Here is a 72089-nt window from a genome sequence, read left to right on the forward strand (position 1 = left end):
ACAGATTTTTTTTTATTTTTACAAAGATATAGGCTATGTATAAGAGACAGTCAGTTCATTATTCAATCTGTGTGAATCGGTTACATGTGTGGCCAAAATTAATTGTGTCTAATGATGGCAAATAAAAACAATGCCTGTAAATGCATGATACAGTAGATCTTTTGTACACCAGCGAGTCATTTTAACTTCTTCTTCCTCATGATTATGGTTATCTGTGTTGTTTACTTGGTTCCAGTCGGGTCAGCATAAGCAAGGGGATTGAGAAACTACTAGTTGGTCTCACATGGCTATTTTGGTGCATGTTAGTTCACTTGGTTTCATTTAAAAACACATATGACTTAGATCCAATAACAGTAATTAGACGCAAAATGCACATTCCTGGCTGTGTGCCGAGCTGCATTGCAGTTTTCTGGATCTGTTGAGTCCCCTTCAGCCGAGACTGAAGGACAATCGGCTCTAAGCAGTGAAACTGTGATGGACAAACAGGATCGAGGGAGGGAACCTCACAGGTTCTTGGAAAGCAGCACAGCTAGTGTATGACTAACAATGGATTTGGAGGGAACAATAAACCACGAGTTTGTTGAATTGACTGAATCATCCTGTCACAGCAAGAGGGGTTGCCAGATCTGCGTGAAGTAATCAAACCGGTACCAAAACTCAACACAAACCACCCAGAAATCAAAGACAGTGATTTCAGATTATACATATTTATTTATTTATTTATTATTATTTAGCATTTAGGAGTTAGCATTTATTGAAAAATATATATAAGAAAAAAAAAAAGATTTAACCTGATCAATATTGTTGCCAGGTGCAGCCTAAATGCTACACATTTCAACTGTGGTAGGACATGCGGGTTTCTCGAATTATATATATTTACGTACCTGGCAATAAAGCTCCTTCTAACTTTTGACTGACTTCTGATTTCTGGGCACTCTCTGCCATATAATGGAACTCAATGGGGACTCAAGCTTTCAAGCTCAAAATGTCAAAAAGGGCTCCTTAAAATAGCATAAAAGTACCTTTCTGAAAGCTTTTTGTGATTAGCAAAATCTTTTTTTCTGAAAAACCATTCAAATACATGCAACATGTTTCACAACTATCTAGAACGTCTAACAACATTGCCATATGTAATTTAAAAGCAATGGTGTAAGAAAAGATTTCCTGTGAAAAATGATTTAAATGATAATATGCAAAAGAAATACTGAAGAGGACATACAGTGCTCTCTATTGACTACTATGATTTTTTTTTTAGTTGATAAAGCCAGTCGCTATTTACTTTTGTTAAATGTAAGAGTGGAAGAGTGTAACCTCATTTGTGTGCGTGTGTGTGTGTGTGTCTATATATATATATAGAGAGAGAGAGAGAGAGAGAGAGATTCCTTCTTTTTTTTTGCCATTTTAGCGCTTCACAGTCCCCATTCACTATCATTATATGGAAATGAGTGATTCCACTAAAGAAAGACCGTCCTATGTGTATAAAACGAGAGTATTGACAACTGTGGAGTTTGCATTTATGACGTTCCTTTTTTTTATTTTATTTTTTATTGATGACCATTTTCCCTTGTGTTCCATCGAAGAAAGAAAGTCGTATGATTCAGATTTATTTAAATTATTTATTATTAATTATGATGTTTTTTTCATTTAAATCCGGCGGGAAAACACGTGATCTGGCAACCCCAACGGTCAAAACCCCAGCGCCCCTCCTCCTCTCCGCTGGATGCCGCTGCTGTCCAATAAAGAGACCACTCCCATAGAATTGTAAAAACCTGCCCAAAGGGTGTGTTTTAAGAGCGCTACGTATATTTGCTCTGCATCACGCACTGCAGACATGGAAAAAGCAGCCGGTGTGTGTAAAACATTTAGTGTTCGCGCTAAATGACATCGTATAAGTTCTTTAAGGAGCGCTGAGGAGCTCGCGTGACGCTGCCGCGAATACAGCAAAGTCATCCGTAGTTCGAGCGACTTTTCCTCGTCGTCTGGATCGGGACAGTACAGCAGGTTCCGATGTTACCAGAACATAAAAACGACCAATATGAGGAAAACATGATTTGAGGACTGACTGTTATCGACGAGGAGTGTCTTGAGGTTGTCATTGAGTGTCCTTTCCACGCGGTTTTTCTGAGGTGATGATGATAATGGACCTTACAGTGTATGAACGCCTTCAGTGAATCTCCTCAGACCAAATATTTGAGTTGAGAGTGGATACCCGCTTATATTTCTATCTTTAAATGCAGGTATATATATATACACACTTACCTCTCTATATATCCTGGTTTGCGGTGTCTATACCTGGAGAGTGCTTTACTCAAGCCAGGAACCCAAAAGCCTTTCAGATTTCAGAGGTCAGAAAATGATCCAGGGGTTACCCAGTAGATTAAAACCAGAGCTAGTTAAAGAACTGACAGACTTGTTCAGATAATATCGTGTATCTGGAGAGACTTGATTACTCTTGATCTTCTATCATGGAGCTGAAGATGTTCATCCTGGTCTTGGGGCTCCTGGTGGGCTCCGGCTCTCCAGACATTGGCCCCAATCAGGGGAAGTGCTCTGACAGTCTGGACCCCGGGCCCCAGAATCAAGGGAACCACACTCTCACTCCGCATTCCAAGAAGAACTTCCCGGTTCTGTCTTTTGGTTATGATCATGTAAGGCTCCCCTTTGAGATCTCATTATGGGTTCTGCTGGCTTCACTCATGAAACTGGGTGAGTATGTTTATATTATGCATGTATGCATTATTGTATTCAGTGACGGTTATCTATCTATTTATCTAACACACATATTTAGTCTACACATAATGCACATATGTACATAAGTTGTACATACAAAACTGTCTATTGTAGTATACCTGCACATACAATTGTCAATTCATATATTGTTATTCCTTGCTTGTTTGTATTTTTTATTTTATTATGTGTTTTTGTTCTGTCGCTGTCATTCTGTTGCACCGTGGAGCTTCTGAAGTGAAGTGAAGTGAAGTGACATTCAGCCAAGTATGGTGACCCATACTCGGAATTTGTGCTCTGCGTTTAACCCATCCGAAGTGCACACACACAGAGCAGTGAACACACACACACACACACACACTGTGAACACACACCCGGAGCAGTGGGCAGCCATTTATGCTGCGGCGCCCGGGGAGCAGTTGGGGGTTCGATGCCTTGCTCAAGGGCACCTAAGTCATGGTATTGAAGGTGGAGAGAGAACTGTACATGCACTCCCCCCACCCACAATTCCTGCCGGCCCGGGACTCGAACTCACAACCTTTCGATTGGGAGTCCGACTCTCTAACCATTAGGCCACAACTTCCCCCACAAATTCTGTCACGAAAACAAATTCCTTGTATGTGTAAAAATATCTATCTATCTATCTATCTATCTATCTATCTATCTATCTATCTATCTATCTATCTATCTATCTATCTATCTATCCATCTATCCATCTATCTATCTATCTATCTATCTATCTATTGCCATCTGTCTATTCATCTATCTATCTATCTATCTATCTATCTATCTATCTATCTATCTATCCATCCGTCTTTCCATCTATCTGTCTATCCATCTATCCGTCCGTCCATCCATCTATCTATCTATCTATCTATCTATCTATCTATCTATCTATCTATCTATCTATCTATCTATCTATCTATCTATCTATCTATCTGACTGATAGAACACATACATTATAATATAAAAAATAATATGGTATAATAGCATTTATTTCCATCTTCAGTGGCTTTTTCATATTTTATGTGATCAACTATGTGATGGTATATAAAACCTAAATCGATAAAATATTTTGACGTGTAATATACTGTATTAAAATATAATGTTATGTATTTGGTGTACGTTATCTTATGTGTGAGTTATATCACTACATGCATTTATTGTGATGAAGTCTTTGACCCAGAGAGAGACCTTTAAATTAAGCTCTTCCCAAAATATTCCTTTTCACGCAGTGATGAAGTTGCACAGTCATCAGAACAGTTTTTGGTGTTGATGTCAGCATAAAGTCTGGTCCAGTTTGCAGTTTATCTGGACAAAGAACTGTCTGTTTATTCCGGAAGACCGACATGTAAAGTGACCAATGGAATGCCTGGCAGCTGTGCAGCGTCAGCCAATCAGCTCTTGTATTCTTGGTGTGCATCATGGCATTGAGAATAGAACAGTGGTAACCTGAGAATCCTACATGCTTGCTGTTGAATGATACCCAACAGTGTCAATTAGACACCTGACGTACTGCTAATTACAGTACATACTGACCCGAGAGTACTGGCTGCACCGGGCCGGTGTAATTAAACGCTTCGTGGGACAATGAAGCATTGTTTTGATAAGATGTGGGTGTTATATGGTTTATTAAATCATGTTATACATATTGAGTGGGTTATGAGGCGGTTAGTGCATAATGTGACGATTGTTGTCAGTGGAAGCAGAGAATGGTGAAGTTTTGGGGAAATACAGCAGACGTGTGATGCACAATGAGAGGAGAATGTTGGAGAAGAGGGTAGATGAGTTGCACACTTTCTTCCCATTTCCAGTTTATTACCCGTATTTTTCGGACTATAAGTCGGACCTGAGTATAAGTCACATCAGTCCAAAAATACGTCATGACGAGGAAAAAAACTTATATAAGCACTGGACTATAGACGGTTTCATTGGGCGCACGCGCCTGGACCTAAGTTAACTTCTGGTCTGTGTTGTGTATATTGGTCTGGCTGCGGTGCCTTCTACAAACGCAGTTAAAGTCAAGGTGATGAGTAGACTGAAGTTGGGGTCAGGTGGTTGTGCTGCGGGATGTGTTTCCCATACATTTATTTATTTTTGGAGACTCGCCACAATTTTAAAACTGATCGATTTTCAAAAAGGCTTCATTGAATAAACATGAGTAACGTTATGTACTGCACGTTTAATAATAATAATTCCTTACATTTATATGTTTAAACATCAAAACGAGGCACAGGTGTTTTTATATCGCTGTATTTCTGAAGGAAGACTTGCATGTTATATGTCTGATAAAACAGCGTGTGAGCGTAGCTCTGCTTTGTTTACAGCTGTTACTGGGGAAACCTCTGTTTCTCGCGCTTTGTCTATGCTTTAAAACATCTCCTGCTGGCAAAGAATGAATTTGCATTTTCATTAAGTCCACCTGATCCACGCAGCAAACATATTTTGTTTGTTATCAAAAAATATCTACTCTAGAGGGACTTGGCTGTTGTTATTGATTCTATTTTGAAGTCTACCGGAAGTTAAGTTAGGTCCACAAAAGCGCGCATGCGCAGTAACGTTTGTTTATGTTGTTGCCGTTGAAACCGTCTATAAGTTGCATTTATTTAGAACCAAGAACCAAAAGTAAACATTACCGTCTACAGTCGCGAGAGGGCGCTATATGCTGCTCAGTGTAGACTACAGGAGCACTGAGCAGCATCTCTGGCCGCATAGAGCGCCCTCTGGTGGCTGTAGATGATAATGTTTTCTCTTGGTTTATTTCTCCTGGTTCATGTCAAATTAATTTTGATAAATAAGTCGCACCTGACTATAAGTCGCAGGACAAGCCAAACTATGAAAAAAAGTGTGAATTATAGTCCGGAAATACGGTAGCTGTGACTGTTCTAGTTTTCTGACTGCTGAAGTCTGAAACCGTCTGCTTGTTGTTTTGTTGACATATCAATTCTCATTCCCAGCAGGAGTGTAAATTCATTGTCAGTTCAAAATTGTTCGATTTTCTTTCTGCTCAACGTTAAAATGTTGTTTCTGTCATTTACTTCCCTCTTGTGTTGTACTCTTGGATTTATTTATTAATTCTGAAAAATCTTCACCCGGATCTTTTCTGTGCGACAGTTAGTCCATCTGTCATTCATAAATTAGTCCAGAAGACTTATGCACTATATAAATGTTCTGAAGTCAAATGTAAGTTATTATTTGCTAAGTTTTTTACATGCCCTGGCAGCATTTTCAGTGGCTGTTAAAGCTAATATTTTTATTTTAAAGCTTTAGTTCAGCCACAAATTCAGTTAATTTATCTGTCAGTTGTCATCCCAAACCTTTATGGTATTTATTTGTGCATGTATGCAATGCATGGTTTTAAAAAAAAAAAATCTTCATCCAGATCTTTTATGGACTGCTCATAGCATGTCAATCATAAACTAGTCGCAAAGATATTACATATAATGAAATCTCTAAAGTCTTAGGTTTATGTGAGGGTGAGACACAAATGTAAGTAATTACTCACTGGCAAGATTTTTACCTAGCAGCATTACACTAGCAAATGTGACTATTTATTTTTAAAATATCCTCACAGATTTTTTTCTGAGCAACTGTGCATAGCAAGCACAGCTGTCAATAATAAATTAGTCCAGAAAACTCATCCACTACAATATTATATTATAAACCTTATAAAGTCATACTATAGGTTTATTTGAGGAAGATACATTTTTAGTTCTTATTCCCTGTTGAGTTTTTGGCTTGTCCTTGTGATTATTCACTTGCTTTCAGAGCTTTTCTTATTTGACATTATTTATTTATTAATCAGTACATCAGTCAGACTCTATTGTCCTAATCCCTTTGACTCTGCACCTGAATGCTGTTTTTGGTTTGGCTTTGTCAGATGGTTTTTATCAAATCCTCTGCATGTACTGTTTGTCTTGTCTCGCACGCTGTGTTCAGTCTGGCTCCTCTGCTGGTCGACAATATCATTGTCATTCACAGTGTTTACATCTCATCTGTCCAAATGAATTGGCGCCTCTGCCAGGGTTAAGCGTTAATGTTTCAGACTCTGTTCATTATTAATAAATGCTCATCATGGGGAGTGAGTGCCAAGTCTCACAGCCTGAGGACAGCGAGAAGTAGTTCGGGCTCATTTATAGCTCGTGTCAGATATTGGCATGGTGGAAATTGAAAGCAAACAGATACAGATACATGGAGTTAATACAAATACATCAGAAAAGTTTGAATGAAGTATTGTCAGATGGGTTTAGATTACATTAATTGCTCTGGTGATGTTTGTGGTGTTGTTTGGGAGAGCAGTAATTCAAGTTGCAGCTCCACAAGAGATCATGTGGAAATCTTCAACTTTAATAACTGGGAAAGCAGCCACTTATACCATTATGCTGAAAATGTGCCCGTAAAATGCATTCGTTGACCAAACACAATTTCATTGATGAATGCATTTAATGAAAGCTTCAAAGTAATATAGCTTTTAATTAAGCCAGGGTTTTCCAAACTAATGGATTTAGGGGGATAATGATTTGATGAAAAGCTAATATTTCATTAAATCCTAAAAACAGAATACATATGTAATTTAATTAATTGATAAATGATAATAATAATGAACTAATAGAAATAAAAAAAGTCATTTTAAAATCAAAATTTAACTCCAATAAAAATTTAATTTGTTTATCTGCATGTCACTATGTGAAATAATGGTGAACATGTGAATGTATTACTGAAATGTTATCTTAAAATATTTATTTGAAGTCCCCCTAGGATTTAATGTCAAAGGGGTTTGGCTAAATTAAATTAAAAATTAATTAAAAAATAAAAAAATCCCTTCCATAGTTTAACACGACACTGTTGTATCTAAAGTATTTAAATATTGTCTGTAAATATAAGATGAAGAAATAAGTCAACATATTTACAAAGAAAGCATCTTAGAATTCAGCTGTCACTTTGTTATCTGACTTATTTGTTCACTGTTTATTCTATTCTCTCCTTTCATTGATTCGTTACATGCTACCTCTAAACTGATCCGTGTGAACTAATCTCCCATGACCTCAGAGTGTGAAACCGGTTTAGGCTGTTGTGTAATGTCTGCTTGAATCAGTGTTTTGATCAGACCACTCGTTAGTTTGATCCGCTGATTAGCGCTCGGAGGCATTACAGCACAGCCGCTTCCCTTTCAGAGCAAACAGAGGGTGAAGAGGACAGCAAACATCCAAATCATTTTGATTATCCTTAAGAAGATCTTTTAGATTCTGTTGGGCCAGTTGCACTTGTAGCTCATGCATATGCATGCAAAGGTGCTGAATTTTTTTTAATACAAATGTTAGCCATCTGTTGATGGGATGTTCCCTATGATCAGCTGATGGTGGTCAGGACTTGTTGATTAGTATTTTGTTTAATCTTATCAGTATTAATGGAAACCAATTATTTGAAACTTGCTGGTAGACACCCAAGATTTGACCTTTGCCCTTTGCTCAACTCAATCATTGTATTATAGTTTTTAAGTAATTATTTTTAATCTATAACTTAACTAATATTAAAGAAAAATTGTATATGCACTACCATTTTTCTTTAAAGAAATGTCTACTTTTATTTCTTAAGGATGCATTAAAATGAATAAAATAACAGTAAAGACATTTATAATGTTACAAAGGACTTCTATTTCAAAGAAATGCTTTTCTTTTGAACTTTGTTTTCATCAAAGAATCCTGAAAATAAAAATGTTTCATGGTTTCGACAAAAACAACTTTTTCCAGCATTGATAATAATCAGAAATGTTTCTTGAGCAAGTTGAGCTGTAAATCAGCATATTAGAATGATTTCTGAAATCATGTGACACTGAAGACTAAGTAATGATGCTGAAAATTCAGAGTTAATTCACAGGAATAAATTACATGTGACAGTATATTCAAATACAAATCAGTTGTTTTATGTTTTTTTAATCAAATAAATACAGCCCTGGTGAGCATAAGTATAAAAAAAATTTTCTCTGCTAAGGCTGTGGAGTTAATCGAATGCAATTCTTCTGCGATTATGAACGCGATATTGCGTAGCTTGTGAGCACGTGATGGAGATTAGAACCTGCTTTACTGATGAGATGCACATGACAATCGCATGCGATTTAATTGCAAAGCCCTATGCTCTGCAAACTCACATTTTTCATTTTTATTTAGATAATGATTACAGATTAGGCTTGTTGCGATAGTCGGTGTTACCGGTGATACACGGTGTTTAACCCACCTACGGGTCATAGCACTTGACCACCGGCACCGTCCCCATTGTATTGAAGTTTTAGCCTATAGCAATAAAGCACTTAATTCAGTTAGTGACTACGTGCCTTCGTAATTTAGCGTAAGCGGAACGAGCGCCGCAGTAAAGCAGCAGGTGTCCGATTTCATTTATCATTTGAGGAGAGTGAGGCGAGCTAACTGGCAAAGGATGGCGGAAGATCTGGTTTCAAAGCGAACTGTTGCAATTTTAAATGAAGGTTTTTCGTTTATTGTTTCTCATTTAGCCTATTTATAATTTTTTTGTACGGTGTATGCAGTTAATAGGCCTACCTCTTTTTTTAACAGCTTAACGTGAGTTTAATTTTTATATTAGTTTTTTTTTGCACTTAAGTGTCCAGTGATTATTCGGGTAGGCTACCTTATTTAACGAAGTTTTTGATGTTCGTTCGTTTCATATTCGATGGTTGTGCGGTGTTTTTTTTTTTTTTTTTTTTTTTCTGAAAAAGGCAGGCACTTTATTTAACGAATAGTGAATTTTTGTATATAATTTCTTGTTTGATACTTGTGCAGTGGTTCGTTTGGTTAATAAATGCACTTTAAAGGTGTTTCATAAGTGCTTTTGTTTAGTTTTTGCATGGTGTGTTAAGTTATTATTCATTTTGCAATAAAGATGTGTGTAATACAAGCGAGTGTCTATTGTTTTGTGTATTTTTATTAAGAATAAAATAAATTAACCCATGATTAATTCAAACAAAAGCTACTGAATTGCCGCTAATTAAAGTGAAAGTAAATGGAGACTTGTGCACGTCTGCACGACCGCATTTTCGGCCACCCGAAATCCCCGACACGCAACCCCGGTGACACCGGGATTACCGTTTTTTTTACACGTCGATTAACCGGTGGAAAAAATCCGTCACCGCAACATCCCTATTACAGATTTTTCTCTGCTAGTTTCTATCCTAGTAACAGTTGTTGTCAGTGATAAAAACATGAAGATTAGTCACCTGGCAGCCAGTCCCAGTCTCTCACTGAGATGATGCTGTTTTTTTCCCTCGACAGGCTGTTCACTTGTGGCCAGGATCAATGTGACTCATTGGCACAGCCGTTACAAACACCTTTAGTGACCCTGTAATCAGAGGAGCGTAGCATGTGAATGAGACCTGAGTGCTGCTGCTTCTCTTTTGCATTTCTTGCCTGTTTACCCCTCAGATTTACATGCCAGATGTTTGCTTAGCCTGTTCCATCTGCCAAGCCAGAAATTTAACTCACTGATCCAACATCTATAGACTCAACTCAATGAAAAATAAAATAGAAAAGCCTTATTGCTTTGAAGTTGTAAATGCAGATGCATGCAGCTCTAATACATGAGTTAATGATAAAGCAAAATGGCATATTTCTACCCATGCACACTATATATCAACCCAGCCTTAGACCTTTAGAGGAGTCCTGGTGCAGACAGAGAGATCCGACATGCCCCCGAGCTCTCTGGAGGTTTCTCGTCCCTCGTCTTCTGCCAGGCTGCTCTCATTATCACACTCCCCATGGGCAGCCATGTGTTTCACTGCAGCTGAATGCCTGGCGACGAGAACAGTCTGCAGATTTCACCGTGCCCTTGAGAGCGTTCTCCGTGAATTTCCAGCAGCGATACCCACTAACGAGGGTTTTCTGTCCGGAACGAAGAGGTCGGCTGAGGACGGTTGTATAGATAGAATCTGTTCAATTGGAAAAGTAATTGGAAATTCTTGGTAGGTGAAACTGGCACTTCAAAAGTTTCACTTGAAACAAGAAAATAAAAAAATAAAATGTCTTTTTGATGTGCCACATTAGAAGATAATGTTAATTTTATATATTTTAATTATATTCTTTTATTTTATTTATTTGAATGTTTAAAATATGCATCATTATTCACTTGGCATTCAACCACAAAAGTAATTATTAAAATAGCTGCTATTAACATTTCCACAGTTTAAGTAGCTTGAACTTGCAAGATTTTTTATTTGGTGAATGCATACTGTTTACAAAATTAATATATGATCACACTGTAAAAAATTTTTTCACAGTTGTATGTAAAACAAAGATTATTGGAGTAGCACTAGGGCTGTCGCGGTTAAGAAATTTCCCCTGCGGTTATTATGGGTGGCTCAATAGCGCGATATGCGGTATTACCGCCGGGATTTTTATTTTATTTTATTTATTTATTTTTTTACGTACCTAATTTATCCTGATTTTGCTGCATACAAAGCTCTATCGTTGAGTTATGTAGCATACCGGTATATCATTGCTTTTTTAACTGACAGAGAGACACGTTTTAAAACATTTTTGTTTATTGTTAAATGCCAAACAGCAACAAGAACATGTGTTTCCAAAAAAAAAAAAAAAATCAAAGTGTATGTATTACACATGTATTTGCGCGCAACTTTGGAGGCCAGCGGAAATCTAGACTGATTATCGCGCCACCACTGGCCCACCAGGACACTGGAGTCACTCCTCATGCAGAAAGCTATGAGCTCGTTATCTGCTCATGCTCCCTTGGGTATGGGCACTGACGCGGAGGTTGTCCGTGACTTCAGCAGGTATGCCGGTTACTTTCACAGCTGTATTTTACAGATTTCGCAAAAGGCTTCAGCTTTTCCTAACTGTCGGCCGGTACAGGGGACACTCTAAAACGCTTACCGTGAAAAACGCTTAACATGGCTTAATGTACTAAGACAGTGAACCAAACTCACTAAAAATCATGCTAATAAAGTATACCATCTATAATAAATCAGATGAGCCCTGAATATGAATGCAACTCGTTTAATAACACATTAAGCCTTTTCCTCCCATAGAAAACCGTTATAAGAAAACGCTTAATGTGGCTTAATGTAATAAGATTTTTAATAAAGTATACTGTGTACAAAAAACAGATGAGCCCTGAATATGAATTCAACTCGTTTAATAACACCTTATGATGGTTTTCTATGGGAGGAAAAGGCTTAACCTGTTATTAAATGCGTTGAATTCATATTCAGGGATCATCTGATTTTTTTGTAGATAATATACTTTATTAATATGATGTTTAGTGAGTTTGGTCCGTTAATATCACTGTATTAGTACATTAAATCACGTTAAGCGTTTTAGAATGTCCCGATGACCTCAAATTAGATGTATTGCCGCATCACAGGTAGGGATGGGTACCGAAACCCAGTATTAAAATGGCCCCGGGGCTAAATTATGAAAGACCGTAGTATCAATAAGATCTGATGGTATTGGTTCTGCTTTCGGTACTATGTATTTTTGCTTAATAATGTTATCTTGCACATTTTATCTTACCAAACATTTCTAACTTGCGATATTATTAAGACGTTTGTCTGTGAAATCTGCGAGATCTCTCATGCGCGCCACGGAGGCTGTCTGTCAGTCACACACTCACACACACACACACACACACACACACAACAAGAACGAGCGTGGCGCACACACACGCATAAGGGGCCGATCACATATCGCGTCTTTTGCGCCCTCAAGTTCGTTATTTCAAATGTAGGTGCGCGGCATGCGCGCTCATAATGGAAGCGACGCGGTCCAGATGCTTATACTTCACTATAGTTGATGCAGACAACGCTGGTTGTCATAAGTGCAACAAAATTTTTGCATGTAAGGACGGAAACACAAGCAATCTGTTAAAGCATCTTTCAAAAGTGCATTATGTACAGACAGAGAAATGCAAAGTTTTCGACTGCCTAACACAACACAAAGTAACACAACACAAAGTACCGATAAGAATACCGTTAAAGTAAGCAGTATCGGTAAGAGTAGTAATACCGTTAAAACCTTAACGATACCCATCCCTAGTCACAGGAACCTTTTTGCCGCAAATTTTGCATATCGGCTCATCTACATTCGCTGGCTCGCCCTTTTCATTGGGTTGAAAGCCAAAATGTTCCCAAACTGGCGACGTGACATTAGGTTTTGGGACTAGATCGAGCACCTCCCATCGTTTCAGCCGGCCTATTCAAAACAAACGAAGCACCATAAAGCTAAAGTTACAACGGCTCGCGAGAAAATTACAGTCGTAACCATATTGTATCATTAATTTATTTAACATTGAATGCAGAGTGACAAATTGAAAAAAAAAAACAAGAAGGCCACAGCCTCATATATATATATATATAAAAACTGAACACTGCGGTTGCCGGTTTCTGCGGTTGCTATCTTTCCTCTGCGGTTTGCTTGTCAATAGCGCGGTATAATAATATTGCGGTTATCGCGACAGCCCTAAGTAGCACGTTCTACAAGAAATGTCTTTCGACTACTACTACTATTATTATTATATTACTATTCTCACAAAGCTGGTCAGAAATATGTCCAGGTCATATTTCATGGTACTGTCTACTTGCTTTAAGAAAATAATGTTAGTTTTTATTAACATTAGGATTTTTTGAGCACCCCCCCCCCCCCCAAATTCTCATTATTGTAATGCAAGAAATCTCACTATTCCTCACTGTAATATAGAAAAAATGCATGTTTTTGATTTATGCATATTTAAATAAAAAATATGGACTTACAGTAAGAAGAATCACCATCATTAAGAATAATAGGAATCAGAAAATATATAAAATAAAAAGTAAAAAATATTAGAAACTACAAAAACTATACAAAATGTAATGCATACTGTATAAACAAACAAACTTTTCTGAAGCTATCCAGTAATGAAAATTTGCTTAGGAAATGTGTTTAATTCACATGAAAATGTCACAATGCAAAAAAATGATAAGGGCCTTGAAAATAAGCTTTATACCTTCTCTATGTAGTTTTACTTTTGATTTTGAGGTTTGAGCATGTTTTCATGAGATTCATTAATTGACACATTTATATAATGCGCACTCTTGTTTTAATTGCCGAAACACACAACCTCGATTGTACTTTTACCTTGGTTACGGGGTTTTGTGTCATGCAAATCATTAACCGAACTAAGCAAATCTTTGGGATTTCAGCAGAAACCAAACACAAAAACCTCGAATGCTTTGCTGTCAGGCTAAAGTGACTGACCTGCCCATCTGACACACTTTAACAGCAGCTCTGCAGTGAAGAATAGCTTGTTGATGCTGTTGTACAAGCAAACAACACCCTTTAGATAGCATGCTTCTGAAAGCCTGTCTATAGAAACATCTGTTTCTTTATCACTCTTACAAGTTAAAATGTAAAGAAGTCCTGTCCACTGATACTGCGGTCTATATGTGCTACATGATACAGCAAAATCTTCCCGCCATGAGCTGTATTTATCATTCTGTACGTGTCCATCGCTGCTGGTTTGCAGAGGCAGTCATGATGACTTTGCTGCTTGTAATTATGGGCTGTCAGGAGCGTTCACTCTATCACCGGCAGGTTATTGCAGTCTAATGTTTCCTAAAGAGCTTTTGTAAGTGTCATGGAAATGCTTATGAAATCACACATTTAAATGCACAGAGACACTGTAGTGCTTAGTACAGTAGATTAGCATGCAAAAGATGCATTTTGAGACTAGAGAGTTCTACAGAAGTACGTGAATGCAAATACTGCTACACCAGTCTGGTTTTGTGCTTAGTTGTGTTTTGAAATGTTTTAACAGCATTTCTAAATGTTTGTATTGTTATATTTGTATTTGTGTGTATGCATGCATTGCTTTCTTTAGATCAGATATTTTCTAGACATTTAGGAACTTCCCTGGATTTTATTTGAGGGAGAGCAACATAATAAACAACAGCTCTCTTTGCTTTTGGTTGGATTGGTTGTATAATTAATTATTTGTGAAGCCAAAATGAGAAATGCTGTTTAAAGCTATCTTTTTTTTGTTAACGCTTTCATGCTAGATTCAAAAAACCTGCTTTTTAATGTAAAAATTCATCAAGACAAGTATGAAGAGTATAAATGTCGCTTGTGGGCTTGATTAATTTTCAGTTTGCAGATCTGTTATGAACTAGTTACACTAGACAAATGATCTGGTCTCTTACGATGTTCAGTTTTATTGGGATTCAGTTACAGAATGTTTTACAGGTATAATGTGTTGTAGTTTTAGTGTGCTGTCAGTATGAACCTGACCTTACGCTGGTTCAGTCTGTATTGTTTTGTCCTGGATTATTATTATTATGTAACAAGGGTGGTAGAGTATGCATTTATGTAAACAATTCAAGATGCACAGACTCTGTCATCTGGAGTTCCTGATTATCAAGTGCAGGCCATTCTATCTACCACGGAGCCTTTATTGTTGCTGGGGACTTTAATCACTGCACTTTAAGATCTGTTCTCCCTTAATTTCACCAAAATGTCTCCTGCACTACAAGGGGACTTAAAACTTTTGACCACGTATATACTAATGTGACTGATGCCTACAAAGTCACCCACCTCCTCTATTTGTTCCTGTTCCCCAAGTATACCCCGGTCATCAAATGTGTGAAACCTTCAATGAGAACTGTTAAAATCTGTCTAGAAGGTGCTGACTCCACTCTTCAACATCAATTCCGGCACACAGACTGGAGTGAGTTTGCTGCCCAGGCCACCACCAACTCTCAGACTAACATTGACACTTACACCAACTCTGTCCTGGAGAACATCAACAGATGTTTGGGCAGAGTGACCACACACTCAAAAATAAAAAATTTCCCCAATCAGAAGCCCTGGATGAACAGAGAGGTTCGCCTCCTGCTTAAAGGCAGAGACCGGGAGGCTTACAGCTCAGCCAGAGCCAACCTGAAGAACGGTATCTGCCTGGCCAAACTGGCCAGAGGAACACTTCAATTCGCCAGACCCCCGGCATATGTGGCAAACAACAATCTGGAACTAAACACCCAGAAGACAAAGGAGATCATTATGGACTTCAGACAGACCTGCACACACACCCATCTACATCAACAGAGCGTGTGTCGAGTATCAAGTTCCTTGGAAATCCAGATCTCTTATGACCTCACCTGGTCCCTTAACACCTCCACCCTGGTCAAAAAGGCACAGCAGCGCCTTTACTTCTTACAGAGCCTTAAGAAAGTTCACCTGAGTCCCAGGATCCTTGTGGAATTCTACCGCTGTACCATTGAGAGCAAACTCACAAACTGCATCTCAGTGTGGTACAGCAATTGCTCCGCATCTGACCGCAAAGCACTCCAGCGGGTGGTGAAAACTGCTCAACGGATCACCAGCATCAAGTTAACTTCCATTGAGAACATTTATCACAAGCGCTGTCTGGGCAGGGCAAGAAACCTCATCAAGGATCCCTCTCACCCTAACCATGGACTTTTAACCCTCCTTCCATCCGGCAGGTGTTACAGGTACGCTTTCGCACTAGAGAGCTTCTTCCCTGAGGCTGTGACACTTCTGAACTTCACACCACCAATCTAACCTGCTCCTGCTCTCTTACCACACTGGTTACAGTACTGTAATACTAGTCATGTATTGCACAGACTGCACATTGTTCAAGCTATTACACTGTAAACTGTCTAAAGTTGTTACTGTACAAAGCACCGTAAACTATTTCTATAAAAATATCATTGCACTACTGTTATTTTGCATAGAATACATTGTTTAACAATACTATTGTACACGCGTCCAACTGTATTTACTACCACTGTTCTTACGTTGCTGCTGTTTATAATGTACACATAATCCCTACATTGCTTCCCTATTTATATTCTGTACATACTCTGCTTAATACTGTATATAGCAACTCCACTGTACATTGTGTAAATTATAGCTTCACTTACTCTGCACTTATATGTATATAAAATACTATATTCTTGCACTTCTGGTTAGATGCTAACTGCATTTCATTAGCTCTGGACTTGTACTCTGCATAATGACAATAAAGTTGAATCTAATCTAATCTAATGTTTCTCAGTTCTTTGTCTCAAGAAATTTGCCTAAAGAAAGTCAAACTGATATTAAAATGATATTAATTGAATTTGCATTATATTTTATTTATTTTTTATAGCCGTATATTTTTAACAATTAAAACAAAGCAGAAATATTTTTTAAAATTTTGTTTTAAAGTTATGTTCTTTTTAAGTGCAACTTTTTATTTTATTTTACTATTTTTTTATTTAATTTTTTTGTAAATATTTTTTTATTTATATTATAATAATAAAATGTTCAATTAGAAATATCATATTTCCCAGAATGTCATGTTTTTAATCATCTGATACATGCATGATACATTTTCGTCAAAAAATCTTAATTTGTGTTCTGAAGGTGTTACATGTTTGGTACGACATGAGGAAGAGTAATTACTGACAGCATTTGCATTTTTGGGTGAACTAACCCTTTAATGTCACATTTCCCATGTGCATGTAGTTTCAATTTCACTGAACTTTGAGTTGAGGTTATTATAAACACCAAGTTAAAATGTTGTTTGTTTTGTACTCATGTTTTTGTATTTTCATCAACACAGGCTTGTTTTAGTTAACAAAGGCGTATCATTATTAAAACTCTGTAAACCATCATTGTTTTTGAGTATTGATAGCTTTCAGTCAACATTACTGGCTCGAAGACCTGCAGGGCAATACATCCATAGAACTACAGCATAAGCCTATCAATATCCCATTTGTTTCACAGACGCAAATATTTAGATCGACTCTCAAAATAATAAAACAAAGGTTTGCAAGTTATCTATATTAAGCACCTGCAACTATATTTCAATCATTAAACAGTGCAACAAACATTGTAAAAACACTTAAAGTGCCTTAATATAGTTAAAACAGTAATATTAAAAGATCAAATTCAGTAATAACTATGTTAATGATGCATAGATTACATACTGTAAGCAAGCTGATGAGTCAGAATATATACGCAATCCACTGAATGGTTCAGTGTTTTCCTTATAAAGGTAAATAAACCATTTAATGTGTAAATAAAATGTTATTCTCTTAAAAATGTTGAATATTACCAAAAACGAACACTGGATCAGAGAACTTTTACACGTTTTTTTTAAGTGAACAGACGTTTTTGATGCACTGCATAGTTCATCAATTTGCATACAGTTGTCTTTACAACTGTTGTACAGTTGTACAGTTGCATACAGAACATTATTTTAATTAATTCCAAGGTTATAAGGGCAAATAATGGCTGTATTAAAAGTGGACTGCTGGGAAAAAGATATTGCTAGAAAATATACTTTCTGGGCCCTCTCATCCATCTTTTCTTATTTTGCTCTTCTCTCCAGCTTTTAACTCTGTTCTCTTGCCACTTCAAGGCACAAAGATGTGTAAAAAAGCAAGAACATGAGAAGTCAATGAGTTATTTAGATCACAGCTTGCATGAAGGCTTCATTTCTGTAGCAGTGAGCTGTTGACATTTGTTATGTCCTAACGAGAGTTTTTAATTGGATGTGTTCAGTGTGTTTTGGCGCACTGAACGCAGGTAGCATGTTCATGCTGTTTTCTCGTCTCTCCACATGTCACCCTGGGCTCTGAATAATTCACAGCCTCTGCTGGTGGATCATTGTTGTCTGTTTGAGGGGCCGGTGCCAACGTCAAGGTCAAAACACCTCACAATAGCTGAAGGATTCTGACTCTGTTGCTGTCAGTCCTTTGTGTATTTTTATACAACCCTGCTCTAGGGACGGCTCTTATCAGGGTAGCCCTATCTTGATATACTGTAGCTCTTCTACTAAACCTTGTTTGTAGTAGATAGCCATGTGGCAATTTTGATAATGCATGCAGTCAATTAAAATTGAAGTGCTTTGTTTTTTTTTAAATTTAGAATTATTATTATTATTTTTTTTGTAATTTTGATAATGCAGTGAAACAAAGCAGAAATTGTTTTTATTTATTTGTTTGGTTTATATATTATTATTTAAGTTATCCTAGTTTATTGTAGTTATGTGTTGTTGTTGTTTTTTTAAATAAGTGAAACCAAGCCAAATAATTTATTTAATTTTATTATTTATTTAATTTTATGTCATTTTAATGGTCCAGCGAAACTAAACTAAATTCATTTATTTATTCATTTAGGTTATGCCGTGAAACTAAGAAACTGTTTTAGTTTTTTTTGTTTGTTTATGATTTTATTTGGCCATTACAGTATATACTTTTTATAAAGCATTAGAGTGAAACTAAAGTTGTTTATATTATTCTATTTATTATTTTTTATATTTTTTGGTGATTTGTTTATTATATCATGTTCATAAACTAAGGAGAAGCTATTTATTTATTATATTTTGTTTTCAAAAAGTGAAACTAAGCCAGAGAAGTCTGGAAGTTATTTTATCATTTATTTTCTGTGATTCTATTTTATTTATTTTTTATTTTTGATGATCTAGTGAAACCTAACAAGTGAATAATTCAATTAATAATTATGTTTTATTGTAATATTGATAATGCTGTAAAACTAAGAAGCTATTTTTATTTATTTGATTTGTTTTATGATTTTCTATTTTTAATATTAATGTATGAATTTAACAAAACCGTTTTTTTACTTATTACTACCTTTAACGCCATGCTGAAAAAATATGTCCTGTCCTTCTGTTGCATGTGTATATTGACAAATTAATACAAAACCGTTATTTGTATTAATTGATTGCTTGCATAATAAATATGCTAGTGAAAACATTGTGCTGCTTCTGAATGGCTGTCAGTGAGAAACAGGCTTATTTCCTCCATTAATGTTGTAGCTACTGTACAGTGTTAACCAGCTAAATGTAGACCTCTGGGTTGAGCTGGAAAAACAGAAGACCGGAGCAATTATAGGAAGATCCATAACTCCCTGCGGTTTTAATTGAGCTCGTCTCCAGGGCCTGCTCTCTGCTGACTGTTGTCATGTCACAGATCTGTGTATGTGGTTATGTAGATAATTGTAATGACTTTCTTCAGTTGAAATAAAGACAACATCAGTCTTTAAATATATTTCAGATGCATCACTGTTCCATAGACAGATTTCCTATCACCGGTCAATGGATTGAACTCCTTACATATCTTGTTCTTACTCTGTTGTGTGACTTTCCTTGAGTTAAGCTTGTGTTTATATCCTGAAAACATTCAGCTCTAACAAATGTGCTCAGACAGACCGCTTTATTTAGGAAAAGCCTTAGTGATAATTGCCTTAAAAAAGCTTATGACAAACAAGAGACGATAGAATGGAAGTCAGACATGTTGAAATGTTTTTGGCTCTCAGGTAAGCAGTTCAACTTGCATTAGGGCTAAAATGTGACCTTTCTTTCCTACAACTTCACACTCTTGAGTGTGACCCTGTCGAGAGGCTCTGACACTTTTGACATCATTCTGCAGCTTTGAGGTTCACACCGGTTTCTCATGTGAGCAGAGTTTTCACACTGATCTCGTTTCTGCTGCTGCTCTACACAACATTTGCATTTTTTTTGGTTATTGCCATAAATGAGTTATTGAAAATCTAATATACATGGAAGGGGCCAAGTTTTAATTCCATGTATATTTTAATCCAAATATTAATTATTAATGTACAGAAAATGGAAGTCAAACACCAAAGTGAGACCATAAACTGCATTAATCATCAGATTTACTGATTATAAAGTGCTTATCTTTTGCTTCCAGCAGTTCACTTCTAAATTTTATGTTATTATTTTATTTTATTCTTTATTTTATCAGTTACATCCTCATGTTGGAAAATTATGATCAATATGCCTTGATGCACGCTTGCAAACGGTGTCAACACGCATCTGGCTCCACATTTAAAACAAGTGTAAATTCAGTCTAACTGCTTTGATAATTTCACTTGGATGAAAATTTCACTTGGATGAAAATCCCAAATACTTAAAAATTAATAAATCAGCTTATGTAACCAATGTAATACTTTAATAACTGACTAAAGTAATGCCGTATTTACACAAAATAAACCAATCTTTCCTGTGAAATTCAGAAATTAAGTCAATTCTGTAAAACTTGTAATCCCTGCTGAAAAAACAATAGAACCCCTCACAAAACCGAGTAGATAATTGAATGGATTTAAGGGTTATAATGGGAATTATATTGGCTTTAATGTAAACAATAATGGTGTCTACTGGTTTTTAATGGATTCTGTTGGTGGGATGTTTTCTGGCAGATGGAAAACGATAGAACAATAGTAATTCCTATTGGAATAACGCCCAAAACACACTACAAAAAGGAATTTTGTAATAGTTTTAATAGAATCCATAAGAACTCCTGTGATGGTTTCTATCAGTTTTTTGTTTAGTTTTTTTCAGCAGGGTACTACTGATGCCCATTCTGTGCTGCTCACTATTGACAATATTAAGCTGAAGCTTGATTTAGAAAATTCAAATCGCTAATCAAATCGTAATATCTGTCAAAAACAAAAATCATGGTAGCACTTTAGAATAATGCTCCTTTAGTTAATGTTAGTTAATGTATTAATTAACATGAACAATACATTTATCACTGTATTTATTAATCTTTGTTAACATTAGTTATTGAAAATACAGTTATTCATTTGTTAGTTCATGCTAATTCAGAGTGGATTAACTAATGTTAACAAGCACAACTTTTGATTTGAATATTGCATTAGTAAATGTTGAAATTAACATCAACTAAGATTAATAAATGCTGTAGACGGATTGTTCTTGCTTAGATCATGTTAACTAAAGATTAACTAATGGACCATTATTCTAAAGTGTTACTAAAATCACAATTAGATTTTCCCCAAACTGCACAGCCACAATCTATACAAAAGAAAAAAAAACTGTGGCAACTAGAGTTTTTCCGATTCCGATACTAGTATCGGAAATATCTCCGATACCACAACAAATTCTGCCTAACTTTGCCTAACCGCTGCACGGTTCTTCTTCGCTGCTCAGAATGCATTGCAAACACAGGACGTTGTGCTGTAATGCCACAAGCAACCCCTGTGTAGAGCAGCGAAGAAGAAATGAAAACGCGTTAGCAGCACTGATCTATATATGACTAGATCGCTCATCGCGTTCTAAACTGCCAACAGACAGTGAAGCCGCTTCTATATTACAGATCAGTGGTTAGCAGTATGTCCGCTGTTTAGCAGTATTTCAGACTGGACCAACCAGACAGTAAAACGGCGACTAGGGACCAAGACGGTGCTGAAAAATTTAAAATGTGATGATACCAGCATCTCTGTAGAACCGGTAGTAAGTTTGAGTATATTCGTTACCCGCAGCTGCGTTCAGTCGCTTCCGTGTTAGTCTAAGCGCAGGGCTCCAGACTGTAGCCGAATATATATACTAGTGTCTGTGAATATTAAACTGCAAAATACTATTTAAATATTACTCCTGCAAAGTCTACATCTCTGTGGGAGACGGGCGCAGATGCATGGGAGCTCGCTGTTTTGTAGTCTCTGCCGTGTGTCACTATATGAGGACATGAACGCATAAACCGTCACTTCATGAGAATTTAACGTTTCATTTGAGAAAACTGTCATATCATAAACACAGACACTCAAAGATCTTCATGGCGAGTAAATTGACAATATATTAAGCTACTGTTGTAGCCTACAGTAGATTTAGCTACGTCTCTATGTAGTAATAATACGTCTCTATTAATAATAATAATTATGCCTAGACGGTTGCTTGTTTTTTACTTGTTTTGTTGTAAAGAGATTATCTGATTAATATAGAATTTTTTATATTCCTAGACTTATTTGTTGCAGTTTTTTATACACCAATATTGTAAAACTAAAATACTAAAATACCTTTTTTAGTTTGCGGTGTTAGATTTTTGGCTGCATTTGAAGTTCTTTTTCGCTTAAGAAATTAAATAATATTACTGTCAAATTCATGTCAGATAATAAAAATACTGTAATAAATACAGTAGTTAACCATGTATTTGTTCATGTTTTATCAAGGGATAAGTCTGGAGCACACCATAAAATAATTCTAGAAATTTACACAGGGCTAGTAGTATATACAGCTGTATATACAGATACACACCCAGGTATCGGATCAGTACTCGGTATCGGCCGATACCCTGAGCCCAGGTATCGGAATCGGTATCGGGAAGAGAAAAAGGGTATCGGAACATCTCTAGTGGCAACCAAAAACATATGGCCGTAACAGCCGAAAATGATACATTTTGCAGTTTTGGCTAAAGTATATCTTTGGTTAAATTTGGAAAATTCTAGTAAAAAAAAAAAAAAGGATTTTAGAGCATCACTAAATATATGATTGCAGTTGGTTGGTTAATTGCAGTAACCAATGATTGCAGTTGTCCTTTCTTGATGCATCTATGTCCCTCACTGTCTTTCAGGGTTCCACATGATGCCTCGCTTATCCTCCATCGTGCCCGAGAGCTGTCTGCTGATCGTGGTGGGTCTGCTGGTCGGTGGACTCATGAAGCTGGTCGCCGAGGTCCCTCCAGTGCTGGAGTCTAAGATCTTCTTCCTGTACCTGCTGCCTCCCATCATCCTCGACGCCGGCTACTTCATGCCCATACGGCAATTCACGGAGAACCTGGGGACTATTCTGATGTTTGCAGTGGTGGGAACGCTCTGGAATGCCTTCTTCGTGGGTGGTCTGCTGTACGGTGTTTGCCAGTTTGAGGGCCATAGACTGGTGAATGTGGACCTTTTGTCGTGTTTGCTGTTTGGCTCCATCATCTCGGCTGTGGACCCCGTGGCCGTGCTGGCTGTGTTCGAGGAGATCCACATTAACGAGCTTCTCCACATCCTGGTGTTCGGAGAGTCTTTACTTAATGACGCCGTCACTGTGGTGAGTACACTCAGCTTATGAAAAAAAAAATAGTATTTGTTTAGAAAGTGACCATAAGTCGCTGGGGTATATTCGTAGCAATAGCCAATAATAAATTGTATGGGTCAAAATGTGTATTTTTATTTTATGCCAAAAATCATTAGGGTATTAAGTAAAGATCATGTTCCATGAAGATATTTTGTACATGTCCTACCGTAAATATTTCAAAACTTAATTTTTGATTTGTAATATGCATTGCTAAGAACTTAATTCGGACAACTTTAAAGATGATTTTCTCAATATTTAGATTTTTTTTACCCTCAGATTCCAGATTTTCACGTAGTTGTATCTCAGCAAATACTGTCCGATCATAACAAACCATACATCAATGGAAAGATATAAATCTGAATTTTAATAATATTTACCCTTATGACTGGTTTTGTGTTGTGTGAGAGAGAGTATGAATAATATATTAGTATACACACAATGTATATTATTTATTCAAATTATTTATATTTATTTGTGTGTGTGTGTGTGTGTGTGTGAGAGAGAGAGAGAGAGAGAGAGAGAGAGAGAACTATAAATGTAAAAATTAATACATCTATACAAATATTAACAGGCATGTAGAGAGGAATAAGTGTAAAGGTTTAAAATCTGTAATATTTTTCTATACCATCACATCACTGCTTATTGTTTATTTATTTTAATTAGATGTAAGTGTGTGTGTATAATGTCTGTGTTTGTATACAGTATATGTTATATGTCATATGTAAATATGTGTGTGTGTATGTGTGTATATATACATGAGAAATATTCTGATTTTGAAATAATATATTTGGCAAATTATTCATTATAGATAGATAGATAGATAGATAGATAGATAGATAGATAGATAGATAGATAGATAGATAGATAGATAGATAGATAGATAGATAGATAGATAGATAGATGACTTGTACATACACTATATGGACAAAATTATTGGGAAACCTTTTCTTTAGAACAGAAAAAGGCACCTGTGTGGCAACAAAGATGGAAACAGTTCATGTATTTAAAAACTGTATTTCCATCTCTGTTGCAACGATTTGGAAGTGTCTAAAATAACTGTAGCCATATGTAAAAGTCTTTGGTGTTTGAAAGTGTATAATATCTAGAATATATTTATATTGAAATGTACTATCATAATATTAAAATGTCATTTTATTTTAATGCATTTAGTTGTCACTTTAATTAAACGGTGTTCTTATTTTAGATTAGTTACTGGCAGTATGTGTCCTGCCTGGGCTGTTGTAGCTCTAGTCTCTGTGTAATCTCTGGGATTGTTCCAGTCCTCGGTCTCTGGGAGAATCCACTCTCACAGCTCCGTCGATCAGCTTGTGAAGAGCGTCTCGTTTCCATTTTCCTCTCGAGTGGTCAATGAAACAAATCACACTTAGAGGTAGGGCTGTCGCGGTTAAGAAATTACCCCTGCGGTTATTATGGGTGGCTCAATAGCGCGATATGCGGTATTACCGCCGTTTTTTTTTTTGTATACATAATTTATCCTGATTTTGCTGCATACAAATCTCTATCGTTGCGTTATGTAGCATATATTGTTGCTTTTTTAACTTACAGAGAGACACATTTTAAAACATTTTGTTTATTGTTAAATGCCAAACAGCAACAAGAACATGCGTTTTCCAATACATTTTTTTTAAGAAATCAAAGAGTTCTAACATGTATTACACGTATTTGCGCGCGACTTTGGACAGCAGCAGAAATCTAGACTGATTATCGCGGCACTGGCCCAACAGGACAGTGGATTCGCGCTGGAGTCGATGCACTCCTCATGCAGATAGCGTGTGTGAGCTCGTTATCTGCTCACGCTTTCTTGGGTATGGGCACTGACGCGGAGGTTGTCCGTGACTTCAGCAGGTATGCCTGTTACTTTCACAGCTGTATTTTACAGATTTTGCAAAGGCTTCAGCTACTCTTAACTGTCGGCCGGTCTCAGCTGTTCTTTTTGATGTTGCTCCGCGATCTGATGCTTGAGGGGGAAGCTGCGCTGGATGACAGGGGACACTCTAAAACGCTTAACATGGCTTAATGTACTAAGACAGTGAACCAAACGCACTAAAAATCATACTTAAGTATACTATCTATAAAAAAAAATCAGATGAGCCCTGAATATGAATGCAACTCATTTAATAACACGTTAAGCCTTTTCCTCCCATAGAAAACCGTTATAAGAAAGCGCTTAATGTGGCTCAATGTACTAAGACAATGATTTTTAAAAACCAAACTCACTAAACATTATACTAATAAAGTAGTATACGATGTACAAAAAACAAAACAAAAAAACAGATGATCCCTGATTATGAATGCAAGTTGTTTAATAACACGTTAAGCATTATGATGGTTTTCTATGAGAGGAAAAGGCTTAACGTGTTATTAAACGCGTAGAATTCATATTCAGGGATCATCTGATTTTTTGTAGATAATATACTTCATTAATATGATGTTTAGTGAGTTTGGTATGTTAATATCACTGTAGCCTACATTAAACCACATTAAGCGTTTTAGAATGTCCCGATGACCTCAAATTAGATGTAGGCTATTGCCGCATCACAGGAACCTTTTTTGCAGCACATTTTGCATATCGGCTCATCTATATTCGCTGGCTCGTCCTTTTCATTGGGTTGAAAGCCAAAATGTTCCCAAACTGGCGACGTGACATTAGGTTTTGGGAAGAGATCGAGCGTCTCCCATCGTTTCAGCCGGCCTATTCAAAACTAACGAAGCACCATAAAGCTACAACGGACTCGCGAGAAAATTACAGTCGTAACCATATTGTATCATTAATGTATATAACATTGAATGCACAGTGACAAATTGAAAAAAAAACAATAAGGCCACAGCCTCAAAAAAAAAAAAAAAAAAAAAAAACTGAACACTGTAGTTGCCGCTATTTCTGCGGTTGCTATCTTTCCTCTGCGGTTTGCTTGTCAATAGCGCGGTATTACAATATTGCAGTTATCGCGACAGCCCTACTTAGAGGTGATCAATGAAGGAAGTCAAACCTCGGCTAATCTGAGGAGTGTTGGTTGTGCCACTTTACACATCTCCACTGGGAAGCAGTAAATAGATGTTTATTGAGTTTCTTGCACAAAGACAAAAGGATCTGATAATATTTAATGTACTTCATAAAGTCTAATTCTCCGCACAAGGGGAAAAAATACTAAATCTGAAACCTTGTGATTCAGTCTTAGCTAATGTGTTGAACTTACTAACTAGCTAACTAAACAACAAACTAAATAATAAACGAAATAATTGTAAAATAAATGTAAAAAATCATATAATAGGATATTTTTGTCATAGTAATTCTATCTTTATGTATGTACATATGTTAAGGAATCAATTCAGGAATTAATTTAATATTTTAATTTAATTATGCAAATAAGAAATATATCATTATAATAATTATATTAATTTAATGTATACTGATACTGTATATTACTTAAAAATACATTATGAATAAGTATAATGAAGTATAATTAGAATAAATATGTAATATGTAATATATGGTGTATTAAATTGTATGGTGTATTAATGGTGTATTTAAAATAAGTTAAGTATACCATTTATTAATTATTATTTGTTGTTATTGACTAAAATATTTTATAATAAATAACATTTATAATAAATTATGATATATCATTACTGAATAAAAAATATAATTAGCTAAAAAAATTATTTTAATTTTAACTAAAAATAGTAATAGTATAATAAATATATATATATAATAAATATAATATTATTTAAAATTAACTAAAAATATGCTAAAACAAAATGCTTTTATAGATGATATTTTTTTTGTCTTGTTTCCAGCCAATATATCTAAAAGTTCTTAAGTCAAGCACAATAATCTTTACCTTTTCTGTTTGAAATAAGATTATTTTTCTTACCCCTTTGACAGATTATTGTGCTAGTTTCAAGCAAAAACTCACTTAATTTTGACTTGGTTTTTTTCTGAAAGACAATCATTTTTACTTGTCTAGAAAGTCCTTCTTGATTTAAGAATCTTTACATATTTTGTCTTGAAATAAGATAAAAAATTTAAGATAGAAAAGCATTTTTTGCAGTGTGTAAAAATGTTAGTCCCAGACTAAAAAATTCATGTCTGAGCTGTTTTAACTAAAAGCAGCTTGCACTGACTGATCTTAAAATATGTCAGTGCCATTGATTTGTCTTAAGAGGCACACCAGAGACACGTTTCAAAAAGATGCTTAAATGTCTTATTTGAACTATGGACAATCCTGGCCTAAACTAAGCCCTGTCTGTGTCTTGTTAAGCAGCCTGTGGCTCTAAAGCAGTGGACGGTGTTTATTTCTGATGCACACTTCCTGGTGTTCTCGTCTGTAGGTGCTGTATCATCTCTTTGAGGAGTTCTCCAGCGTGGGTACGATTACCGTCATGGATGTGTTTCTGGGTGTGGTGTGTTTTCTGGTCGTGTCGTTGGGTGGTATCGTGGTGGGTGCCATCTACGGCCTCCTGGCGGCCTTCACGTCCCGCTTCACCTCGCACACGCGTGTCATCGAGCCTCTGTTTGTGTTCGTCTACAGCTACATGGCTTACCTGTCGGCCGAGGTGTTTCATCTGTCCGGCATCATGGCGTAAGTGTTATTTCAATATCACTGAGATTATATGTTTATATTTTGAATTAGTTTTTATTTTACAAATAAAAAAAAATGTTTTATAGTAGTTTGTGATTTACAGTTTAGTCTTTTTTATTTTTTATAGTTTTGGTTCATATTTTAAACATTTTAGCTTTTTAGTTTATGATTTTTTTATTATTATTATTATTATTTCTTTTATTTTCAGAATTTTTTTTTTTTACTTTATTTCAAGTAACGTACATTATTTTATGTTTCATTTTAATTTGAGTTGAAGTTTTAGCAGTTATTTTAGCAGTCATTTTTAGGGGGGGGGTTTATATGTCTAGTATTTTTATTTTTTTAATAAGTAGTTTTAGTTATGTAAGCTTGAAGAAAATTTTAAATGTTGCTGAAATTAAAGTTGATGTTTTGTTTAAATTTTTTTTATTTCATTTAAAGTTTATTTCGGTTAATAAAAGTGTCTTTAGTCTTTAGTTTTAATGCTACTTCAAGTGTTTGTAATCTTTATTAGTTTTCTTAAAAATATGATTATATCTTTTTTTATCATTTTTATTTGACTTATTTTTAGCTATTTTAGTCAAGTAAACCACATGAAATGGTAAAAGGTAAAAGTTGTCTTCGCAGCTTGTTGAAATAAAATGTTTAAACCAGTGGTCTCCAACGTGGTGCCCGCGGGCACCTGGTAGCCCGCGTGGAGTCTCTGAGTCACCCGCCGAGCACGTTCTATAAATAGCCTGAATTGTAATCTTTCATTTTTTTTTCTTTTTTATGATAATGGCATAAAATGAGAAAATAACTATTGGTGACATTTCATATACCATTAAAGCATAATAAAATAATTCAACAATTTAAAATATTTAGAATCTGCACGTCTCTCTATCTCTCTCTTTCTGCGTCTCGTGCGCGCACCTCTCTCTCTCGCTCTGCGCGCGCGGATCTCTCTGTCTCTCTCTCTCGCTCTGCGTCTCGTGCGCGCACCTCTCTTGTTCTCTCTGCGTATCGCGCGGCAGAGGAGCAGCGTTTTAATTTAGTTAAACACAGATATTATGTTGCTTTTCTAATTTTACATGCAAGTACAACCCGAATTCCAGAAAAGTTGGGACATTTACATTTACATTTACATTTATTCATTTAGCTGACGCTTTTATCCAAAGCGACTTACAATTGCTATATATGTCAGAGGTCGCACGCCTCTGGAGCAACTAGGGGTTAAGTGTCTTGCTCAGGGACACACTGGCGGTTCACAGTGGATTCGAACCCGGGTCTCTCACACCACAGGCATGCGTCTTATCCACTGCGCTAACACCACCCCTTTTTTAAATTTTAATAAAATGAAAACTAAAAGACTTTCAAATCACATGAGCCAATATTTTATTCACAATAGAACATAGATAACATATCAAATGTTTAAACTGAGAAAGTTTACAATTTTATGCACAAAATGAGCTCATTTCTATTTTGATTTCTGCTACAGGTCTCAAAATAGTTGGGACGGGGCATGTTTACCATGGTGTAGCATCTCCTTTTCTTTTCAAAACAGTTTGAAGACGTCTGGGCATTGAGGCTATGAGTTGCTGGAGTTTTGCTGTTGGAATTTGGTCCCATTCTTGCCTTATATAGATTTCCAGCTGCTGAAGAGTTCGTGGTCGTCTTTGACGTATTTTTCGTTTAATGATGCGCCAAATGTTCTCTATAGGTGAAAGATCTGGACTGCAGGCAGGCCAGGTTAGCACCCGGACTCTTCTACGACGAAGCCATGCTGTTGTTATAGCTGCAGTATGTGGTTTTGCATTGTCCTGCTGAAATAAACAAGGCCTTCCCTGAAATAGACGTTGTTTGGAGGGAAGCATATGTTGCTCTAAAACCTTTATATACCTTTCAGCATTCACAGAGCCTTCCAAAACATGCAAGCTGCCCATACCGTATGCACTTATGCACCCCCATACCATCAGAGATGCTGGCTTTTGAACTGAATATGCTGATAACATGCTGGAAGGTCTCCCTCCTCTTTAGCCCGGAGGAAACGGCGTCCGTGATTTCCAACAAGAATGTCAAATTTGGACTCGTCTGACCATAAAACACTATTCCACTTTGAAATAGTCCATTTTAAATGAGCCTTGGCCCACAGGACACGACGGCGCTTCTGGACCATGTTCACATATGGCTTCCTTTTTGCATGATAGAGCTTTAGTTGGCATCTGCTGATGGCACGGCGGATTGTGTTTACCGACAGTGGTTTCTGAAAGTATTCCTGGGCCCATTTAGTAATGTGATTGACACAATCATGCCGATGAGTGATGCAGTGTCGTCTGAGAGCCCGAAGACCACGGGCATCCAATAAATGTCTCCAGCCTTGTCCCTTACGCACAGAGATTTCTCCAGTTTCTCTGAATCTTTTGATGATGTTATGCACTGTAGATGATGAGATTTGCAAAGCCTTTGCAATTTGACGTTGAGGAACATTGTTTTTAAAGTTTTCCACAATTTTTTTACGCAGTCTTTCACAGATTGGAGAGCCTCTGCCCATCTTTACTTCTGAGAGACTCTGCTTCTCTAAGACAAAGCTTTTATAGCTAATCATGTTACAGACCTGATATCAATTAACTTAATTAATCACTAGATGTTCTCCCAGCTGAATCTTTTCAAAACTGCTTGCTTTTTTAGCCATTTGTTGCCCCCGTGCCAACTTTTTTGAGACCTGTAGCAGGCATTAAATTTTAAATGAGCTAATTAAGTGGATAAAAGTGTAAAATTTCTCACTTTAAACATTTGCTACGTTATCTATGTTCTATTGTGAATAAAATATTGGCTCATGTGATTTGAAATTCCTTTAGTTTTCATTTTATTAAAATTTAAAAAACGTCCCAACTTTTCCGGAATTCGGGTTGTATGTAAAGTATATCATTCAGTCACTATTTCATATTTATGCCGTTGTTCTTTCTCCCTTTCCCCCCGTGATTTTGTCTATATCGCCAATATAAGACGAAAAAACTTGTCTTATATTCGGGTATATACGGTAATTATATATTCAATAGTCATAATATTTAACAATATTACTGTTTGTTGTTGTATTTTTCAAAACTTGAAACTTTGTGTGTGTGTGTGTGTGTGTGTGTGTGTGTGTGTGTGTGTGTGTGTGTGCGCGTGTGTGTATGCCTATATCAAACAAGTAGCCCTCAAGACTATTTTATCCCTTCAGGGAGCCCTCACTCACAAAAAGGTTGGAGACCCCTGGTTTAAACTAAAGTTTTTTTTTAGCTTTCAATTAATGCAAATGTGTTTTTTATGATTTTAGTTAACCATGTTTATTAAAATGAGTTATTACATTTTGCTAAAATGTTTTTATTTGTAACAACATATTTAATAATATGCCAAATAAAATGCAACATGCTAAATTAACCAATTTGTTAACTATGTTTATTTTGATTACATTTTAAAAGATTGATTCAGTTGTTAAAGTTTCAATTCATTTCATTACACATTTTATTTTAATGATAAATTTGTATTCAATAATAAAACACAGAATGAAAATGGAAACCGACCTTCAAATCTGATTTTATTATATTTTTTCTGGATTCTGTGAAATTTTGCATAAACATTTTTTTTTTTTTTGGAGTAAAAATGAGTCGTACACAAAAAGACCAGGTGCCTCATGTATAAAACTTTGCGGAGATTTCATCCTTAAAGTGTTCGTACGCACATAAGGCAGAATTTGTGTACGCCAGAACCTGTGCAAGGTTCACTTTATAAATCACAATTATCTGAATATTGTGCGCAGGTGCACGTGCTTATAGCTTACCCCAATCTCCTCCCGAAATAACCATATTTGGAGGTTAAGACCGCCTATTTTGAATATGTATGATCTCCCTGCATATTAATACAACCGATAATTGTCATTGATCGGTTTGGCTAAAAATGGAAGAACAGAAACAAAAAGCAAAAAAAAGAAACTTCATCGACTGCGAGATGGAGGTACTGCTGTCTGAGGTGGAGGGCCGAAAAAAAGTTTTATTTGGTGGGCTCTCTGCAGGCATTTCAAATAAAAGAAATATATTAGAATGGGAGCAAGTAACAGAAGCAGTCAATGCTGTTACCTCGGTGCCTTGCACAGTCCAAGAGACAAAAAAAAATGGTGTGACTTAAAAGTAGTCGTAAAAAAAAGAATATGTGCACACAGGCGCAGTGTCGTAACAACTGGTGGTGGTCAAGGAATCACTGAGCTCTCAGCCTTTGATGCAAGGGTGGGTGCGATTATAGGGGAAACAGGATTAAGTGGAGTTCTTCCAGAATTCCAAGGTGATACGGATGTGATTTGCGGTGACGATGGTAAGTAATTGATTTATTTACACATTATATACGTTTTTGTCTGTTTAAAATTCAACTTTTTTATTGTGGATAATTTAAATCAACCAATTCAAATTCCGTGGAAGTGGAAAGTCCTAAAATATCCAAGTGAAAAATCTAGCAATAGATGCAGCTGCCCTTAAGATATACGTTTATTAAAATAGTCGATTTTCCTGTTTATTCATATGCTAAAAATGTAACTTAAAAAGACAAAAGCAAGTCATCAAGTGCACATTTTATTTCACACATTTACAGATATGCAATACAACCTTTATTTAATTAAACGTTTTTTAATGATTAAAGGAACAGTTAATCCTGGAATGCCTTCAAGCCCGGTGAGTGGTCCAAGTGGGGTAGACAAGGGATGTAGGCTTAGATCCTACGTGCCACCGCCGCCGCCATCCTGTGTGCCACCACCACCATCCTGTGTGCCACCACCACCATCCTGTGTGCCACCACCACCATCCTGTGTGCCTCCACCACCATCCTGTGTGCCTCTACCACTATCCTGTGTGCCACCACCGGCATCCTGTGTGCCACCACCACCATCCTGTGTGCCACCACCACCATCCTGTGTGCCACCACCGGCATCCTGTGTGCCTCCACCACCATCCTGTGTGCCACCACCGGCATCCTGTGTGCCACCACCACCATCCTGTGTGCCACCACCACCATCCTGTGTGCCACCACCGGCATCCTGTGTGCCAACACCGGCATCCTGTGTGCCACCACCACCATCCTGTGTGCCACCACCACCATCCTGTGTGCCACCACCACCATCCTGTGTGCCACCACCACCATCCTGTGTGCCACCACCACCATCCTGTGGGCCACCACCACCATCCTGTGGGCCACCACCACCAAGGTCTCCCTCCTCTTTAGCCCGGAGGACTCGGTGTCCGTGATTTCCAACAAGAATGTCAAATTTGGACTCGTCTGACCATAAAACACTATTCCAGTTTGAAATAGTCCATTTTAAATGAGCCTTGGCCCACAGGACACGACGGCGCTTCTGGACCATGTTCACATATGGCTTCCTTTTTGCATGATAGAGCTTTAGTTGGCATCTGCTGATGGCACGGCGGATTGTGTTTACCGACAGTGGTTTCTGAAAGTATTCCTGGGCCCATTTAGTAATGTCATTGACACAATCATGCCGATGAGTGATGCAGTGTCGTCTGAGAGCCCGAAGACCATGGGCATCCAATAAAGGTCTCCGGCCTTGTCCGTTACGCACAGAGATTTCTCCAGTTTCTCTGAATCTTTTGATGATGTTATGCACTGTAGATGATGAGATTTGCAAAGCCTTTGCAATTTGACGTTGAGGAACATTGTTTTTAAAGTTTTCCACAATTTTTTTACGCAGTCTTTCACAGATTGGAGAGCCTCTGCCCATCTTTACTTCTGAGAGACTCTGCTTCTCTAAGACAAAGCTTTTATAGCTAATCATGTTACAGACCTGATATCAATTAACTTAATTAATCACTAGATGTTCTCCCAGCTGAATCTTTTCAAAACTGCTTGCTTTTTTAGCCATTTGTTGCCCCCGTGCCAACTTTTTTGAGACCTGTAGCAGGCATTAAATTTTAAATGAGCTAATTAAGTGGATAAAAGTGTAAAATTTCGCAGTTTAAACATTTGCTACGTTATCTATGTTCTATTGTGAATAAAATATTGGCTCATGTGATTTGAAATTCCTTTAGTTTTCATTTTATTAAAATTTAAAAAACGTCCCAACTTTTCCGGAATTCGGGTTGTATGTAAAGTATATCATTCAGTCACTATTTCATATTTATGCCGTTGTTCTTTCTCCCTTTCCCCCCGTGATTTTGTCTATATCGCCAATATAAGACGAAAAAACTTGTCTTATATTCGGGTATATACGGTAATTATATATTCAATAGTCATAATATTTAACAATATTACTGTTTGTTGTTGTATTTTTCAAAACTTGAAACTTTGTGTTTGTGTGTGTGTGTGTGTGTATGTGTGTGTGTGTGTGTGTGTGTGTGTGTGCGCGTGTGTGTATGCCTATATCAAACAAGTAGCCCTCAAGACTATTTTATCCCTTCAGGGAGCCCTTACTCACAAAAAGGTTGGAGACCCCTGGTTTAAACTAAAGTTTTTTTTTAGCTTTCAATTAATGCAAATGTGTTTTTTATGATTTTAGTTAACCATGTTTATTAAAATGAGTTATTACATTTTGCTAAAATGTTTTTATTTGTAACAACATATTTAATAATATGCCAAATAAAATGCAACATGCTAAATTAACCAATTTGTTAACTATGTTTATTTTGATTACATTTTAAAAGATTGATTCAGTTGTTAAAGTTTCAATTCATTTCATTACACATTTTATTTTAATGATAAATTTGTATTCAATAATAAAACACAGAATGAAAATGGAAACCGACCTTCAAATCTGATTTTATTATATTTTTTCTGGATTCTGTGAAATTTTGCATAAACAATTTTTTTTTTTTGGAGTAAAAATGAGTCGTACACAAAAAGACCAGGTGCCTCATGTATAAAACTTTGCGGAGGATGCACCGCCATCCTGTGTGCCTCCACCACCATACTGTTTGCCACCACCGGCATCCTGTGTGCCTCCACCACCATCCTGTGTGCCACCACCGGCATCCTGTGTGACACCACCACCATCCTGTGTGCCACCACCACCATCCTGTGTGCCACCACCGGCATCCTGTGTGCCACCACCACCATCCTGTGTGCCACCACCACCATCCTGTGTGCCACCACCGGCATCCTGTGTGCCACCACCACCATCCTGTGTGCCACCACCACCATCCTGTGTGCCACCACCACCATCCTGTGTGCCACCACCACCATCCTGTGTGCCTCCACCACCATCCTGTGTGCCTCCACCACCATCCTGTGTGCCTCCACCACTATCCTGTGTGCCACCACCGGCATCCTGTGTGCCACCACCACCATCCTGTGTGCCTGCACCACCATCCTATGTGCCACCACCACCATCCTGTGTGCCACCACCGGCATCCTGTGTGCCACCACCGGCATCCTGTGTGCCACCACCACCATCTTGTGTGCCACCACCACCATCCTGTGTGCAACCACCACCATCTTGTGTGCCTCCACCACCATCCTGTGTGCCACCACCACCATCCTGTGTGCCTGCACCACCATCCTGTGTGCCACCACCGGCATCCTGTGTGCCACCACCGGCATCCTGTGTGCCACCACCACCATCCTGTGTGCCACCACCACCATCCTGTGTGCCTCCACCACTATCCTGTGTGCCACCACCGGCATCCTGTGTGCCTCCACCACCACCCTGTGTGCCACCACCACCATCCTGTGTACCTCCACCACCATCCTGTGTGCCACCACCGGCATCCTGTGTGCCACCACCACCATCCTGTGGGCCACCACCGGCATCCTGTGTGCCACCACCACCATCCTGTGTGCCACCACCGGCATCCTGTGTGCCACCACCACCATCCTGTGTGCCACCACCACCATCCTGTGTGCCACCACCACCATCCTGTGTGCAACCACCACCATCCTGTGTGCCACCACCACCATCTTGTGTGCCTCCACCACTATCCTGTGTGCCACCACCGGCATCCTGTGTGCCACCACCACCATCCTGTGTGCCTGCACCACCATCCTGTGTGCCACCACCGGCATCCTATGTGCCACCACCGGCATCCTGTGTGCCACCACCACCATCCTGTGTGCCACCACCGGCATCCTGTGTGCCTCCACCACTATCCTGTGTGCCACCACCGGCATCCTGTGTGCCACCACCACCATCCTGTGTGCCTGCACCACCATCCTGTGTGCCACCACCGGCATCCTATGTGCCACCACCGGCATCCTGTGTGCCACCACCGGCATCCTGTGTGCCACCACCACCATCCTGTGTGCCACCACCGGCATCCTGTGTGCCTCCACCACTATCCTGTGTGCCACCACCGGCATCCTGTGTGCCAACACTGCTGTTGGACAAAATGTAGGAATCATGAGTTGACCCAGGCCATCTCACAACTACATTTGTCAGAGACATATGCGCATCACATATGATCTGCACGTTCAAAGAATGAAAATGTTTTCGGTTAACAAAAGCAAATTCATTCTCAGATTGTGCCTTTATTGCAACATGAGTGCAGTCAATAGCACCGATTACATTGGGAAAACCGGCGATTGCTGCATTGCATTTTGATGTTGGCCTGTTCAGCTTGCGTGTAAGGAAAAATTATGTATCGGGGTGCCATCCCCACTATGGTATCCCATATATATGGCATGACACGGCTCAGGGATGACTGCGACATACCCGATCGGTCTGCCAACTCTCGCTGGAAAGTACCAGTGGCCAAGTGGCCTAATGTGGTCAATACTTGTACAGGAACACACAGCGCGTGGTTTCTCCGCGAGGCCATCCTTAAAAATATTCTTGTTTGCCGTAACCCGACCGACCCTGTCAATTTAGCACCGACTCAAATTTTTTTTTTTTTTTTGCTTTTAGTCCGACCGACTTGCAGATTGTAAATTTGCATTAAGACCGACCAATTATTTTTTTACTCTTCAAACAACTAATACAAACGCAATAAAATACTATAAATTATATTTAAGTAACTATTGTAAATATATAAATTGCCTTGGCCTACATACAAATGAAGGCTATCTTCTTTAATTAAAAAAAAACCCTTGACGTCATCTGTGTTTACACGGATGTCACACTGTGGCCTGTGCGTTCGCTTCGTCTCATACTCTCACTCTCTGTCAGAGTCAACGGTTCGTGCTTGGTAATGATGGCTGCGGCTGCATTAAACTAAATGTTCGCGGTCACTGTTCAATACATCACCATAATACATCTAAAAAAATTCATTAAAACAGCTCGACACCGCTTTAACTTGGCACAAAGTTCTGGAAAAATGTGCCCAGATGTTTTCCCATCCCTTCTCCTCTCTAGTCTAAAACCGTGACCGTGTCGACTGTCACTTTATGTTCGAAAATCTATTGCACGAATCGAGCACAAATCAACCAACACAAGTTTCGAAAACGAAAATAAGAAAATGATTTTAACGACCTTTTCTCTGAGCGCGTCCAGGTTTTTTTTTTTTTTAAAAGGCGTCACACAGCAACTGCAGCTTCGGACAAACACGCATAACAGCAAATAATACTTCTGCACAATGTTTCTCTTTTTACAACAGAAATGTGAATTCAGCTGGTATTCAGTCTCATACAGTTTCGGGCTTGAATCACCTAGGGCTGTCAAAATAGCTGAAAAAACTAAATTCAAATTTTTTACTTAAATATGATAAAAATTCGAATTGTATTCAAATTCGAATTCAAATTGTATTCGAATTTTAAATGCATAATTTCAGTTAGGGTGAAGAAAAGCTTTTTGCTTCTCTTCTGAGGCTCAAGATAGCGCATCGAGCAAAATATTACTGCATGTTTATTCAAAGCATTAGAATACATGACTGTGAAAAAAACATAATATTTAAAATAATGTTTATAAACCAATTATTATTAATTAAGTTGCTTAAAGAACTATAAACAAAACAGCATCATGTATGCATGCATTGTTAAATAAATAAAAAGGGTGGAAAACCAGTCACACAGGATACATTTTTTCATTTAAAAACATGAGATGCGTGAAATATGCGTTCTGTCTGAACGGCTTGGTTTCAGTTTTGATGTAAACAATCTTCTCCACATTGATTTTTTTTTTTTTTTTTTTTAAGTGGCTTCAACTGGATAGGCTAACATAACCTTATAATGCAATGACACATATATTGTCATTGCATCTCGTGCGTAAAGATGAGAAAGCAGATACTGCATGTCGAGCTCGTCCGTCTTTGAAAGTTGTGTAGACACAGCTGTGCGCGGCGAGATGGAATGGAACACGTACTGGGGCATAAGGCAGCTTCCTTAATGCACACCTAAAATTCATATGCGCATTCGAATGTGGATTTTTATTTTAAATTCGACGAATATTCTAAAAAATATTTTTTTGATAGCCTAAGAAAATCGCCTATGCGATTTTTTTTTTTGTTGTTGTTGAAATTTAATCGTAAACACAGCCATGTTGAAGCCTGCAGTAAATGTTTTGCATTATGGCAGTCCACTCTGCTTATTGTTTTTCGAAAATGTTGCACTCCTGTTTGTCATTTTGCACGTAACTTCACGCCAATAAATCATCAGAAATATTGGTCTTTACCAATATATTGAATCTTTACATTCCTCCTGCCTGTTGTCCGTGGATTTACCTATATTTGGTGTTATTTGCCCTATAAAACTTTAGAAATGCAAAATCGATTTTACAATCGATTCAATGAACACTCGTCACTCAAATCAAACAGGATTTTTTTCACAAAAGTGGCAACCCAAGAAAGCAAAGTAAACTTTCTCTCATTTGTAGGTTGCATTGATACGTAGCGGTGGATGCAAGTAAAACAGTACCTCATTTTTTTTTCTCACCTGAAATTCATGCAATAAACATGTTTTTGACAAAGATTTAAATTTGTTTGTGGTCTATATAGCCTGCATCAAAATGAGGTTTGCAATGATGTGCCTGAAGGCACGGGTTGAAGACCCAGTCAGTGACGTCATGATATGCTAATTTGTTTAAATTCATACCGACGTCATCACCATCACAAAAATGTACTTTTTTTTTTTACATTGAAACTTGAAAAAAAAAATATAGACCGACCTACCGACCCTTTTTTTTTTTAAATTACTGTTACTGCAAACCAAAATATTTTTAAGGATTGCCCGAGGGTCTTTCCAATACATGCCGTAGTTCAGAACACAATTCCAAGAGGATGGCTCTTGGGAATTGAAATCGGCTCATGAGCCAATCATCATCATGAGCAAGGAAATCTTCACGGTCTCTGAAAACACGCTCCCTCCATAGAGCGTCATTAGCAAGGTCTTCTAACAGCGCTAGAGCATCCATTATGATGATATGTTATATACGCACATACCGTTTTATAGCCCATTCATTAAAAAAAATGAGTAAATTCAAAGTATTTGCACCTGGTTAAGAATGCTGATAATGATAATTCAGGTTGATGCAATTTGATTTATTGGGTGATGTAATAGGATAATTTAGAAGTTTTTCATTTTAAATAGTTATTGCTATTTGGTCCAGTTGGTGTCGCCAAAACACATACTCTTCTAAAAGAGTGCGTACGCACGATCAAGAGCATCCTTACGGTGCGCACTTATTTACGCCAAGTTTATTTTTTATAAATCCCGATATGTGCGTGGAAAAATGCGTACGCATATTTCTATGCCCATTTTGTGCGTACGCAACGTTTATACATCAGGCCCCAGGAGCTTGCATTCATGTTGAATTTATGTAACATTAAAATAAATAGTAATTTTATGGGGCTTTTTTTATTTGAAAATGTTTGCAAAGAACTCTCTAAAATTGCAAGCGAGCGTATTCTGTTCTGACTAAATGCTCAAATCAATAAACAGAGCCAGATGAAGCAGGTCAGGGCTGTTTTTTTCTCCGATTTGAAAGCATCCAGTGATTTATCAGCTTGTCACCGACACTTCACCTGTCACAGCTGGTGAGTAACAGGCTGTCAGAGCTCGGACAATACCCTTACACTGAACACGGCTCTCGGTGATGAGCTGCTGATGCTCGAGTGGATGATAAAAAGAGTCTGAAGCTCGGACAGGCCTGGAGATGAAGCAGTGATTCAGTGTGTCTCAAGGGCTGAGGAACTGATCCACCCATTACAACAAACCATTAAAAATGGACAGACTGGCCGTGTAATATTGTTCAAAGATTTGTTTTGTTTCATTTTGAAACCAATTAAAGGCAGTAAGGATGCATTCAATTGATTCAAAGTGTAAGTAAATACATTTATAAGGTTATAAAATAGTTTCAAATAAATGCTGCTCTTTTAAACTTTATATTTAAAAAAGAATCCTGAAAAAAAACTGCATCACAGTTTTCACAAAAATATGAGGCAGCATGACTGTTTTCATTGGTAATAAAAGCCCCTTATTTGACAAAAAAATAAAAATAAATGATAATAATAAAATGATTTGTAATATTGGATTACTTTTAAAATAATTATTAAACCGTAAAAAAAAGTTTTATGTTTTAATTTAATTAGAAAACGTTTTTTGTTGTTGTTGTTGTTGTGCAGCACTTTGTCTGAAAGGGGAAAATTTTTTCATCTGATTTTAAATTTGTTAAAGTTTTATTTAGTGATTTCATAAGACACCTTTATTTGATGATGCATTTCTAGTAAATCATAAAAAATAGATCATAAATAAAAATAGAAAACACAGAATTTAACAAAAAAGTAAAACCGATCATGTGACACTGAAGACTAAAAATTCAGCTTTGATCACAGGAATAAATTACATTTTTAAATATGTTTACAATGGAAACAGCTATTTGAAATTGTAATAATATTTCACAATATTATTGTTATTACTGTATCTTTGACTACGCCTGTCACGATAACAGCTTTTTGTTGTGTGATATATATATTGCCTATATTATTGTCATTTTAAAGACCATTTTATATTTGCATAAAAATGCAAAAAAAGACAACAAACTTTTAATTTTTGAGAATATTTAGATCGTAGAAATTAAGTTTCCAAATATTAAATACCTTAAAAACAAAAAAGTGCAAAGTAACCAGTAGAAAAAAAGAAAAATGCACAACAAACTTGTACTTTCTACAGATTTCTTTTCTCTGTAAATAAAGGGTGCACACTAATGTTGAAAAACCCAATCACTAATCACTCAGATGTCTGTATGCACAAAGGCACAGATCCCTAAACAAGACCAAATCTGCAGATTTAAAACTTTTTTTACAGAAGCATGTTTTAAATTTGAGCCAGCTCCTCACGACTACACGAGCACGTTATCTACTAGAATCTGTAAAAGTGTACAAAACATGCTGACACAAATTTAGAAAATATTTTGATCAACAAAAATGATTGAGGTCATGTACTGTACATATATTACGTGACAAGTCATACCAACTTACCATTTACCATACCATTTTTTTTCTTTTTTTTTTAGAAATGTAATACCAATAAAATATCGTTATCCATGTTTTAATTTTTTTGCTGTAAATTAATTATCAGATGTTTTATGAATTTCTTTAAGATCCATTTTATTATTATTATTATCAGAAACACTTGCTTTTATTTTTGTTGTTATTATTTGTAAGGAATATAATACAATCTGAATATTTTTTTAATTTTAAAAGAATGATTAAAACAGCTTTGTATGATGTCATTTCATTAGATTCCATATGTGACGATTAATTTGTAATAAATCCGAATATTTCTACAAAAAAAAATTATTACATAAAAATTAAATGTGGAGTTTATTTGTAAACAAAGTTATGATTACATTGATTCTGGAGGTCTAACAAATATGTGCAATGCATATCTTTCCCCATTAAAGATATGAAATGAATATTGTGCTATAATCGTGATAGCAGATGATATGGAGGAAGTATTGTCAGGTCAATAATGTAGATTAATCTTCTGTCTCCAGGCTAATCGCATGTGGTGCTGTCACGCGTCCCTACGTGGAGGCCAACATTTCCCATAAATCCCACACCACCATCAAGTACTTCCTGAAGATGTGGAGCAGCGTGAGCGAAACACTCATCTTCATCTTCCTGGGCGTGTCGACGGTGGCCGGGCCGCACGAGTGGAACTGGATCTTCGTGGTAGCGACCCTCATTCTCTGCCTGGTGGCACGTGTTCTGGGTGAGTGAAGTTTAGCAGGACCTCCTGAATCTGCTAATTATTGACCGGATTTCACTAGAAGTATAACTCCGCAAAGTCTTCAGTATCTGTGGTGTGACTGCGATTGTGTGAATTAGTGTCATGGCTTCAGGGAAGGTCAATCATCTTTAAGTAGTTGGTATGATACATAGTTATGCACATATATGTATGCTAGGGCTGTCACTTTTGAGAAAAATCAAATTCGAACGGATATCGAATATCATGCAATGCATTCGAATATATTTGAATACCCCCCCCCCCCCCCCGCATAAAAAAAAAAATAATAAAATAAAATACAAAAAAACACGTAGCCTAATGGAGATTCAATCACAAATGTTTTTAACAGTGAGTCATAAACAGGACTATCTGGATTATTATTATTTTTTTATTAATGTTTTAAACAGCAGGTTATCAGCTTAGAATATTAATTTAAATGAAGTGCCACTATGCATATCCCACAACATTAGGCTAAATGAAAAAAGAAAAAAAAAACTATTCAGAACAGGCAGAAACAATAACGTGACAACTTAAACAGCAACAGGAGTAAGGCATATAGCCTAGAATGATACACTTCTTAATATTGTTTGCAAGAAACACCAGTCTATCATCTTGATCTGAATTAAGTACGGCTCTCTTTTTATTTACAATGTTCCCCGTGGTCGAGAACACACATTCGGAGCGCACAGACGTGCCTTCCTGGCTACTAGCTATTATTTGCGTGATTTGGTCATGGGCCTACGCTACAATACATCTAGAGTGCCCTCTACTGGATAAGATGGCAAGGAATAAAATAAAAAACAAACGGTCTAATCATAGACTGTAAAAAAATGCGCTACACAAGGCATTTTAAAAACCGGATATTTTATTTATAGTTCGATTACGGATATTTCACGTCATGTTCGAATGCATATTCGAATATCGAATAAAAAGTGACAGCCCTAATGTATGCATGTGTGTGTGTGTGTGTGTGTGTGTGCATATATATATAATGTGCACGTATATATCAGTGCTGTCAAAAGATTAATCGCATCCAAAATAAGTTTTTGTTTACATAATATATGTATGTGTATGGATTATTTTTTCTGTGTATATATAAATACACACACACATTCATTCTGTATTTAGAAAATATTTACGTGTGTATATACATTTATATATTTATATTATATTTTATATTATAGATAAATATGTCTCATATATAAACATACAATTTTTCTTAAATATATACATGCATTTGTTTGTATTTTTATAGACTAGTAAATCAAAGGTACACATACATGTATTAAGTACACAAAATTGCAATTAATCATTGCCAGGCACTAACATATATTTTATGTGTGTGTGTGTGTGAGTATATATACAAATATATATATATATATATATATATATATATAGAGAGAGAGAGAGAGAGAGAGAGAGAGAGAGAGAGAGAGAGAGAGAGGAAGGTTCATCTTTAAGAAGTATGCTAAACTGTGTTTTAATTTTAATTCATTTGACTTGTTTCTTAATGCTTTTGTTTAAATTGCACCTGTTTAAAGAAGCTGTTGTATTTGGGCAATGCCCTGAGGTTGTGAATGGTGGCACATTATTCAATGCTTGTGTTTAATGAAAGTTTTACTTCGTTCTAAGGTGTTGTCGGCTTGACCTTCGTGATCAACAAGTTCCGTATCGTCAAACTCACGTCTAAGGATCAGTTCATCATCGCTTACGGCGGTCTGAGAGGAGCGATCGCCTTCTCCCTGGTCTACCTGCTGAACACGGATCATTTCCCCAAGAGAAACATGTTCCTCACCGCCATCATCACGGTCATCTTCTTCACCGTGTTTGTGCAGGTCAGTGTCCGGCTTCTCAAGATCTTATAATTAATACATAAATGAAATAAAATAAAATATAAAATAAATATTTGATTTGCACAGGCTAGAAATATATATGTGGATGTAATATTATATATAAATCTAAAATAAAGTAGAAATTAGAAGTTCAGTAAAATATATATATATATATGTGTGTGTGTGTATATATAATTTATGCAAAATGTATTTGTTATTATAGATATATAATATAAAAATATTACAGAAACTATAATAGACTTTAAATTAAAATCAAAAATCAATATATAAAAAGTCAATGCAAGGATGCATTAATATAATTTTGTGAAAACAAGAAAGATTAAATTGGCCCAACACAAGCTCTGATTAACCGAAAATTTGCATAATCCTGCAGAATGAATGTGAAAATTGAGTTATTTTAACTTATTTTTAAGTAATTTTTATTTTCGTAATGTGAAATCTGTGAAATATTTACTGTGAGCATTTTACGCCATTATTCCTTCTTGCTCTTTCTCTCTCGGCTCTTTGTGAGCCCCGGTGGCTCTGAGATATGCATGAGATGCTGAAAATGGCAAAGTAACCCTCCTGTTTTCATGTTTTGAATGATTGATATCGTAACGTGAGGCTTTCTGCTTCATGGAAACAGTGCTACAAAAGAGCAGGACCAGCACAGAGTCAGTGTACAATACACAGTAATGATGAGGTCCAGATCTTCACATGTTTGTATCGTAGTTTTACTGATGGTGGTTTATGTTTTGGAGTTGTTTTGGGTCAGTTCATCGAGGTTCTCCTCAAGTTAAAGATAAAAACGCCTTTGCAGATACATTGGAATCTCCTCATGAGTTTTGCAAGGTTTCTTAAATTTTTTTTAAATCAGAGCAGAGAGCCTTAAATGTTGCATACATTGCACAAAATAATTTACTTCCTTAGTATTTTGTTATGTTTTCCAGTACAAACATCTAAACATCCTTAAATCAAGACACATTCACGATCAAACAAATGAAGTCCTGTTTTTTGAGAAATTGAACAAAATGAAGTTTATGCTTAAAAAAAGAGCAAATATCTGTTAATGGCGAACCAAAACTTGGGAAATGAAGTTGATTTTTCTGAGATCATTGACAGATATTTGCTCTTGTTTAATCATTATTTTGTTATTTTGCTTCTTGATTTTGTCTTACAATCATAAAATTCATAAAATAAAGTACAAATTCAAAATTCAGTAAAAAAAAAAATGTATATACACTTTTTATATGTAGTTATAATATATAAATGCAATTTTCTTTGTAGTTTTAAGATAAATTGATAAAACAAAGTTAAAGTAAAAAAAATATTTATGCATGTGTACACACACACACACACACACACACACACACACACATATATATAGATATAGATATATTTATAGATTTGCTGTCGTAAATATATTAACATGACTAAAACACAGAGGAAGAACCGTTTTTTTGCAGTAAGATCAGAATATACAGTAAAAGTTATTTCCATGTTGTAGTGTTCATAAGTATTTTCAAACGTTTCTGAATTGTTGCTAATACAATAAATTTACGATAAGTTTTTTTTGCACAGTTTCATTTAATCCTTACATTTTCTTTACTTAATCTTAAAACATCTTCAGTTTGCCTTCCTAAACGTGCAGAAACGGTGACCCCTGATGTTTTAACGTGTCTCTCATCACTGTGACTCAAGATGACGATGTCAGGCACTCAGTGGTGATTTATTGTGGAGAAGTGATTACAGTGGAAGTTTTCAGGAGGTTTTGTCTGCTCTCTGGAGGCTGCTGGAAGAAGAATTGCTTGTCTTCTGCTCTGTGTGATGCTTTTGGTTGGTGTCAGGTTTAAATAGTGTGTCTCTATCCACACATTTGAACAAGGATGGAAGGGAAGGCCTCAAATTGCAAGGTTTGTGTTACCCTAGCCGTGATCTGTGTTTGGGACGTGTTTTCTGATTGTGTGTGTTGGGATGTTGGGTCTTTCTGTAGTAAAATGTCTCATAAAGTGACACCACAAAGTATTTACATTACTTTTTACACTTTAAACTCTTAGATTTAATCTTAATATCAAACTGAGGCCTTGTTATTTTTTTAAAGAAAATTGCCCAGACAAAACCTTTTTAATAATTAAAATTTGTGAAGAAATCAATTATGGTTTCATGTTACCGTGCTTTCAGCTGGTTGAAAAAAAATTTTCTTACCTAAAAAATGTATTTAATTTAATTTAATTTTATTTTATTTTATTATATTTGGCAAATCAATGCAGTTATGTCTAAAGCAGTAACAGAGCTGTTTTTAGAAATGGTTTGCTGTATGATTTTGCTTTTATCTAATTTTATTATAAGTGTAATTACATAATTATAAACATTTAATTTAATTTAAAGAAGTGACATTCATGCAATTTTAGGTTTATCTGTTTGGGGACAGTGCAAATGAGAAAATATCATTTTTTTTTATGTTCTCCTTTATCCATTTTATTTTATTTTGCAGTTCTATCTAATATCTATCTAAAAGGTGTGTGATCTTGCTGCATAGATTTTGTACTGTTCGCAGGAAACAGTTTGCTGTGTCAGATGTGATGGTGCGTTCGCTATTGCTGCATGCAGTGTATCTAGATCTCTGACCTTGAGGAAAAACCCTCTTCATGTCAAAACAACCCCAGTTAACCAAACGCTGCAGTCACATTCACAGTCACCTCTGTCCTTCACTGTTTCTCAGCACACTGTAATCTGAATAATCATGCATGCACAAGCCAGGACACGCTATGAATTACAGCTCTGGCAGGAGCTGCCGCACACTGCTTGTAAATCGAATTGCTCTCTAGTCATGACATGTAATTCTTTGTTGTCAGGTGGTTTTGTATTTTACAACTTTATTTTCTCATCACATTCCCTTATTCTTGTCTCAAACACACACACACACACTTGAATTGTATTTTATGCAGTGCAATGTAACTATATCAAATGCAGTGAAAGATGTTTTGTAAGTGTTTAAGAAATGTTTTGCATGACAATAGTGCTATTTTATTTTATTTCTAATGCAGTGACTCGCAGGTTTACATGTTTGGGGCCAATGCATTTGAGAAAAATATGCATTTTTGCACTTTGCTTATCATTGTGCCATCCTTTTTATTGTGAATCCAAACGACTAAAGCTGTATCATTTGCATTTAAATAGCATTAATTTCCGCTCTTCTCTCTTTGTTTTGGCAGGGCATGACCATTCGTCCTCTGGTGGACCTCCTGGCGGTGAAGAAGAAACAGGAAACGAAGCGATCTATTAATGAGGAGATTCACACACAGGTGCTGAGTTTCTCCCATCTGTGATTCAGGAATATTTTATGCTTTCTACATTCTGCCTGTCCGGAATGGACTTGATTACACAGTCCTCTTGTTTGGGTTTGTGTAACATCCAGTACTACTGAAGATGAGTGTGTTTGAGCGCCACCTGCTGGTCACATAGTGGTAATGTCACAGTTTTATTTAGAAACCCAGCTTGATGTGTTCAGAATGAAGGGTGTCAGGTGTCTCCGTTTAGACATAAAATGCCTGGAATGTTTCTAGCTCATATTTGAACACACACACACAAAAAACTTTTGCATAAAGAAAATTTAAGCCCATTTGTAAACCACTATGATTATTTTATTTGTGTGACATTTTCATTAGAATTATGCACCATAATAAACAAATAATAATAATGGTTAATGCCTTCAGGAAAATGCTTAATTGTCATGAAAATAGACTCTTTAGGTGAATAAGAATGTTTCCAGGTAATATTGCACAGATAAATTACCAGGGAAAAAAATTATAAAATTAACCCAATTTTTGCATTGTGATATTATTATTATGACAATTAACCATAATGCAAAGAATCTCATAATAGTAAATTGTTTTATTTTTGTTAGAATTTACTTTACTAGTTAGAGCTGAAACAATTCCTCGAATAACTCGAGTAACTCGATTACAAAAAATGATCGAGGCAAATTCCTCTGCCTCGAAGCCTCTTTTAATTTATTTTAAATCTCACGTCAGGTTCTTTCGCAATTATTTTTTTAATGTGACAACGCGTTTACGTCACCCACAAAGCAGAAGGAGACACAAGCGCTGAGTCAGGTCCGAGATCGCATACTGTAAGGAGTCAGCAGTGTTTTGATTTGAGGGCGCAGGCAAACAAGAGAACGTTGTGGCGTGTGTCCATTGCAAGATAGAGCTGGCATACCACAACTAGGGCCCTATGATTTCCGCGATGCAGAAAACGCGGAGGGAATCGCGGAATCCAGTCATAAAAACAGAATTTACAGTTTAACGCGGAATGGCACGGAATTTGCCGAATTTTGAATGAATTAATCAAAAATAGGTCATTGCACTTACATCAAATCCCGATATGGACTAATATCTGTAAATATAAAGCCTGAACAGTCTATTTAAATATGAATCCTGCATGTTCTGAGTGTCTCTGTTAATGAATGGAGCAGAAGCGCGTCTTCCTTCATAAACACGCGGAAGCGCGCGTGACACTCTTTCCTCTCACTAAATAAAGACGTGAACACATGAACAACATCTCCAGAGCTGCTCTCACAGCCACTTCATGAGCATTTGACCGTTTGATTTGAGTAAAACTAGGGTCACATCACATACACAGAACTTTAAAGGTACGTCAACCCGTCAAAATAAAAGTCCGGTTAAAGACTATTGTTCAGCAGAATGTACATAGCCTGGGCTACTACTACAAAAAAAAAAAAACATTATTTTTCTTTAAGGTTTAATCACACAACATTTCTTCCATGTTTTATTTTTAATAGTAAATCCCCTTCGTTTACCAAAAAGTTAGGTTTGCTTAATTTTCAATAATTAAAAGATAAATTAAATTGTTTTATGTTTTTAATGTTTATTGTGCATCTCAGAAAATGCTTTATTTAAAACCCCAACTGAATGGCACTTAAATGCACTTAATTCATCTGTCAACTTTATTGTCATTGTTCACAGTACAAGTACAGACAGAGAAACAATGGGTAGTAATAATTAAATGTTTATTTTTGATATATGCATTGCATTCTATGCATTTAAAAAGTAAAAATAGATTTTTTCTAAAAAAGGAAACTTAGTTGTTCATTTTAAAAGACCCAGGAGTCTTATTTTCTCTTGCATAATTAATATTGCACTTTAATTAAGCAAAAACACATTTTATCCGATTACTCGATTAATCGATGGAATTTTTGGTAGAATACTCGATTACTAAAATATTCGATAGCTACAGCCCTATTACTAGTATATACTTTAAATTTGAAGTGAATTAAAGTTTCAAACATAGAATCTGAAGAGAATTACTATCAAGATTTGGGAATGATAAACTCAAGTAAAATGTTGCAAAACATTAATGATAATTTTGCAGGAAAACATTACATTTTCATGAAAATGTCACAAGTCTAAATCCTCCTATGAATAGAAGTAATTTTCTTCAGGTAAAATTAATCTTCACCTTAATATCAGAACAATGTAATACACATAGTCTGATTGTAAAAGGATGCATATCATAGAGACTTATTGATCTTGAAATATTACTATTGTCAATGCTAGATTTGATATCACTGCAATAAATAATATGCTACTGAATACATTCTAATGTAAAAAGTTAAATATGAACATAAATGGTGAGAAAGTACATTAAAATAAGAGTATCTATTAATTCCCCTTATGTATAAGGTATGTTCTTATACATCTTACTTATATCTAATATTTTTTAAATATTAATTTGATTATTTACATAGTGTTATAAAATGTAATTTTATACAAATATGTATAATTTATAATTACATTATATATGTAATATAAATATTTGCAACATAAATAATACATATAAATAAATATATTTTTAATTTTAATATAACTTTAAATGTAGAAATATATTATTTAATATTACATACATTTGTTATAATATATGAGTTTAAAATGAATATTCTTTAGAAAAAGCAGATGAAGGTTTGTATGCCAGACATAAGCCTGGATCCACTCCACAAAAATCAGTACAGAACATTTTTCCCACAAATTGGCATTTATTCACCACTCATAAAGCTGATTGTTGCTATGGAAACACCCATTTTTATGAGCATGAGTGACTGTCTTATTTAATACAAATCATGTTCAGCTGCAGCTTCTGTTTAACTGACAATCTCAGCATTATTGTTTGATATTGTAGTTTATGTTTCCTAAACAGCTTATCTATTTCTATTGTCATTTCCTTGTCTTTAGTTTTTGGACCATCTGCTGACCGGCATCGAGGGCATCTGTGGACATTACGGACATCATCACTGGAAGGACAAGTACGTATAACTCAAAAAGTCAAATTTGGCTTTTCTGTGAGCGATTTTGAGACTGCATGAAGTCATACACGTTTGGTCTTGGTATTTGGATGATGATTTAAAAACAGACGTGTTTGTTTTAGATTAAAATATGGAGAACCACATGTAGTTTGGTTCATTTCAATGCACTGTTACTTCAGTATGTTCCAGACTGATTCCAGACAAAGCGTCAGTGTTTCTCTGCCGTAATGACACTGAATGCCAATGTTTGCTATCTGGATAAAACCACGATTATATGAAAGCTTCACCTTTTCCTTCTAATTTCCAGGCTGAACCGGTTCAATAAGAAGTACGTGAAGAAGTGCCTGATAGCAGGCGAGCGCTCCAAAGAACCACAGCTGATCGCCTTCTACCACAAGATGGAGATGAAGCAGGCCATCGAGCTGGTGGAGAGCGGCGGCGGATCCAAGCTGCCCTCGGCCGTGCCGTCCACCGTCTCCATGCAGTGAGTGCTTCAAACCTCCATAATTAGGATCTGTTTTAGAATTCATGGAATGCAGATAGAAAATATGGAATTTGTAGAATGTTTATAGAAAGTGTATGGAATGTGCATTGAATTTAAGGAGTGAATATAGTGCTTTTTGTAGTAGTGGTCGACCGATATATCGGCCGATATTTTTTTATATATATATATATATATATATCGGCATCGGCCGATACATTTTCCTGTTTTGCCGATGCGTTCGAGGTGGGACTTTTATTTTGATGGCGCTGAGAACAACAGCTTACATTCTCCCTCTTGTTTACTGTCGTCGTTAACATTTCTGTCTAATACGGATGTATATAATTTATGGAATGCATATAGAGTGTGGAATGTAAGGAAATGCACAGAGAATGTGTGTGTAAAGTATTCAATTTATGGAATGCATATACAATGTGTAAGGAATTTTAGAGTTTGTGTGGAATTCGACTAGAATACATGGAATTTTAGGAAAGTGTATGGACTTTAGAGAATGTGTGGAATGCATAAAAAGTGTGGAATGCATATAGATAGTGAAATGTGTAAAACAATGTACGAGTATGCAATTTATGAAATGCATGTAGAATGTGAAACATAGGGAATTTAAAGAATGTGTGGAATGCATGCAAGTTGTAAAATGCAAATAGCATGTGGAATGTATTCCAGGAATTCATATAATGCGCAGAGAATGCGTGGAGAGTACGCGTTTTATATAAAACATATCAAATGCATGGAAGGTGTAAGGAATTCACATAATGCATGGAGAATGTGTGGAATTTCTAGAATTCATGGAATGTGTGTAGATTTTGTGGAATTTCTTGTTTGTTCTAGGAGAATATTTTTTTTTTTAAATTCTCAAATGTTTTCCAGGAACATCCAGCCCAAGAAGCCTCCTCAGGACCGAGCGCTGCCGCAGCTCTCCAAGGCTCGTGAGGAAGAGATCCGAAAGATCCTACGCACCAACCTGCAGAAGACACGCCAGAGAGTGAGCGCCCCCCACTTCCTGTTCTCAAACTGCTCTCTTTGTATTTCCTTCATTTGTGTGATTAATTCGGATCAAACTAAACGGTCTTGTGTATTTTCAGCTGCGCTCGTACAACAGACACACTCTGATTGCTGATCCATACGAGGACGGCTGGAACGAGATCCTCATCAAACGGAAGAGAATGATGGAGCTGGAAAAGAAGGTTTGAAGATCAGATCATTTAAACTCTCAGATAGTTCAAAATCTGCCAGTAGCCTTATTGATTCATACTATTTTTATAATAACGAGGAAACATGTATTCATTTTATTCTGTCTTAGCCATTAGAAATCATCAGTATCAGTTTGCCGCTATTTGATATAAAAACATAGGTGGTCGTTGATAGGTGGAATGTGCTTTATTAATCTTAACAGAAAGTCACCATTAAAGGTTTTATCTCTCTACTTTCAGATATCACAGATGAACAATTACCTCACTGTTCCCGCTCCAGCTCCTGATTCCCCCACCATCGCTCGAGCTCGACTGGCTTCAGGTGAGACAGCTATTTATTCTGCTGGACCGCTGATATATGAGCAGAGGATCCTGTTGTGTCACCGAAATCTTTCTCTTTCAGACTAGAGTTTGTTGTGCAGTGCCCCCTAGAGATCAACACTTTCAGTTCAACACAATCAAGCCATATTCCTTACAAAGATCTACCAGAGTAGTTTGTGCAATAATATTGTGGTAAATGGATATTAACCAAAATATTAATTTGTTTAAAGAAATCAATCAATATGGCAAAAAGATTATGAAAGCTTCATACACCATTTGAAAGCGATCCTGAATTGAATTGCTATGGTTTTAGTAGTGAAAATAACTGTAGTACTTGGTCATAAGCTATAATTACCATGGTGCATTTTAGTAAGGGCTAGATGTTTTAAGAGCAATAATAAAAAATATTTTTTTTAAATATTAACCTCATTAAATTTTGCTTCCAGCAAGACAAAAAACGTAATATCAGTGGCGTAAAAAAAAGAGAGAAAAAAGAAAAATCTATACATCTTTTGTGTCATACATATTATATATGTAGTTATATTTGTTCTTTCGAATTAAATTCATCTTTGTATATAGGATTGATATTTTTGAATCATTTATATACAATATTTATAGAAAAAATTTGCTTTTCCTTCTATATTTTAATTTCATCAAACAGAAAAATTGATGGAGCTGGAAAAGAAGGTTTGAAGTTAATGATAGACTGATACAACATCATTATCAGAAAAAAATCTTTTAGTTTAAAGTCAGTATTTTTGTATTATCTGAAGTAAAAATAATTAAATATAGCCAAATTTAGTTAAATCTTTTTTCCTAACCCAATTTTGAGTTTTTTTCCTTATTTTTGTATAAACCTCTTTACATGTTGTTAGATTTTTGCTTCCAAAAAAAAAGTAAAAAAAATGCAATTTAAGTAAAATGATCTTTGAATAAAAGTGTTATTTTATTTTTATTTATACACTACTACAGTTGTTTTTGAATTAGCTTTTAATTTAATATTTTCATGTAAGTTTTGATTTTAATGTTAGTTTTAATAATGTTGTTGTGTTTTTGTTATTTTTATTAGTTTTGTTTTCTATTTATCTTTAAAAAAAAATGTATTTCATTAATTTTATTACTTCAACCAACGCAACATTTCTAATTTTCATTCCAGTTTTTCGTATAATATTTATAGTTTATTTTATATCCGCTTTATTTCAATCAACAAAAACTATTTCAGTAGCTTTAGTTTAAGTTAACAGTAACAACACTGATATAAAGTACAGATTGTCTGTGTAGTATCTCTTCAGCTCCTGATTGCTTCCTCTCCCACAGACCCTCAAGCATGGGGCCTCAAGTCCCTCACAGAAAGCATCCCTACCATTAAAGTGGACCTCGCCTCACCGCAAAGCCCAGAGTCCTTTAACATGGTGGACGAGATCGGCAAGAAGGGAAGCCAGCCGAAGGTGAGCGAGGAGGAGGATGGCCTCACCATGAAAGTTCCCTCTACGACAAAGCTGAGAAAAGACAAAACTGCCAACGAGGACGACGACAAGGAGCCGCAGCAACGGTTAATGCGCTGTCTGAGCGACCCGGGCCCCGCCGGCGAAGAGGACGATGAGGACGAGCCCTTCCTCCACTGAGAGATGAATGAGAATGGATGTCTTGAATCTACGGTCCTTGTGGAGGATCACTAACTGCTGTAAAACAGACGACAGATGTGTAATCTGTAGCAAGCCAAAACGAAAGGAAAATGAACCAAAATAAAGTAAATGAAAGGGAGCGATCAAAATAAGCCATTATTATGATTATCATTTTATTTATCATTGCTCTTTTCATTTGAAGCCCGTTCACACCAAGGACGATAATTATAAAGATAACGATAATAGTTTTAAAAATCATTCTTAATATTAAAGAATAGCAGATTCCACACCACAGCTATAACGATATAAGCACAGAGACTCGATTTAGTTGGAATCCAGCTGATGAGCGATACAAACATCGACACCCAATCAGAATCCATTCTGCTATAACGACCTGGAGAATTTAAGCATTCGCAAATGTAGTATGATAGAAAGTGGAAATTCGAAGACTAGCCATAATCATGAGAAAATCAAAATATGAGATACTACGTCATAATTATGAGATAAAAGGTTACAATTATGGCACACTAAGTGATAAGTATGAGTTAAAAGCCGAAATTATGACAGTCAACTATGAGATAAAAAGTAAACATTATGAGAGTAATAAATTGCCAAAATATGAGATAATGAGTTATAAATATGAGACAGTAAGCCATAATTAACAGTCAAAATATGAGATACTACGTCATAATTATGAGATAAAAGGTTACAATTATGGCACACTAAGTGATAAATATGAGTTAAAAGCCGAAATTATGACAGTCAACTATGAGATAAAAAGTAAACATTATGAGAGTAATAAATTGCCAAAATATGAGATGAGTTATAAATATGAGACAGTAAGCCATAATTAACAGTCAAAATATGAGACATTAAGTCATAATTATGAGACAAGAAGCCATAATAATGATGTATCTCATATTTTGACTTTTAATTAATTCATTTAAAAATAAACAGATAATATCCTCCTTCGCTGATGTGGACGCTAATATCATTATAATTATCGTTCTTGGTGTAAATGGGGCATAACACTGTCCTTGCCAGGCATGATGTGACTCAAATCCTAAGCGATGAGTGATTGTCATTGAGCTCCTGTTATCAAACATCAGGTTTATTATTTCTGGTCACATCATGTCCGGTTGGGAAGTAAATGTTCGCGCCTTGCATTGGCTATGGAATAATAATATTCCACACGAGGGGAACAGATCTATGCATTACCAAACGGTCGCACTGTTCAGTCTATTCAGGTGAAGCGCTTCTGTTGTTGTTTTCAAAGCATTGATGCATTTTCTAGTTCACGATGCTCTTGTGTTTGTTCACATGAATTGCCTTTGTTTTCGTGACGTGAGTATCACTAGTTGTATTTTACCTCTAGGGGAATTTGATTATTTTATCAGGAGAAATATGAAACCGGTTGCATTACGGCCTTTCTTATATTTATCATACAGATGGTGCGTATTTACACTGGCTTATTATTTCATCCTACAAGTGGAGGAACATTCAAATCACGCACATAACAAACCTGAGAAAAAACTTTAAACTTGTGATTGCACAAGAGATTTAAATATGTAAAGACTTAATTTTACACCAAAAATTTGATTGTGATCGTGTTTCCTGTTTTCTTTGCTTGTACTTTATATCAAAGAGCACTTTGGTCTTATAATCTTTAATTCCCTTTAAATGCACTCAAGCGCTTTGGTGACCGGTCATGACCACTCTGAAAAACACCTGGACCGTCATATCAGCAAATTTTGATTTAAGGGAACAGTTCATGCAGAAAGGACACAATTCTGTCATTGTTTACTCGCCTTCATTTAATTACAAACCCCTATGCTGTTATTTTTTTCTCCTTGGAAAGACAAATGTTGATCTTAATGTAAAGATCGTAAATCATAATTATGACATAAAACATCAAAATGTGAGATACCATGTCATAATTGTGAAAGACAAAGTCATAATTATGACATATCTCATATTTTGCATCATTATTTTGAGAAACGTCAAAATTATAACACACTAAGATTAGTATGATTAAAAAGTGGAAATTGTAAGATTAGTCATAATCATGAGAAAATCAAAATATGAGATACTAAGTCATAATTATGTGAAAAAAGGTTACAATTATTGCACACCAAGTAATAAGTTAAAAGCCAAAATTATGACAGTAAACTATGAGATAAAAAGTAAACGTTTGAGATGTTGAATCATAATTATGAGATAAGCCATAATTGACATCAAAATATGAGATACTAAGTCTGAATTATGACATACTAATTTATGATAAAAGCTATTACAAAGTCAAAATTATCAGATAGAAAGTCGAAATTGTCCAAGTTGAAATTATGAGATAAAAAGTTGAAACCGACAGTCAAACTTTACCTAGAAAGTTAAAATGATTAAATAAAAATAATAAATTATGTCATGCAAGTCATTATGAGATAAAGTGGAAATTAGGACAGGTCAAAATTATGAGGTAAGCCATAATTGACATAGTATCTCATACTTTGATATTGTAAGTCAGAATTATGACATATTAAGTTATATGATAAAAGCTATTACGAAGTCAAAATTATCAGAAAGTCAAAATTGTCCAAGTTGAAATTATGAGATAAAAAGTTTAAATTGAAAAAAGAAAAAACTTAACCTACAAAGTCAAAATTAATTAATAAAAAGGATAAATTATGGCATGCAATAAATCCTAATTATGAGATAAATTGTAAATTAGGACCGAAGGTCAAAAACGATGTGAGATATGAAATTATGACATGAAAGTGCTAATTGTGAGATAATAAGTGACTTCATGCAATCATCGAATCAATTATGACTTATGAATAGGTTTCCATAGTAAAGACCTGAAGCGGAGTAAATGAAAACAGATGTCTTATTTTTGGGTGAATTATTCCTTTAATACCTGCAGATGAACACTTTCCCGAAACCCTTCACCATGTAGCTCTGCATTCTCTCACACACACACACACACACATTTTTACTGCCGGTGTGATAGAAACGCAGGTGCGGAAATGTTGATTTGTGTTGCATGACCCCCCAAACAGTGTGATTGTATCCCGAAAGAGCTATGCAGAGTCTGAAGTATGAATTATATGAATTATTCCCTTTAAAGCCTTTGCACCGCGAGTATCAAAACACTGGCCTTTGATTCTCCCGCAACCGAGAGGTGCATTGCATATTTTAGAAAGAATCAATAATATATCAAAATCAGAAAGTCTTTTGCATGCACAGAGAGTAGATTAGTCTTATTTTAATGTGAGATGTGGTAAAATCATATCTATATATTTTACAGATGTGACCTCTAAAGGTCCGGAGATGTCTATATTCCGCTTTGAAGTATTACAGTGCTAACTGACCAGTTATTTAACTTTTTTACTTTTGCCTTTGAGAAGAGAGGACGCCTCGTCTTCTGCCTTCCCCATCGGATTCGTCACGGCCTTCGCTTTCGGCTGGTTTTGGGAGTTTAGCTGGTTTTAGCTGGTTTTGGTCTCTGCCCTGTTGTGTTTAACGAATGCTCACAGCAGTCATTATTAAATTAAATTAAATTAAATTAAATTTATGCATTTAGCAGACGCTTTTACCCAAAGCGACTTACAGTGCATTCAGGCTATCAATTTTTACATATCATATCATTATGTGATGTAAACGGCGAGCAGAGGACGAGTCGCCCTGATGATAGGTTTTGATGCACTATACATTGACTGCAGTATTCACATCAACACGGGAGAAAGGGGGAACATTTTAGCCAAAATGGGAATTCTGTCATTAAATCAACCTTATTTTGTTATAAACCTGTATGCTGTTATTTGTCAGTAGAGTTTTTTGTTGTATAACCTAGTTTCTACTAATATTGTGAGTTAGTTTTTTTATTTTTCTGATTTAATTGAAATCATTTTCTCTAGTAATCTTGCTGTGTTTGTCATTTGTAGGAGTTTTTTTTATATAACCATATACTTTTTATTATTAATTTTTATTTTAGTTTGAGTTATTTTAGTACATCAAGTTGCTTTTGTTACTTTGTTGTTGTTTAAATACATATAGGTTTAATTTAATTATATTTTAGTTTTAAATGTACTATTATAGTTTAGTTTTAGTTAGTTTAGTACATCAGGTTTAAGTCAATTAAAATGATTATTTATCCCTTGATGACTAGCTAGAAGTTTACATATAAATTATTTTAGTTATCAGTTTTTATTCATTTTTATTTTAGTTTTAGTACATCAAATTAAACTAAATAAAAATTATTATTATAAATGTTGCCTTGGCAAGTATCTAAAATCAAGTTTGTATATTATGTAATATTTTCATGTTTTGATTTATTTCTACTTTATTTTATTTCCGTTATTTCATACAGTTTTTATATTTAAATGTTGTTATTTTAAGTTTGAGTTAACCGGCTTGTAACAACACAAGGTTGATTAAATAATTACAGAATTTAATTTGACATGAAGCTGAATGCCAACGATCTGCCCTCGTCAGATGTCTCTGGAGTTTTTTTTTTTTTTTTAATGCAATTCTGTATATTTAACAAGTATGCATGCTTTTTGTTTGTCCTTGTGTTATTTTTCTTAGTGTTTTTTTATTGCTTGCCACTGATTCTTTTGATTGAGTTACACTATTGTGTAATTTTTCAAATCATATTCACCATAAAGCCTTTTTATAAAGACATCATGTACTTGATGTCTGCTTTACGACTGTTTACTTTTTTTGCTTTGCATAATTTTGCCTTGTTTTCAGAGTTTTATCATGAAGCACATGGACAATTCTGTGCATTTACATTATTTTGCTCTGTTTTTGTGCATGCTGTAACTGTAAACTGCTGTTCATCTGTGATCATGCAGATCAGATTCAGATGCATCATGCTGTTTGTGATTTCTGAAAGATTTTTACGGTTCTTGTCTCATCATATGTGTGCTTATCGTTTGGCTTATCATTTCCATCAGATTTTCATGCAGACTAAAGACTGAACAAACCTGTTGCTCTCTGAAATGATTGTTAACAAGTTCATGAGCCATGCTTTCAGCTTTCAGATCATTATAACCTTCTGTTTGCACAGAAATGACACTCTCTACCTAAAATATTCAACTTTAGCTTTAGTTTCAGGGTCTTTTCTCAGTTTTGCTGCTGCATTATTGATTATAGATTATCCTGAAGAACTGTAACCGCTCTCAAACATGCTTTAACTCTTTATAAAGCTATATACGGAAATATGCATGAGTTATTTATGTGCTCTTATTTATTTCACCCAAAGACACCAAATACAACTCAAAGGAACAATCGGTTAATTTGTGCTTAAACATCTTGTTTCATAATCGTGAGCTTTTGTTTCTAAACGCAGATTTAGGAGGCCGTTTGAAGCACTTTATCATGAACAACCTTTAAAACAAAGCATTTTTTTAAATACAGCAATAATTAAGCCATCATTCAGTGAACATTTACTACAGTAAACGCACAGACTTTACCTCTCTCTGGAATGTAAAGTCATGTAATGTCATAGGCAGGTTTGAGAAGGGTAAGTTGATTTTATATGGGCTAACGTGTGGATTTTTAACTTGTATATAGGAAAGATTATTTGTTGTGGGTCCAAATATCATGAGATCTTTGTCTGAATGTTATTAATATACTGTTATGTAATCTATTCATGTCTTTTTCTCTCCTGTTCTGATTGGACTAATACATTGTAATTTGAAATTGCAATAAAATGTTTATTTTACACACACACACACACACAATATATATATACATATCTAAATATAAGATTTGAGATATATACATAAATGTAAAAATCAGAGTGTAGCACTACAAGGATTCACTGTATTTGTTGAGTCACATCAGCATTCGCTCTTGCATTCTAGGAACTAACATTTGTGTATCATCAAAGATACATGAACAATGTTTTCATTTGCTAAAAGCACCTGCTTTCTCTTTGATGTGAATGCGCGGTTGGTTTGATGTATTGAGATGTAAGTGCGCGGCTCGAGCAGCAGAGGGCGCTGCTCTTCATTCATGGAAGTGAGTGGGAATCTGCTGCTGGAGTCAAAAACAGACCTGGAATTCTTGTATAAAGGATCAGTGAAGGGCGTTTATCCTTTGGGAAAATCATCAGTCTCAAACTCATTATTTCATGAACTTTGTTTTCTTAATTTTATATGAGCTGTGCCATTTTTTTCCAAATACACTTTTATACACTGATTTGATATTTTCTAGCAATGAGTAACGGATAAACATCACATTTAAATTAAATTCATTAAAAAAAAAAAAAAGTAGTTAGTTTGTGTAACATGGTTGGTCTAAATTAGATTGAATGTTGATTTTCAGTTATTGATAACTTTGTGGGAAATAAAAGTATAAATATTTTTTCCTAAATGTTTGAGTTTGATAAAAAGCAGTCAACAACAATTTGCATGCAGAATAAAAAAAAAAATATATATATATATATATATATATATACACACAGTACAGACCAAAAATTTGGAAACATTACTATTTTTAATGTTTTTGAAAGAAGTTTCTTCTGCTCATCAAGCCTGTATTTATTTGATCAAAAATACAGAAAAAAATTAATATTGTGATATATTATTACAATTTAAAATAATTGTTTTTAAATTTATTATACTTTAAATTATCATTTATTTCTGTGATGCAAAGCTGAATTTTTTAGAAATCATTCTAATATGATGATTCATTATCAAAGTTGGAAACAGTTCTGCTGCTTAATATTTTTTCAGAACATGTGATACTTTTTTAGGATACTTTGATGAATAAAAAAAAGAAGATTTGTTTTTAAAATCTAAATATTTTGTAATAACAATATACACTACTGGTCAGTAATTTGGGGTCAGTAATTTTTTTTTCTTTCTTTTTTTTTTTAATAAAATCAATACTTTTATTCAGCAAGGATGTGTTAAATTGATAAAAAGTGATAGTAAAAAAATATATTATTAGAATATATATTATTAGACATTTTTTTTATTTTGAATAAATGCAGTTCTTTTTAACCTTTTATTGATCAAATATATTAGACAGCAGAACTGTTTCCAACACTCATAATAAATCAGAATATTAGAATGATTTCTAAATGATCATGTGATAGACTGATGTTACATGTGACACCGAAGGCTGGAGGAATGATGCTGAAAATTCAGCTTTGCATCACAGGAATAAATTATTATTTTAAAGTATATTCAAATAGAAAACTATTATTTTAAGTTGTAATAATATTTCACAATATTACTGTTTTTCCTGTATTTTTGATCAAATAAATGCAGGCTTGATGAGCAGAAGAAACTTCTTTCAAAAACATTAAAAATAGTAATGTTTCCAAACTTTTGGTCTGTACTGTATGTGTTTATATATATAAATTAAATGTAATTAAATATATATGACACCTATAAACTTTCATAATTTTTGTCAAGAAAGTCAAGACTTGTGAGGTGGGTCAAATCTCAAATTTTAAAAACTCACGTTAGATTAATTTAATGCTTTACAATAATACATAAAAAGCTAAACCTAATGGTTTTGGGATCATCATTTCAAAGAAGCACTGGATTGTGCATCTAATCCTGCTAAACACATTGCAACTATTCATGGAAAGTTGAGTAATCGCTCTGTGTTTTATCAATTCATATGCTTTCGATTAAGGACCGTGAGCACTAAAGTAAATCAGCCAGACTCTGCGACTCTTTAACATTCATGATCCTGATGTGTTTCTGAGTAATACCAGACTCTCCTGCGGAGTTCAAGCGAGTGAAACTGCTCTAGACCACACAGCAGCGCTTGCTGTGTATTTCTTCTTGTTTGGATGCTGTTAAATTGCTGTGACACAGCAGTTTAGCATCTGAACAGAAACAAAACTTGACGTGGCTCCTGAGATTAATGTGACCTGTTTACAGGATATTCCTATTTTCCCAAGATTGTACTTGAGTGCTGAGATAAGTGTCTCTCCATGATATTTAGATCCCATTACTGAGATATTCAAAAGATGAATCAGACCGTTACTAAAATGAAAGTCTGCATACAGAGAGTATTTTCTGCTTCATACTGAGCGTTTGGGAAACATTTCCAATTCATGCCCAGAGGGAAACCTTTCCGGCAGACATCCTTAATTCAGTGTTTTATAGGAATAGTTCACCTAAAACTGAAAATGCCCTCACCCTGTTTCTTCATCACATTTGCAGAAATGTAGCATTGCAGTGAATGGGTGCCATCAGAATGAGAGTCTAAACCGCTGATTAATACATCACAATAATCCACAGCACTCCAGTACATCAGTTAACATCTGGAGAAGACAAAAGCTGAAACAAAGCCATCGTTAATACGTTTTAGACTTCAAACCGTTGCTTCTAGACAAAATACGAGTCCATAATAACTCTTCCTCCAGTGAAAAAGTCAATCTCCTGTTGTGTCTCACATCAAAATCCAGACACTTATTTGTCTAGAGCTGTTTTAGACTGTTTTGGCTTTATATTTTTTCTGTGCATATTTCTCTCCTGATTCAGACCAGATTACTTTTTCACTGGAGGAAGCATTATAATGGATTATGTAATCATATTTTTGCTGAAAGCAATGGTTTGAAATTAAAGACGTCTTAATGATGGATTTGTTTCATCTTTTGTCTTCTCCAGATGTTCACTGATGGACTGGAGTGCTGTGGATTATTGTGATGTTTTTATAAGCTGTTTGGACTGTAATTCTGACGGCACCCATTCACTACAATGCTACAGTTCTCCAAATCTGATGAAGAAACAAACTCATCTTGAATGGCCCACCATTTTTGTTATTTACTGAAATGTTTTCATGATAAATAAGGAGCATTGCCACCAAACACTCATATGACTTGTGCATATGAAAAAATGTTTAGAAAGTGAAGAACTACTGTCCCCAAAATATCACATGCGCAAAGCAGGTCGGTTCCACAGTGTCTGTTCTCTGAATCTTCTATTCATCTGAATTAAACATCGTGTACTGGAAATAAGCTTACATTTCCCATTAGGAATGGCCCGTAAACAGCCGCCCCATGAGACCCGAACAATCAGTAACAAATGGAAATTTTCTGCTGCTGGTTGCACTATACTTTTATCTCTTGACCTTTCCTTAACTAACTTTGTTTCTGCTGTGGTTGGTTGTTTTTTCTTAATGATCAACGTCTGATTAATGGGGAACATTCGTCTTGTTTTGTTGCAGGAAAACTGCTCTCTGTCTCTGTCTGGTTTGATTGGAAAATCTGTTGAATTTGTGTATTGATCGCTGCCTTGATTTGGTGTTGCTATTACTCTTTAAATTTGTGAATTGTTTGGCTTAGCTAAACTGAGGTAAATCTAGACAAAGCGGCTGAGGAGTGATTAAACATTGTACAGGCCCTTCTCACAATAAGCAATGCAATGGATCAGACATGGGAAACTTTGTTTCAATTATACTTTTAAGATTGTAGTTTGATGAAGATGTCATATAAAGCAGACAGTGCTGATTTAACCAATCCGTGAACATTCTCAGAGTTTTACTGTCATCTGATTGGCTGATATGATTTAAAGGGCGGGACTTTGAAGGGAAGTTATCAAAAACGAATCGTTCTTTTAAACAAATCTTTTAATGAATCGTCAAACTGATACATTAAACATAATAAATATACTACGCATATATTAGGCTATGCAAACAAAAACTTTTATTTTAGATGTGATTAATCGTGATTAATCATTCGAAAGCACTAATTATTATGTAAGAAAAGAAAAAAAATACAAACAATTTCCACTCAGAAATCGCTAAATTTCGCAATTTACTTAAATATTTTTCCACGTTTAAACATCTTATCTTACATTCACCACGATACACGCCATATTTTAATTTACACGTTTTTTTTTTTACGTAAGTTTTTTTTACAACTGGTATTTTTTTATATAGTTTTTGAATACAGATAAAATAGAATATAGCTATAATTTGGACTACAGCCTAAACTAACTTTTCTATGCAACCCATCTAGTATAATAACGAAAACGTAATGATTAAACGTCAAGGTTGCAACAAAATAATAACGCTTTTTGTGTATCGGGTCACCGAATCGGGTTCAAATGAATCGGTCTTCCGAATTATACACAATGCTAAAACTCGCCACTTATAATTCCCTTTGCAAATAGGCTACAAATATGTCTTATTTAATGAAGAACCAAGAAGTTGTCCAAGTTTGCTACCTCACCCCGCCACACGGTGGATGTGTCGGCTCGCTCTTGCGCGCGCATTAACGACTCGCTCTCGCTGCTGCTGATCAAAGGCGTTTGCAGCAGACCGCCCAGAAGAGCCGTGGAGTCACAGAGCTCCGGTTCTCCTTCTGTTTGCGGATCGTAACGGCTTCATATCAAGGCGTTTGCACCACGAGACTGGCCTAAACGATCGGCGTTTATCTTCTTCACTTCTTCTCTGGCGATAAATCCAGGCGAGCGCGCAGTAATGGGAAGATAACGGCGTGTTTTCATTAGGTCACATTTCCGAAGAATGATCCATCCATCTGTCGATCACGTTTTACGAGCACAAACGTCCTTCTTCACGCATTTGGACGTAGACTTTCGGAGCACGGGGGAGTTTTGAGCATGCACTGCGCTTAAACAGAGCAAACCAACAGTTTTTACAAACACTTTAACCGAATTTAGGCTCTCGTCGCTTCGCTGACTCTCTTGATTTGATCTCTGGATGTATTTTTGCAGCTCTTGTGTCCTGGAGTGGTGTGCACCGTGCCAAACGCGCGTAGATGTTGTGAAATAACCCATGATGGTGCAGTTTTGGGGGTTTTGGCTGAGATGTGTCTTATTTCTTTCACTAAACTTCAGCGTTGCTTTGTTTGGCCACGAGTCTTTATCATCAGCAGCAGCAGCATCATCATTAGAAAGCATTTGTGTGGATCCACGTTGATGCTTTTAATGTACACCAATGTGACGCTTTCGGGTCAGAAAGCTTCAGTTTAGTCTTCTGTTTGCTCATCATCTTCAGAAATCTGTTTGATTGTAGGGACCTTGCATGTATTGTGATTGATGTGTGATACATGCATGACAGTGCACAATAAGTTCGTAAAGCTCATCATCATCTTCAGTGTGTTTGCAGGCATTTTCTCGCCTAAGAAGGTGTTTAATATGCATTATTGACACATGTTGACTGTGCATATTAATAAAGATTTCACAAATGCTGCTTTGACTTTTTAAAAGTACATTTATGTTCATATAAATGCGTGATACCATCGTTGACATTTTCAGAAAGCAGTGTTTGCTTTCACTTTGCTTGCTTTTGAGGCGTTTTAAAATGCATTAATGTAATGTCTTTTGGCTGAGCATATTATCATATGCTACTTAAATGCTGCTTTAACTTGATAGAGTACATTTAAGTCCATATAGTTTCAATTTCGTGTCCTAGATGCGCATTAACAGCGTGTAGGTTGTTTTGGCTGTGCTTAACACTTTGTTGCTCTTGCATTAAAGACCTAGTCTCATCTCGGTCTCGCAGATGTGATGTTACATGACTGCTCTGAAACGAAAGGAAGCTGGTTTTGAAGCAGTGTGCGCGCAATGACGCTGTTGTTGTGCGCAAGTGTGTTGACGCCACTCGTGGTCTCTTAAATCGATCGATTCAGGAGGATTTGGGCACTTTGAGCAGGAGACAGTTGAGTTTGCACGACTGCCGCGTCGCTTGCGCTTTCTAACCAAGTTTAGGTGCGTATCCTCGTGCTTAAGTGGAGATTTTAAATGGTGCTCCGAAAGTTACCCGGTGTCTCAGCATCGGGCATGGGGCTTCGTCTGTCTCAGAAATTCGTGTTTCTGCTGTTCCTGTCGGGGTTGGTTACTCTGTGCTTCGGGGCACTTTTCTTTCTCCCCGACACCGTGCGCCTGAAGCGCATCTTCCTCTCCAAGAACGAGAATCCCGCGGTGACGGTGGGCTCCGATAGTGTGCTTTCAAAAAAGGTGCCCGGGGATCCAGAGCATCAGCGGGCGGCTTTAAAAGTGGGCGAGGGGTCGAATGTCAAGCCTAAAGTGAGCCGCAAGCCCTCGGTCACCCATGGAGCGAGAACCGTGGAGAGATCTGTTGGGAGTAGAGCGCAGGACGAGAGGAGTCCGGCGAGGGCGCACGAACCGGCGGCTGGAGACGAGCGGGTCACCTCGGCCGCTCACAGCGGGGAACACGGCAGAGCTTACAGCTACGAGGCGTTTAAAAAGTGTCTGCTCAAACCAGCTTTGGGGAAGAACCAGGGAACTCCATCAGACTCCGAGACGCTTCAGCGGAGGGAGAAAGTGAAAGAGGTGAGATGATCAATTCTGCCACATTAGCTTAATGCCAAGTCATATTTATGGGATAAACGTCGAAATAATTGTGAGATTGTGAGTTAAAACATCATGAGTATGGGATTTAAGTTGGAGTTCTGATATTAAACGTTATAAAGTATGCCATAAAAAGGCAAAACAATGATATGTGATAACTATGAGATAAGAAGTCGAAATTATTACATGCCAGGAAAAAGTTGGAATTATCACAAAAAGTTATAAATGATCAAATAGTACAGTCATCTTTTAGTATGAAATAAAAAGTCAGGAGTTTTATAAATTGACATGATTATGGCATTAAAAATTCAAAATTATGACATGCTAATCCATAATTATGAGATAAAATTAAAATTTTGACATACTGTTAAAATTGTGAGATATGATATAAAAGGTTATAAATTAGGGCATACCGACTCGTAATTATGAATTAAAAAGTGAAAATGACTAGATTAAACATTATCGTTATGAGATAAATGTTGGAATCATGCTTAAGCCATACTGCTGAGAGAAAGTTGGAATTATGAGAAAATTAAAAAATATTAGATAAATTATTTTAAGATAAGTTAGAATGGTGATGTACCAAGTCATAATTATGGAATGAATGTAAAAAATGATATGAATATTATATTTGAAGCCTGTACGAAGAGTTTTTCCAGTGGGATTGTGCCTGTAGTAAGTGTCACGTGTTTGCTAAATGTTGAATTACTGCTAAATTGCCTTGAAATTGAGGTGAACTGATATGAAGATGCCAGTGCTTTTAAACTAAAGTTATAATGGTGTCGGGGCTAGTTGTCCTACTTTTACACCGGCGAACATCAGTCTGCATGAACAGTCTTGGCTACAAAAACTGAACAGGAAAAATAGATTTGAACACATTGACCCCTGTAGCGGGGCATGTTGTCACACTCTTGTTCTTGCTTATTATAGGCTTTGAACGAAGACTTAAAGAGTGAAATGATTATGAAATGCAAAACTATTTCAAACCACTTTCCAACAAAGATCTAAGAAAGTTACATATAAAGCACATGCGACAACTTGCCCTGTTCTTTTGGTTCCTTACAATAAACTAGCAGAAGCTAGAAGCAGATATTGAGTGCTGTGTCACGTCCCTATCAGGGTGTGTTTGTGTTGACCGCTGTTTGAAGCTGCTCTGTTAAATCCAGATAAAAGCCACGCTTTGAGATGTGTAATGCAGGCATTGACTGTGCTGCTGAAGGTTTGCTGTCTTCATGTGATTGTTGGAGCTGTGCTTTCTGTGCTACTGAAAGCTCTTGAGTTTTTCTGTCACATGGGGATGAGAAAGCTGAAAATGCACACCCAACACTGAAACATGAGCTTTAGTGCTGCTTTGCTTCTTTTTGTTGTGAGCGTTGTGCTTTCGTGCTGTTAAGGTGCTTGTTTTGTTTTTATACTAAACATTGCTGTTATTATTATTATTATTAGTGCTGATGATTGATGTTGAACTTTGAACTTCAGCGTGTGACTCGCAACACAGTTTGTCAGGATTTCAGGAAATCAAGCATCTGCCAGACGTCTGCTAAAGATCTGGGAAACATCGGCGGTGTAATCTGATAAACGTCTCAGAAGCAGTTTTGCATACTTTCTAATAAATGTCTGTATGACATCTGACAGGAAATATCTTAGAGATGTATTGCAGATGAACAAACACTTAAAAAATACATCTTGCATGTAAATGCATCAAATAGACATCTCCGAGATGTACATGTGAGTGCTTTACTGTCAGGTGCTGGTGCCATCTTCTGTAGAAATAAATTTATATTTATTTATATTTATATTTATATTTTAATTTTAAATTTATATTTTTAATTGTTTTATCGTAGGTTTTTTTTAACTACAGTATACTGTTTTAGAAACATGCATGTTTTTTTTGTTAGTTTTTTTAAATCAGCAAACACTTAAAATTTGAAGTTTATATTGTGAATCACAAGTCTTCTTTTAAAGAAAAGAATAATTTATGAATATTCTGTCATTCATCCAGCCTCATATTTCTTTAAACTTTCATGACTTTCCTTACTGGGACACAAAAGGTGAAATTTTGAAGAATAACATTAATGCAGTGTGTCTAAAGAAGACTGATCTTATTCGAAGACTTCAGTTTGGGTTTGTTCCTTAAAAAACTCTTATAACATCAGAAGTGTGGGAAAATAAAGCGTTTATGTACTTTTTCACTCTGTGGTGTTTTTTGTTGATGTTTCAGATCTTGACGGCATTTCGTTATATTTTAGGATATTCTTCAGGATTTCATCTGTTGTGTTTGAGGGAAGAAAAATACATTGTGGTTTGGTGTGACATGAAGGAGAGAAAATGATGACCAAGTTCTCATTTGGGGTTTATTTCTCCTGTAAATGTCAGAGTGCTGTTTATTCAGGTTCATATGGTTTCGCTGTAGTTCAAGGTCCAGCCGGCTGACATCTTTGATTTCTCTAACTTACTGAAGTCAGACTTTGTGAAATGAGTAACTGTAGAAACATAGTACATTCCCAGTGTGCAGTGAGCGTATTGAAATGCCTTTTTATGGCTAGCTCTAGCTGAAATTCTGCTTTGAATTTTCTATTGTGAGATCATATTTCACAGTGTCAGAAGCGCTGGACGGGTTCCAGAGCCGCGGGGGGTTTAGAAAGCCACTACTGGACTGGTTTTTTACCTTGCTGTGGGCAGGAGTGCAATGAAAGGAAAATCAAATAATCGACAACCGAACAAATCATTTTTGAGTGTGTTTGACTTTGAAGTCAACTTGAAACGTTGTTCTCAACCCACACTAAAAAAAATCCTGTGTTTTGCATTGTGACGTTCATTTTAATATCAATGCTCATTTTGCATAAATCAAACATAAATGATTATTTTGCATAAATTAAAATTGAAATCAATGCATATTTTGCATAAGTAATATCAACATATTTTGCATGACAAAAATATGGCCTATTTTGGGGGCATTATGATGTTCTACACTCTAGAATTAATTTGAATATCAATGATAATTTTGAATAAATCAGAATGTATTTTGCAAAAAGAAATTTGTCCCTGTTTTAGGATCATTGCAATGTTTTGCATTGTGGTCTTAACTGTTAATATCAATCTAATTTTGAATAACTCGATCATAAATCAATGCTTATTTTGCATGACTATCAACATTTTTGCCTAAACTATGGCTGAAATATTATTTGCATCTCACAGTAAAAAAATATTTTGCTCAGAAATGGGTAGCAAATGTAACATTGAATTAAACATGAAATTAAGTTGAAAAACTGAAATGGTATATGCATTTTTTTTCAAATACATACCAAGGAAGGGCTTTATTTTTTTTTGCATCAGGAATTGATTGGATGGTCAAAAAGTGGGTGTTACTTAAGTCCGGATGTAGTTAAGAATCAGCAAATAAGGCTAAATGTTTCAGAGACCAGAGAATTTTATGAAAATATAATAAGTAATCATCCGGATTGTGATTGGAAGTGAATTGCATGTTGAATGTGCCTGTTTGTTGATGTGTATTAACCTGCACCGACCTACTTGCATGTCATTTCAGTGATTCGTGGAGGGTTTATAGTGTTGCTATTAAAGCCACATGCTGAATGAACTATTTAGGTTGTGCTGTTTTTACACACTGTTTGCCTTACTGATGCCTCAGGCTTCCCTCTGCGCCGCCTCCTGTCAGAGCCATGCATATTCATGTCTGACCTAATCATCATAAACAGCTCCATTAAATATTAATAATCCATCAGACGAAGAGCAGCTCATTTCCCGACTGCTATGGTTCTCGAAAGCCATCCCTTTCTTAGCTTTTGGGTGAAACTACAGATGGAAGTAATGTACATTTTCTTTTTGAAATGTGAGGTCGGATCTTGTTAGCAGTCTTGGCAAACAGTGCATGCTGAAGTATGGTCGTTTTACTCATTTGTCAAGCAAAGTTAATCTGTTCGGCCAATATTAAGGATTTGCATTCAGCAGGTGTTCAGTGCTTGGACACGAAGGACTCAAAAACAAGGACTGACTACATATGTTCTCCTTGAACCATCGAAACCATCTGCAGTGAGTAAGCTTGATGTGAACAAAGTCAAATATTGTCCTAAGCGTTGCAGTTTATTTAGGCTCAGAATCGCCTGTTAGAACTGGATTGGATGGTTTGATTAACATTTGAAGCAGCCAATCAGTGCTTGTTTCTGTTGTGTGACATCTTATCTGAAACCAGATCAAACTAGTCTAATAAAACTCGTTTTGAAACACACAAGATGTTAAAACTAGCTCTAGCAAGCGTCATTATAGCCATTTGGAAACTTGTGAATGAGTTTCCAAGAATTGATCTCAAAAAACATTTCAATGCAAAAATAAAACCGATTCCATATTAAGAAAAGGAATCGTATTATAACGTTTGACAGTGTGGTGTTAATTTTAATATCACTGCTTATTAAGCCTGAATCAAACATAAATCAATGCTATTTGCATAAATAATATCATCAGCATATTTTTCATTAAGAACACAAACCCTTTTTTCGGACCATTATGATGTTTTGCATCAATGCACCATTTGATGTTTGGTGTGCCTTCATTTTTTATTTCAGTGCTTAATAAATCAAACATAAATGAGTTGCTATTTTGCATAAATCAAATGCAAATCAATGCTTATTTTGCATAAATATTATCTGAATATTTTGCATGAAATTAACCTTGCTTCAGGACCCTTATGGTTTTTGCATAGGTGTTAATTTTAATATCAGTGTTTTTAGCATAAATAAATGCTTATGTTGATAAATAATACCATACTTTGAATAAAGAAAATAAAGCATGTTTTAAGACCACTATGATGTTTTACATCTTGGAATTACATTTAATATCAATACTTAAATCATACATAAATCATAGTTTTTTTTTTTGCATAAAATCAACATTTTGTGTAAAAATAAATAAAATAAAAATAAAGCATGTTTTTGGTATCATTGTTTCTTTTGCGTTGTGGCATTTTAATATTTATTATTTCACATACACCAATCAAAAATCAATGCTTATGCGTGAATCAAACAAATCAATGCTTATCAAAATATTTTGCATAAAGAAAATAAATCCTTTTAAGAACAGTTATGATGTTATGCTTCATATGCTAATAAAAAAGTATATCACTTTTTTATTTTTTTTTAAATGAACCATATTTTGGTTCCTTTTTGAATCGTGCCATTAATTTTACTGTCAATGCTTATTTTGCATCAATCACATGCTTATTGATTAAAGAATATATTTTGCATAAAGAAAATGAAGTCTTTTTAGCACCTTAATGATTTTTTTTTTTGCATTGCATTGCATTGCAACATTAATTTCATTATCATGATTCATTACTGCATTATGCTTGAGCCAAAGGTGGTGCTTGTTATCAATATGGTAAATGTACGCAAAAAACTCTTTATTTAGCTATATCTGGCCTGTTATGCGTGTGTTTAATCTTTTCTAGTTGGCTGTAGCTGCACTCAATGAGTTTTTTGAGCTTCCCCAGAAAGTCTAGAGGAATTTGTGGTTCGCATCCACGAGCATGTAAAGCTTGTCGAGTCTATGGCCTCTCATTCATCAGTGCCTCCCTTCTTTTGTCACGGGGTGCTGACTGGAGGGTTTATCCCCTGTTGGGACATGCTGAATGGGCGTTCACT

The 72089-nt window shown here is 35.9% G+C and overlaps 2 protein-coding genes across 3 annotated transcripts in view; both read left to right on the plus strand.

Moving 5' to 3' along the window:
* The first annotated feature begins 2198 nt into the window (after positions 1–2198).
* On the plus strand, positions 2199–54451 carry LOC132158925 (sodium/hydrogen exchanger 1-like). The gene is made up of 12 exons (XM_059568552.1): positions 2199–2706; positions 23138–23598; positions 27979–28229; positions 42109–42326; positions 43974–44176; positions 47389–47478; positions 50425–50495; positions 50803–50979; positions 51865–51979; positions 52080–52181; positions 52428–52509; positions 53826–54451. Exons 1-12 carry the CDS (start codon positions 2466–2468, stop codon positions 54131–54133), a joined length of 2319 nt encoding a protein of 772 aa, XP_059424535.1. The 5' UTR covers positions 2199–2465; the 3' UTR covers positions 54134–54451.
* Positions 54452–65099: 10648 nt separating this feature from the next.
* LOC132158926 (mannosyl-oligosaccharide 1,2-alpha-mannosidase IC-like) overlaps positions 65100–72089 on the plus strand; it is a 163982-nt gene continuing 156992 nt past the window's right edge. Inside the window, exon 1 of one of the 2 annotated variants that reach the window (XM_059568553.1) lies at positions 65100–66417. In XM_059568553.1, coding sequence (XP_059424536.1) covers positions 65866–66417 — 552 coding nt within the window. In that variant the 5' untranslated portion in view covers positions 65100–65865. Of the gene's footprint in view, positions 66418–70357; positions 70486–72089 lie in introns of those variants that run through there. The other variant, XM_059568554.1, reaches the window with a different exon arrangement.

Source organism: Carassius carassius, chromosome 15 (assembly GCF_963082965.1).
Source record: "Carassius carassius chromosome 15, fCarCar2.1, whole genome shotgun sequence".
NCBI classification, from domain to species: domain Eukaryota; kingdom Metazoa; phylum Chordata; class Actinopteri; order Cypriniformes; family Cyprinidae; genus Carassius; species Carassius carassius.

Coding starts and splice junctions, on each gene's coding strand:
- LOC132158925 (XM_059568552.1), top strand. CDS start 2,466: ATGGAGCTGAAGATGTTCATCCTGGTCTTGGGGCTCCTGGTGGGCTCC. Junction 47,479..50,424: donor ATGAGGAGATTCACACACAG/GTGCTGAGTTTC, acceptor CCTTGTCTTTAG/TTTTTGGACCATCTGCTGAC. Junction 50,980..51,864: donor CCGTCCACCGTCTCCATGCA/GTGAGTGCTTCA, acceptor AATGTTTTCCAG/GAACATCCAGCCCAAGAAGC.